Consider the following 72,089-nt stretch of genomic DNA (forward strand, 5'->3'; position numbering starts at 1 on the left):
CAATGCGCTAGTGCACACATGCTCTTTTCCACAAGGACCAAAGGTCTATTTTACAGACCAGAGCAGTGCTATAAAAGGCAGCTTCTACACCCATATGCATTTCGCACAAGCACATAGAGCCAATTTTTTGTTATAGACAATGTAGGTGCTACTTTCAGCATCACCCTAGTAGTGACTTCATAGACTATCATGTTGTTACCATACTATTCTCTTGTACACAAACGTATATTTTTTACCTTGGAATAATGCTCTTTGCGCTACTGTAATTTTGCAACGTTTGGCGTTAACATATAGATCATGAAAATCAATAAGCTGATCTTCGACAGAAGCATATGTCTGATTAAAAAAGTCTGGTTTTAAGTGTGTGCCTGAGGTTTCGGCTTTGCATTCTCATGTAGATCAATGTACGAATGCCGGAAAGTATTGACACACCTTGGACGACACTTCAAAAGAATATATTTTTGTCATTTTGCAGTCTGACCCATTCGCAGGATGTGCAATGGAAAACAGAAGCTGGGCAGACAAATTCCTGCTCCTTGGATTGACAAAAGAAAGGGACATGAGCATCATACTCTTTATATTTTTTCTGATGATCTATCTGGTAACCCTTTCAGGAAACGTAATTTTAATTTCGCTCACTAGAATTGACACCAACCTAAGAACACCCATGTATTTTTTCCTAACCAGCTTCTCTTTCCTTGAGATAGGTTACACGACAGTCACTGTACCTAGAATGCTGTTTGATCTTTTATCTGGAAACATGACAATATCCTTTAAGAGTTGTCTCACTCAGATGTATTTCTTTTTTCTCTTTGGCACTACAGAATTCTTTATTCTGGCCCTAATGGGATTTGACCGTTACCTCGCCATCTGCCATCCGCTTCATTATACCAACATGATGAACAAAAGATTATGCTACCAGCTAGTTTTTGGCTCTTGGGTAAGTGGATGTATGGTCCCAACCATACCCACTATTGTACTTTCTGGAAAGCCATTTTGTGGCTCAAAAGTCGTTAACCACTTCTTCTGTGATGTTGGGCCTCTGGTGAAGCTCTCATCTCCCGACACACTCTTCTTAGATATTTTTGTCTTTATGATCTCTGCTGTTGTGGTCCTTGGTTCTTTACTACTTGTGACAGTCTCCTATGTCTTCATCATATCTGCTATTTTCCGAATATCTTCAACTTCTGGACGACACAAAGCTTTCTCAACGTGTGCTTCACATTTTTCAGTTGTGACTATTTTCTTTGGAACTGTGATATTTATGTACATCCGACCATCGTCTGGAGAAAATTTTGAGATGGACAAGGCTATATCCATCTTTTACTCTGTTGTTACACCTGCGATGAATCCTCTTATTTACAGCTTAAGAAATAATGAGGTAAAAAAGGCTTTATTAAAAGCTTTTAAAAAAAACAGAACCTCAGAAAATTTAGGAGTTGTATATTCCATAAGGTTGAAAAAACATCCTAGACCACAGTAAACACATCTTTAGTCCTAAGGGATGCTTCAGAAGTCGGTGCAAATCGGTCCCAGCATGGACTGGCTGCAGATATCCCGGCCAGAGCGTGATGGCTTCATATATGTCTACGAGACTGTGGCACTCAGGGCAGGAAAGACACGGCCAGTCCGTGCAGTGCGGTCCGTGCTTGAACTGATTTGCATGGAGGCTTCAAGCAGCCATAATTCTTGTGGTATAGACTTGGTGAAATTTTCATAGCAAAAAAATGCCCCTAAAATATAACTTTTAATTAATAATAGGTAAAATGACCTAATAGAGTCAGGAGACAGTATTTGTCTTTTTTGGTTGTCATTAGCTATATGCTCCGATTCTATATTTTTTTGCCTGGTTGAAATTTTCATAGCAAAAATTATGACGAATCCAATATGGTTGAAATCAATAAGGCATTTAATTGAATATATGAAGAACTTCAAAATGTTTTAAGAAGTTTAATAAGAAATAAATTGCATTACAAATAAAATTAGAAGCTGCAATATAAGATGTTTCCAGGGAATCTATCAGTAAGATCAACCCTCCCAAGTAGTATATTGTATATGGACATGTAGGTCATAGGAAGCTGAATGAAATAATGCCTTGCTACCTGTGATCTAATGTCTTATTCCAGAGAAATCCTTGTTATTATACGTAAATGAGCTGTTCAGGACTATGGGCCGGACACTGATCTGCATGAGACTCTGCTGATAGAGATTATTTTAAATGATAGTTGTCTCACACTGGTAACGCCCCTAACTAACTCAGAACAGAACTAAGCTTTACGTCCTTACAAACATATTTTCTGCAGCTGTCGAAGCTCTGCTGTATAACAACAATCTTCCAACGCCCCCCTGAGGAAGGATAACTCCGAAACACGCGTCGGGGTGGGTTTGGAGTGGACACGTTCCCCACATCATACTACTGGTATGGTATTTATCTGGGCTACTATCTTAGGGTATTGCAATATATATAATTTCATTATTGTTACCTGTATACTCCTGGTTTAATATTATGTTCTGGCACTATGATGGAGTATGCAGGGGCAATATTGTGGTTTAAACTCCCCAGTATGCTTTACTCACTTGCTGGTGTGGGTTACGGAGTCTGACTCCATGCGTTTCATGCATCGTGTTTGCAGTTTTTAACCCGTTACTATTTTGATACCTTGTGTTGTTACATGTATATTTAATAAAGTTATTTAATATTATATCTTGGATTTTATTGCACCATTTTTTCTGTGGTTTTTTGCTTCTCAGCAATTGGTGTGTCCCACACAATTCCATTGACAGGCGTTAGCTATCTCTTATTTATACTTTTTTATGACATCATGATTAGAGGGTATGTATATTTTTGCCTGATTTGTTTTCCTTGTTTATACTTAATCTTCCAATCATGCCTGCGAGACTGAAGCTGAGAGGAACCTGCAGATGTCAGGTATGATCACACACAGCTCTGCAGTGAGATCAGGAGAGTAGAGAGCGGCCATCATCACACATCACACTGGTAACTCCACCTTCATGTTAAATAATCTCTGGAGGCAGAGTCTCATGTAGATCAGGGTCCGGCTCATATTCATGAACAGCTCGTTTCCATATATAAAAACATGGATATCTCTGGAATAAGACTTTGGATTACAAATATCAAGGCATCATTTTATTCAGCTTCCTATGACCTGTGTGCACATATAGACGGCTTAGAAGGGTTGATACTACTGACAGATTCCCTTTAAAGTTAAAGAAGCACACCAGTATATATTTATTTTCAACTATACAATGCAACATTGGCTAATATTCAAGAATAATGTAGAGGTTCTTTTGTATGCCTCATGTACACCTGTGTTAGATAATATGCCATGTCTGGGTTACCGTGGGTTATTTTTCCAATATGCCACAGTCTCATCAAATTGCTCATCCTCCAATCTAATGGTTGCCAGTGATCGATCAATAACATAGAACTACTAGAACCCATCAATCAGTTGTTCACAATGCTGACAGGATGTAAACCAGGGGTGCACAATCTGTGTCCCGAAGGGACATGTGGCCTGCAATGCAGCTCTTTGTGGTTCCTCAACCATCTGGTCATAGGCATACTTGCTTGTGTCAGGCCTTTTGTTCTTTTCCAGCGTCGCGCCGGTCCATTTCCAGCGAAAAGTGTCTGCTGGAGTGCGCCGGAGGTCACTTTTCAATTAAAAGTCCAAGAAAGCCTCGTTCTGGCTCTCATAGACTTGTACTGAGTACTTGTGACTAGAGAAGGGCGAACCTGAACAGTAAAGTTCGAGTTCCATACGGAACACCTACTGGAAGTCCATTTTACTGTTCGGGTTCGGCACCCTGAACACCGGGTGTTTCACACGATGTCCTCTGTATGACAGCGCAAGAAACACTGGAGGCTCTGATAGGCAGTAAGAGTAACACCACCAATCAGACAGCAGCAGTTCTCATGCTGTCAGATGACAGCGTGAGCCCACAGCTGTGACCTTAGGTAAAAGGTTCACCTCCGGTCACTGGCATCGGCTGATGGGACTACTACTCCCATGAGCCTACGCCTGCTGCTGCTAATAACAGCGAGAGAAGGCAGCGGCTGATTGGAGTATTCATCAGCTGGTGCCTGCACTTTAAATAAATAATAATTTTAAAAAAACAGTCTGGGTTCCCTTGTATTTTTATAAGCTCACAGCAGCTCATTCCTCAGTGGTTCCCAGCTTGGGCAGTCGCAACTCGGCACCGACCAGGTTGAAAACTGTTTATCTCAGACATGGTTTACGGCGTGGGACAGAATGATAGACCGAGGGATATGGTTGATTTTTCTTTTTTACAAATGCTGATATTGTGACTGTAGCCTTAATGCGCCACTCCAGCGCTGGAAAAAAAACAAATAATGGAGTGGTGCTTCAAATGTAGTTTTATGGGAGTAGTGAAATACATTTTAGCAATTCCCATCAATGGGAATCTGTCACCAGGCTTTTCCCATATGAGAAAAGAGAGCACCTTTCATCCCTGATATACAGCATTCTAATACGCTGTATGTATGCCTTGCCCTCAATCCAGGCTGCAAGGCAAGAAAAAGACCTTTTATAATACTAACCTATGGGGCAGTCCGGTCTGATGGGTGTCACTGCAGTACCTCCTTTCTTCTTGCAATGCCGTCCTCTTTCTGAGCTTCGTGTGGATGATGGGTCCTATGTCATCCACGCAGTGTCCTCCCGGCATTGCGCTCCTGTGAATGCAGAGCAAAGTACTGCAGTCAAAGAGCGCCATTACTAGTTTAATGATAGGTGGACTTCCATATATATGACAGTTTTGTCACTTAATTACAATATTTTATAAATGGCACAGATCGCAGCTCTTGAAATTTGTTCAGTCTGACAATGAAGCTTTTGGGCCAGAAAAAGTTGTGCATCCCTGTAATAAGAAGAGGTCCTTCAACTGTTTAGTGTCTGCAGCAGAGTACTATCGATCAACTTCTACATCGGGATCTATGTCTATGCCAAGTAGTCTATGATACTACTTTCATTCTCACTCTTTGCACCTTTCTCCATTACTTAACCTTGTACTTTTTTGCATGCTGTTGAAGAATCCTTCTCTTATCATTGATATATAACTTTTTATCATATTTTTCTGAGATATTTATTGCTACTTCTAATCACCGTCAGGCAATTTTGTAAGGTGATTTGCATCTTACAGTTGAATATTGTCTCTGGCTTAACCACTGGTCCAATCCCATGTGTCTGTAGTATTTTTTTTATATGTTGCTTTTTTAATTATTTATTATTTTTACATATGTACAAATAAAAGGTGATGTACATTGGTCCTGCCCATGGACCATTTTCTTGATAAGAATCACTGCAATGAATGAAATCCATAGCAAAAATCCACACTTCTGATACTGAGAGCAGGTTGCCAACCTGTATCTTCACAGCCATCTTGAATCCACCGCCGATTTTTATGTTTTGTGTAAATGGGAATTGTTTAACCCCTTCACGACCTCCGCTGTACTATTACTGTGGAGTTCGGATCCCCTGCTTTGATGTGGGCTCCGGCGCTGAGCCCACCTCAAAGCCGGGACATGTCAGCTGTTTTGAACAGCTGACGTGCCCGCAATAGCGGCGGGTGAAATCGCGATTCACCCGCCGCTATTAACTAGTTAAATGCCGCTGTCAAATGCTGACAGCGGCATTTGGCCGGAAAAATGCGCATCGCCGACCCGTCACATGATCGGGGGTCAGCGATGCGTCAGAATAGTAACCAGAGGTCTCCTTGAGACCTCTATGGTTACTGATGCCGGCTAGCTGTGATCGTCACCCTGTGGTCGGCGCTCATAGCAAGCCTGTAATTCAGCTACATAGCAGAGATCATCAGATCACACCTATGTAACAGAGCCGATTTGGCTATGCCAGCTTCTAGCCTCCCATGGAGGCTATTGAAGCATAGCAAAAGTAAAAAAAATTTAAAAAATATAAAAAAGTTTAACCCCTTTCTGACCTCGGACGGGATAGTACGTCCGAGGTCAGATCCCCTGCTTTGATGCAGGGCTCCGCGGTGAGCCCGCATCAAAGCCGGGACATATCAGCTGTTTTGAACAGCTGACATGTGCCCGTAATAGGTGCGGGCAGAATCGCGATCTGCCCGCACCTATTAACTAGTTAAATGCCGCTGTCAAATGCAGACAGCGGCATTTAACTACCGCTTCCGGCCGGGCGGCCGGAAATGACGTCATCGCCGACCCCTGTCACATGATCGGGGGTCGGCGATGCGTCAGGATGGTAACCATAGAGGTCCTAGAGACCTCCCTGTGGTCGGCGCTCACAGCACACCTCCATTTCTGCTACATAGCAGCGTACAGCAGATCGCTGCTATGTAGCAGAGGCGATCGAGTTGTGCCTGCTTCTAGCCTCCCATGGAGGCTATTGAAGCATGGCAAAAGTTAAAAAAAAAAGTTAAAAAAATGTGAAAAAAATAAAATATAAAAGTTTAAATCACCCCCCTTTCGCCCCAATCAAAATAAATCAAATCTACACATATTTGGTATCGCCGCGCTCAGAATCGCCCGATCTATCAATTAAAAAAAAGCATTAACCTAATCGCTAAACGGCGTAGTGAGAAAAAAATTCGAAACGCCAGAATTACGTTTTTTAGGTCGCCGCGACATTGCATTAAAATGCAATAACGGGCGATCAAAAGAACGTATCTGCACCAAAATGCTATCATTAAAAACGTAATCTCGGCACGCAAAAAATAAGCCCTCAACTGACCCCAGATCACGAAAAATGGAGACGCTACGAGTATCGGAAAATGGCGCAATTTTTTTTTTATTTTAGCAAAGTTTGGATTTTTTTTTCACCACTTAGATAAAAAATGACCTAGTCATGTTTGGTGTCTATGAACTCGTACCCATACTGGAGAATCATAATGGCAGGTCAGTTTTAGCATTTAGTGAACCAAGCAAAAAAGCCAAACAAAAAACAAGTGTGGGTTTGCCCTTTTTTTGCAATTTCACCGCACTTGGAATTTTTTTCCCATTTTCTAGTACACGACATGCTAAAACCAATGATATCGTTCAAAAGTACAACTCGTCCCGCAAAAAATAAGCCCTCACATGGCCAAATTGACGGAAAAATAAAAAAGTTATGGCTCTGGGAAGGAGGGGAGTGAAAAACGAACACGGAAAAACGAAAAATCCCAAGGTCATGAAGGGGTTAAATCACCCCCCTTTCGCCCCATTCAAAATAAAACAATAAAAAAAAATCAAACCTACACATATTTGGTATCGCCGCGTTCAGAATCGCCTGATAAAAAAAAAAGGATTAACCTGATCGCTAAACATCGTAGCGAGAAAAAAATTTGAAACGCCGGAATTACATTTTTTTGGTCGCCGCGACATTGCATTAAAATGTAATAACGGGCGATCAAAAGAACATATCTGCATCAAAATGCTATCATTAAAAATGTCAGCTCGCCACGCAAAAAATAAGCCCTCACCCGACCCCAGATCACAAAAAATTGAGACGCTATGGGTATTGGAAAATTGCACAATTTTTTTTTTTTTTTAGCAAAGTTTAGAATTTTTGTTTACCACTTAGATAAAACGCAACCTAGACATGTTTGGTGTCTGTGAACTCGTAATGACCTGGAGAATCATAATATCAGGTCAGTTTTAGCATTTAGTAAACCTAGCAAAAAAGCCAAACAAAAAACAAGTGTGGGATTGCACTTTTTTTTGCAATTTCACCGCACTTGGTATTTTTTCCCCGTTTTCTAGTACATGACATGCTGAAACCAATTATGTCGTTCAAAAGTGCAACTTGTCCCGCAAAAAACACACCCTCACATGGTCATATTGATGGAAAAATAAAAAAGTAAGGGCCCTGGGAAAGGAGGGGAGTGAAAAACGAGAACGCAAAAACGGAAAAGGGCAAGGTCGTGAAGGGGTTAAAAGCCACTTGCCAATGTCATCCTGTAAATTGTAACAGGTTCCACAATGTAGGAGTCTAGCCTAAGGGTAGGTTAACACAGGGCTTATGTCTATGTGACCTCACAGTAAAGTCACCAAAAAATGGATATAGCTTTGCTGTAAATTTGCATTACGAAGGCCAAAAACTGTAATTAAGCCACCACTTTTCAAAAATATATAATAGATGTATTTATTGTTAGCAAATTCGTGATGGCAAAATTGGACATTTGTGAATCTATGCTAAGACTTTAAATGCTAATTATGCAAATTGTCTCTTCAGAGAGGAAGAGAACTGGAACTCTAGTGCCACCTATTGGAAGTAGGAAAGACTTTAAATGGCATCACATTTTATCTGACAAACATGGGTCTATAAAGACAAATTAACATCATAGATGCCCATGCTGCTGTTAAACAGATGAAGAGAAGCTTTATTTGCCTGGAACCTGCAGACATGATATAGCGGCTCCAAGGTGGCTGCAATAGTGTCATATGAATGAGGGGAAGCAAATGCTTAGGAACAGCAGAAAGTACAGCTGAAACCAACGGACTGAAACGTTAGGACAAGGCAAGCACCTGGAAAATGGAGAAATAGGAAATGTGACAGTGTGCCCATGATGTGAAATAGAAATATTTTACATACTTCTCTTAACCACCCAATTTTTTGCCACTCTGCATTCCACAAGCAATAACTTTTTTTCTGCAGGACAAAGGTTTTTTTTTTTTTCTTTTAAACCACGGCTTTGTGGTGTGTATGTATACATATGAAAATTGTAAATTCACACTGAAGGCATCAAAACTATGAATTAACACATGTGGAATTATATTTCTTAACAAAAAAGTGTGACACAACTGAAAATATGTCTTATATTCTAGGTTCTTCAAAGTAGCCACCTTTTGCTTTGATGACTGCTTTGCGCACTCTTGGCATTCTCTTGATGAGCTTCAAGAGGTAGTCACCGGGAATGGTTTTCACTTCACAGGTGTGTCCTGTCAGGTTTAATAAGTGGGATTTCTTGCCTTATAAATGGGGTTGGGACCATCAGTTGTGTTGAGCAGAAGTCTGGTGGATACACAGCTGATAGTCCTACTGAATAGACTGTTAGAATTTGTATTATAGCAAGAAAAAAGCAGCAAAGAAAAACGAGTGGCCATCATTACTTTAAGAAATAAAGGTCAATCAGTCCGAAAAATTGGGAAAACTTTGAAAGTGTCAACAAGTGCAGTGGCAAAAACCATCAAGCGCTACAAAGAAACTGGCTCACATGAGGACCGCCCCAGGAAAGGAAGACCAAGAGTCACCTCTGCTTCTGAGGATAAGTTTATCCGAGTCACCAGCCTCAGAAATCGCAGGTTAACAGCAGCTCAGATTAGAGACCAGCTCACTGCCACATAGAGTTCCACCAGCAGACACATCTCTACAACAACTGTTAGGGCTCGTTTCCATTTGCGAGAAACACATCTGTGACTCGCATGTGAAAACCAAGCTCTGGCGCCAGCACTCCAGAGCGGAGCGTGCAGCCGCACAGCAACACATGGAGGTGCACGCTCCGCTCCAAAGTGCCGGCGCCAGAGCTTGGTTTTCACATGCGAGACATGGACGTGTTTCTCGCAAATGGAAATGAGCCCTTAAGAGGAGACTTTGTGCAGCAGACCTTCATGGTAAAATAGCTGCTAGTAAACCACTGCTAAGGACAGGCAACAAGCAGAACAGACTTGTTTGGGCTAAAGAACACAAGGAATGGACATTAGACCAGTAGAAATCTGTGCTTTGGTCTGATGAGATTTTTGAGATCTTTGGTTCCAACCACGTCTTTGTGCGATGCAGAAAAGGTGAACGGATGGACTCTACATGCCTGGTTCCCACCGTGAAGCATGGAGGAGGAGGTGTGATGGTGTGCGGGTGCTTTGCTGGTGATATTGTTAGGGATTTATTCAAAATTGAAGGCATACTGAACCAGCATGGCTACCACAGCATCTTGCAGCGGCATGTTATTCCATCCGGTTTGCGTTTAGTTGGACCATCATTTTTTTTTTTCAACAGGACAATGACCCCAAACACACCTCCCGGCTGCGTAAGGGCTATTTGACCAAGAAGGAGAGTGATGGGGTGCTACGCCAGATGACCTGGCCTCCACAGTCACCAGAACTGAGCCCAATCAAGATGGTTTGGGGTGAGCTGAACCTGAACCTTTTGAAGGCAAAAGGGCCAACAAGTGCTAAGCATCTCTGGGAACTCCTTCAAGATTGTTGGAATACCATTCCCATTCAAGAGAATGCCAAGAGTGTGCAAAGCAGTCATCAAAGCAAAAGGTGGCTACTTTGAAGAACCTAGAATATAAGACATAATTTCAGTTGTTTCACACTTTTTTGTTAAGTATATAATTCCACATGTGTTAATTCATAGTTTTGATGCCTTCAGTGTGAATGTACAATTTTCATAGTCATGAAAATACAGAAAAATCTTTAAAAGGAGAAGGTGTGTCCAATTACCAATTCCAATAAGTGTCTCTGATGGCTGAAATCTTAAAACTTAATACTGACTCTCAGGCTATGTTCACATGTCCATCCGTTAAGGCCGGGTACAGCAGAAATAAGTTGGCAAAAAAGTGTATTTCCTTTTTGCCAGTTGTCAAAAAACTGATTTCAGCTTGATCCGTTTTTTTTTTTTTGAAGTTCATGGACAACAGATCTGTTAAATAGCGATCCGTTTTATGCTTGCAGGATACGTTTCAAACAGTAGATTGCTAATTGCTAATTAATAGATCCATTGTCCTTAGACTTCAATGTTAAAATACTGATCCAGCCAATTTGTTTCTTCTCTGATATGTTAGATAATATCAGATGAGAAATTAATTTTAAATTGCCCTTTTTTTTTGTGTGTGTGTGTAATTGCCATTATTTGATGAATAACATCGATTACATGAGGGGGACCGTAAAAACCGGCCCTGATCATGTTCTCAAGGGTACCTGGAGATTTTCCGATGCTGGGGAGCGCTATACCCTTATTTCTCAGCGCTGTTAAAAAACAGCGCTGAGGAATAAGTACCCTTAACTGCTGTCATTAAAAGATGTATCGGTGGTCGTTAAGGGGTTATAGAAGTTGTCCACAAGTCTCGTTTGGCTCTCATAAAATAAAGCTTATACTCACCTCCCATTTTGGCACCGTTCATGCGGTGTTGGCACTCGTTCTCTCTGGAGCTCTAGTCCGGTTTTGTGACACAAGAGCCCAGTGCCCAATCAGTCAATGCCTCTTCTCAGATGAAGAGGAAGTCAGGGATCATCTGCAACCCAGACTTTCTTTTCATGCTCAATTTGTCCAAAGGCCGGGAACAGTGACGCCAGCAGTAATTGGGTGCCGGGATCACAACAGCACAGGAGAGCGAGTGCCGACACAGAGGCAGCGGCGGCGGCATGGAAGGTGAGTACAGGCTTTTTTATTTTTATGAGGTCCAAGAATCAAAATTTTCAGGATTACCAAGATTCAGGTGGGACTCTTCTCTCTGAAGATGCAATTTTCATATTTAAAATTAAAAGTGAAGCATTGCATGGCCTAGGAGTCACCACTGGTGGACACAGACAGAAGAGGGTCCCTGTGCATATTGATATTGGTCCTTTGCAGTCCAATAGCTCATCAAAATGCACAATTCCACCTGGTTTGGATGTAGAAATGTCCCCCTCGCTTTACATCTGCACAGGTTGCACCAATGATATGGACTGCCTCTGTACGATGCCCTATGCAACTTGCCACTCTCCATCAGGAGAAACTTTACCTGTTAGTAAGGATGAGTGAACCTGAAACAGAAAGTTCAGGGTTCGGTCTGGTATCGAACACTTGACTTTTCACTGTATGTCTGGTTTCCTGTTCGAGTTGGCCAGTTCAATAAAGTCAAGTATTGGCATGGCATAAAGGCCAGATCAAGACTGCCACCACCATTATGCGCTTGTTAATGTAGGGATAGGATGCATCTGGAGTGAGGAACAGATTCTGACTAGTGATGAGTGAGTATACTCCTTGCTTGGGTTTTCCTGAGCACGCTTGGGTGATCTCCAAGTATTTGTTTGTGCTCAGAGATTTAGTTTTCCTCGCCTCAGCTGCATGATTTACGGCTGCTGGACAGCCTGAATACATGTGAGAATTCCCTAACAAACAGGCATTCCTCACATGTATTCAGCCTGTCTAGCAGCCATAAATCATGCAGCTGCGGCAAGAAAACTAAATCTCTGAGCACTAACAAATACTCGGGAGACCACTAGAGCGTGCTCGGGAAAGCTAGAGCAACAAATATACTCACTCATCACTAATTCTGACTCATTTCTGGCAGCCCATATGCCCTTAAATTATGCTATGATTAAGGACATCTGGGATGCCAGAAATGCGTAATTTTTTTTATCTTTGCGTGTCACGTTTTACAGTTTAATGAAAATAGCGCTTTTATTTCACCTGTGGGAGTGCAGCTTTCTTCACTTTTCCCACTGTTGTTGAGCCACGCTAGGTGGAGCTATGGCACCCACCGGTTTTCCTGCCATGAACTGTCAATTCACAAAGCATGGTAAGCTCTGATATTTTTTTTCTGCATAAAAAGCCATTGTGAGTACTCTGCATCCCCACCTGTGGGAGTACTGTCCTTTAAGCTGCTGTGTGGACTCTGCACCCCAAACCTGCGGGAGTACTGTCCTTTAACCCTGCTGTTCTGTTCGGTCTGGGGAGACCTATTTTGAACTTTGGTATTTTTTGGGGTGTTCAAGATGCGGTTCTGAAACTTGTGGTTGATTGACTTAAATGAGGATGGGTCGGTCGGCCACGGGTTTCAGAGCCGCATCTTGAATATTTTAAAGAATATTGATGTTCAAAGTCGGTCATTTTTGACCAACAGAACAGCAGGGTTAAGCTGCTGTGTGGACTCAGCACTCCCCTTCACTTGTGAGAGTACAATTCTTGAAGCCACTACATGTATTCTGCACCCCCACCTGTGTGAGTACTGTCCTTGAACCTTCGGTGTGCACTCTGCACCTCCACGCCTGTAGGAGTAGCGTCCTTGTGTGTTTTGTATTAGTCTGAGAAATAATAATTGTCATCAATCGTCTTATTCCTATTAGTAGGTTACCAAAAATATTTTTTCAGGCCTCGTGTGTGCATTCTACTAGCTTTGCAAATCAATATATCACATCAGACATCTCGTTGGCCTTTGTAGACCACAAAAATACTTCTACAGCCCTCATCTCTGTTTTCTAGTAGTTTTGCACATCAGTATATTGTATCAGCTATCTCGTCGCCATTTCTAGGCCCCAAAACTATGATTTCAGGGTTATTAATTAAGGAAATGAGGTGCTGGCATAGCTACGGACGGTGCAGCTGATGCAGAGACAGGATATGGTTGTTAGGTACCTGCTATATGCACAATTCCAATACCTTCCTCTGGTGCACGTAGTCCCAAATAATGCTGCACGAAAGGGGAGGACACAACATACATAAAGTGTTAAATTGGATGGCTGAGTGGCTCCAGTTCTTCCACCCATTCCAGGGCAGAGAGTGCACAGTTGGCACCTGAGGACCATGGTCAGCTGGCTTCCACCTGAACCCCTTGCAAATCAGCCAAGCAGTCCGAGCCCCAAGTCATGCAGCAGTATCTTCTGATTTTTTGATGACACTGTTGGGGTTTCGTGGCCCATCCACCTGCCCCTGCTCCAGAAGTGGAAGAGAATGAGTGCACTGATGCCCAAGCACTTGTTAGATTGCACTAGCCCTCCCACGTACTCCTCGTCCACACGGTCAGTGGACCACCGCAGAACATGTCAGATAATGAAACAGTTGCCAACTGCAGCATCTTTATGCAAAGTGCATACTGGTGAAGAGGGCAGGGTTAAGGAGTCAGTGGAAGATGGTGCAGGGGATGATTAGGTCCTAGACCCCCCACATGGAGCGGAGGCCATCTTAGTAACGTGCACAGTTCAGAGGAAGAGGAGGTGGCCACGCTGCCACAACACAGCAAAGGGGGAGCAGGGTGCAAAGGCATAGTGGGCAGTCGCTAATCAGTACGTCGGCTGCTACTAGCTGCTAAAAAAAAGGACACCAAAGACAGCTCAAAATAGTTAACTGGTGTGGCATTTCTTCAGGGAACATACTGCCGACAAGCGACAGGTGGTTTGTATGGTGCGAGGCATAAACGTTCTCAATCTGAGCATCACCTGTATGACAAAGCATCTGAATTCCAAGCACAAGGTGCAGTAGAGTACACACCTTAAAAATCATGACAGATCTAAGCCTCCTCGCACTCCCTCATCAACTGCCGTCTCAGCCTCTTCCTCCAGCTCACAGTCAACAGGGTCGCATGCCTCCCTGCCTTTAGAGGATGTGACAGCACCACCACCATCGTCACCAAGCATCTTCACACCATCCCATAGAAGTGTTCAGCTTTCCATTCCTCGAGAGAAAAAGCGGAGATGCCAACCTAGCCACCCATGAGCTGTGCTCCTGTGACAGCATTCCAAAATGACTGGCCTTTGAAATGCTGCCAATCTGGCTGGTGGAATCGTACTGTTGTTGGTGGCTGGCACACAGTTAGTCATTCCCAGCCACCACTACTTTTCCTGGTGGGCCTGCCCTGCCTTGCACAAACATGTTGTGGACCAAATAAAGTGTGAACTGCGTAACACCATCAGTGGTGTTCATTCATCCCAAACCATAGAACCCATATATGTAATTCAGTTCTCAGATAATACTTATATATGATTAAGTATTAAGAGTATCTGAGCACAACTGAATTATACATATGGGGTCTGTGTTGGGACGAATAAGCTTCCCCCTGCTTTTTCTAATAAATAGCCCTTTTAACCCCTTAGTGACAGAGCCAATTTGGTACTTAATGACCGAGCCAATTTTTACAATTCTGACCACTGTCACTTTATGAGGTTATAACTCTGGAACGCTTCAACGGATCCCGCTGATTCTGAGATTGTTTTTTCGTGACATATTGTACTTCATGTTAGTGGTAACATTTCTTCGATATTACTTGCGATTATTTATGAAAAAAACAGAAATGTGGCGAAAATTTTTAAAATTTTGCAATTTTCAAACTTTGTATTTTTATGCCCTTAAATCAGAGAGATATGTCACGAAAAATAGTTAATAAATAACATTTCCCACATGTTTACTTTACATCAGCACAATTTTGGAAACAATTTTTTTGTTAGGGCGTTAAGGGTTAAAAGTTGACCAATTTCTCATTTTTACAACACATTTTATTTTAGGGACCACATCACATTTGAAGTCATTTTGAGGGGTCTATATGATAGAAAATAATGAAGTGTGACACCATTCTAAAAACTACACCCCTCAAGGTTCTCAAAACCACATTCAAGAAGTTTATTAACCCTTTACGTGCTTAACAGGAACTGAAACAATGTGGAAGGAAAAAAAATGAACATTTAACTTTTTTTTTGCAAACATTTTAATTCAGAACCATTTTTTTTATTTTCACGTGTGTAAAAACAGAAACGTAACCATAAATTTTGTTATGCAATTTCTCCTGAATACGCCAATACCCCATATGTGGGGGTAAACCACTGTTTGGGCGCACCGCAGAACTTGGAAGTGAAGGATTGCAGAATTGGCAGGAATTCCAATTCTGGAATGCAGAATTGGCTGGAATTGAGATCGGACGCCATGTCGCGTTTGGAGAGCCCCTGATGTGCCTAAACAGTGGAAACTCCCCACAAGTGACACCATTTTGGAAACTAGACCCCTTAAGGAACTTATCTAGATGTGTGGTGAGCACTTTGAATGCCCAAGTGCTTCACAGAAGTTTTGAATGCAGAGTCGTGAAAATAAAAAATATTTTTTTTTTCCACAAAAGAGATATTGTAGCCCCCAAGTTTTTATTTTCACAAGGGTAACAGGAGAAATTGGACCCCAGAAGTTGTTGTCTTTCCTAGAAAGCTCTCAGGCTCGAGTTCATATGAGGACAACCAGCAGAGGGCGCCTCTTATGAACTCGAGCCTGGGAGCGTTCTAGGAAAGTTCCCACGATCTAGGAACAGCCAGCAGAGGGCGCCTCACCGCAAATGCAGGTAAATATAGGTCAATGACCTACTTTACCTTCATTCTCCGGGGTTTTGCAGACATGAGCAACATTGCATTAGCAAAGCTCGTGGCTGCAAAATAATTTAACCCCTTCAGATGGATTTACATCGTTGGAAGTGACAGATCCTCGGAAAGTATGTATATTGTTGGTTTATTTATTTATTTTTTTTTATTTACAGATCGAGGGCATGCGCCCGCCATTTTCTTTTCCCCAGAAGATGCCGGCCGCCAGGAGGAGCAGCAGGAGGACCCAGGGACACCGGTAAGTATGATAGGGTCCCCGAATCCCCCTATTTCTCTGTCCTCTGATGTGCGATCACATCAGAGGACAGAGAATTACACTTTGCTTTTTTATTTTCCTTTTTTTTTTGCGGTCGCCGGTAAACCGTTAATTACCGGCGATCGCAAAAAAGGGGTCGGTAAAACCGACCTCAATCATGCTCTTTAGGGTCTCGGCTACCCGCGGTAGCCAAGACCCCAAAGATTCTCCCGGGGCTGGCCGGCGCACTGCGCATGCGCCCGCCATTTTGAAGATGGCGGCGCCCATCGGGAGCCACGAGGCGCACCGGGGGAGACAGGTAAGTATTGGGGGGCTACCTGGCACCCCATTTCTCTGTCCTCTGATGTGCGATCACATTGGAGGACAGAGACATTAAAAAGAAATCGCGTTTTTTTTGCGATTGCCGGTAAACGGTTAATTACCGGCGATCGCAAAAGCGGGGTAGGTAAAAAAAACCCCGAATCATTTTCTCTGGGGTCTCGGCTACCCCCGGCAGCCGAGACCCCGGAGAAAATCCGACTGGGGGGGGGGTGTTATTTACTTTTTCCACAGCGCCGTTGCCGTGGTTTAAGTACCCTTAGCGGCCGCCGTTAAAAGGCGTATCGGCGGTCGCTAAGGGGTTAAAACTCTGCACTACCAGCTCTATGATTATATAAGACATGCTGTCTATTATAAAATTTTTATTATAGTCCATGGGTAAAGATTTCTTGAATTTCTATATGTATGATTTAATCTGAAGACCTAGTATATGACCTCTAAAGACTTACCTTCTATGTAACAATTTTTTACTGTGTGAATTCATGCCACTTCTGTACTATAGTGTACCATGTGCTGTCTTATGTACTACCTTACAACCCTCTTAAAAAAAAAATCATATGTAATAAAAATTTTTGTATTGCCATTTTAATCATAGTTCTCCAATTTTTGATAGGAGATACTTAGAGGATCCAAACATCCACTGGGGATTCTCAAAAAATATCATAAAAATGAAGTAGGTAATAAGAAAAAAAAATAAAATAGTACAGATTAGAGAGGGAACAACAGTGGCTTTTTAAAGTCAATTAGTGATTAGATTACTACAATAGACTTAGGATTGAAACCATCTGTTTCAGACCACTCCTACAATAGTTTATCCTGCAGAAGCCACTAGTGGAAGCCAGAGTGGAATTCCAGACTACAGAACTCCTCATGTCCAAACTGCCCACCTTTGTCAACTTCGAGTCAAAGGATGTGATGACAGTAGCCCTTTAAAGCCTTGTTCTGTATGAAAGTTTAAGGGGTTACAATGAACAGTATCGGCATCTAACCCCTTTTAAAGCACGTCCTGGTACAATGTAAATATGGTTTGTTAGGATTGTATAATTCTTTGTCTAGTGCTGTATAGACATGTATTTTATGTATTATTTTGCTACTGTACATTTACTTCTATGTTGGTTATAGGGAAAGTGTAGTGCTAAGTTTAGCCACTAGATGGGGGCATTTTAGTGTACATAGATAGGATAGGACGCAGTCTATTATATAGTTAACTGTAGGAGGGGTTAGCTGGGGAGTGAGAAACATTTCCTGGGTCCTCAGAGCCAGAAGGGGCTAGGGAGCCCGAAGTGCTCGGGTGGGCTTAATACCAGAGCTACTCAGCACCCTGCAACGTTGACAAGAACAAGGCCCGGCCTTCTAGTATTGGTGGCCAGGACAGCATCAGAAGAAGCAGCAGCAACAACCGTGCCATCAGTGCAGCTTTAGTGAGAACTACAGTTGCTAGGGAAGACTAAGTACGGGCAGGTCACTCATGTGGCAGCTTATTGCGTGGGCTGATAACCCTCAGGACTGGCGCGAAATGGTCGAGGAAGTCCCCAGATGGAGAAAGCCCCGCACAGGGAGGACGCTGAAGAACCGAAAGGTAAGGTCTGTCCCGGAAGCAAACTTAGTGACACGGAGAGGACAGAGGAAGAGTTGCATGATCTGAAAAATGATGCGGATGATGGAACGAATATGGATGTGCTGTGTACGAAGACCAGCTAATGCAAGTGCACTCAGCCACGATTACCACCCTGTACCCTCCATCTCAAAAAGACCAATACTAAATGAAAAGAAAACAGATTGTTATTAATATATCAAGTATTTAATAAAGATTTTTTTTTACTTTAATATATATGGCTTTCAATAGTAATACAAGTCCTCTTCAGTGTGGAAGGTCATAATGCACAACCTTGTAGTGAGAGCCACACTGTGGGCAGCGATTTACCTGCCCCTCATGGGCCCAGAACCAGATTACTTGAGAATTATCTTCTTCACCTGGAACAAAGATAGATAAAAGAGGTTTCAGTTTTACGATAAATTCAAACTGAGTATTTAAAATCCACACGGCTGTCAGGCTCCATCATGCTACTGCAATAGCCACCATGTAAAAAATAATGACATTTACTCTGAGAATGTTCAACAACGATATACACAACTATCTGAACTGAGGTTCTAAAGTAGGCTGGAATGCATAGACTTTGGAGGAAAAGTGATTGCGGGGCCATTGTAATTATATTTTATACTAGTTTTCTAGTTTGTCCCTTTGAACATATTTTGTATGTTTATGGCCTTGTGCTTTATTCTAGATGACATGACCATTTTAAATCTACAAGTGGCAGTACCCCATATGTGGTTGTACACTACTGTTTGAGCACACGGCAGGGATCAGATGGAAAGAAGCGCTACCTGGCTCTTAGAATGTATATTCTGTTTGAATAGATTGTGGGCTCCATTAGCTGAACATCTGAGGTGCCAGAACAGCAGAAAACTATCAGCAGAGTCTTAAAGACTGAGTATTCACCCTCAACCACTTAGACGCCACTGTTGTGAACGACGGCAGTATCTGATGGGTTAATCGGCCCTGATCACTTCCAAAATCAGTCTAGACCGATGCAGTCATAAAGCAGACACTTGTAGGATTTTCCCACACTGGCTGAAAAGACACATTGGTGGTTAATCAATTCAGGACTCCTATGAAAAAACATGTATTCTTTCCTCCTGTAGCTGCAACATTCCAGTGATGTCATGTGCTGACCAGTCAGCAAGCAGCCGCTGGACAGTAGTGCATTAATATTCTGTCAAAGTGGACGTCCACTGACGGACTAGTAATTCCTGCAGATGGCAAGCTGGTTTATATTTCAGTTAGGGTCCTGAATGGATTAAGCTGGTGTTATCCAGTAGTGGGCAACTGCTAAATGTCAAAGAGCTGCATCAGGTTTGATAACTTTAGTGCATCTTGTAACATCTGTAAACATGATAGACAGGAGGGTTACATTACTTTACATCCATCTACATAAAATTGCAACTATGTTACAAAATAAATTGCCCTTTACAAAGTCTGGCTTACAGCTCATTTGCTTAGCTAACCATTCACTTTTGTCAATTGCAAGATGAATTTAAAATAATTACTTTATCAAGTGCCAAGAGACAATTTTAATACCAGAAAATTGATGAACAGATCAAAAGACCGTCATTTAAAGGGAACCTGTCAGCAGGATTGTGCACAGTAACCTACACACAGTGTCAGATCGGCGCGTTATACTGATTAACATGATACCTTGGTTGATGAAATCCATCTTATGGTTGTTCTTTAATCTTTATTTTCAGTTGTGTCAATAAAATTCTGGTGCCCTTAAGCCGGGGTTGGTGTATGTGGTGCTCTGCTTAGATATTCATAATGCAGACTGCTGACAGGTCACTGCTCCCTCAGTCACCTGCCCCCTACTTTGCATAATGAATCTGTATATACTAAAAAAAAAAAAAAAAAAAAAAAAAAAAAAATGCTTCTGCAGGCAGGTGCCAATACACATTTTTTTCCAGGTTATTCAGCTAGTTTGGGGAAAAAAAAAAAAAACAATTTGAAAATGGCACCACCCGAGCCTGCACAGTAACTGCTATCGGTTTCTGCTGCTGTGATCTGATACTGTGCATGCGCCAGCAGCTAAATCTTACTGGAGAAGTGGAAAAAAGTCCTCCTCCAAGATGGCACTGCCGCTCAAGAGATAGCCGAGGGTGAGGGGAGAGAGAAACACCTGCCTCGGCACTAAAAAAAGGATAGCAAGAAGTCAGGAAAGGGTGGAAGATGTGCTATCTAACATCGAACTGCCGGACACATGGCAGAAGCCCATATGTAGACCCTGCACTTCAAAAAGACGACTTCTTTACTGTCGGATATGAGGTCCATAATCAGAGAAGAGGTCCAGGCACATAACTCACAGCCTGAATCCCAGAGTGGTTCCCGTAAAAGACTGAGGGAAATAGAAGTGTCCTCTGAAGATATGGTATTTACTGACCAGCCAGAGGGAGGGAAAATATATTTTTTCCTCCGAGGACACAGACGAACTCCTCCATGCAGTAATGAATACCATGCAGGTGGAGGAAGCCCGAAAACACCTCTCCGTAAAGGAAGAGATGTTTGGAGGGTTATGGTCCCAGAGAAATAGAGTCTTCCCGGTCAGCCACATTCACTCAATCATGGAGGAATGGGAGGATGCTGAAAAGAGACTGGTTATTCCTAGAGACTTCAAAGTTCGCCTACCCTTTGAGCCGGAGTACATCAAAGCCTAGAAGACATCCCCAAGGTTGACATTCCAGTAATCAAGATGGCAAAGAGAACCTCAGTTCCGTTGAAGGACTCCTCCAGTCTAAAAGGAACTCATGGACCGGAAGGCAGGCGGACGGCCTCCTACAGGGAACCTGGGAAACCTCAACAGCCATAATTCAGGCTAACATCGCGGCAACCTCGGTGGCTTGATCTATGCATTTATGGGTCGATGACTTGGAGGAACACTTGAGGTCTAAGACCCCCAGGGACACCATCCTGAAATCCCTTCCCCTCCTGAAGCTAGAGACCAGATTCATGGCTGACGCATCAGCAGAATCTGTACGATTTTCAGCCAGGAATGGGTCCTTATCCAATGCCACCCGAAGACCTATCTGGCTAAAGACACGGTCAGGGGACACAGTCCCAAAACAAAACTATGTTCCATTCCCTTCTCAGGCAATAGTGTTTCGGCTTGTTTTAGAAGATATTCAAGAAAAGGCATCAGACAAAAAGAAAGGGTTCCCCAAGGAGAAACCAAAAGAAATCAACCTTTTCGTAGGTCCCAACCTAGCCAGAGGTCAGGCTATAAAAAGGGCAAACAGGCAGACAGAGCTCCCCCAAGGGTAGGGGTAAGGACTCCGTTTTTGGTTCAAGCTCAGGTAGAAAGTGACGCTGTGAGAGTGGCAGCTAGGGCAGTTACTGGGGGGCTGGCAGTAAATTTCAGGAAATTAGGGGATTTTGGTGATAGTTGCCTGTGGTTACAAAATAGAGTTTACCCAACTCCCCCCCCAGGGAGGATCATCATCAACTTCCACCTTAAGTCAGCAGTTTCCTCCATGTGAACAGATGTCCAGGATTTCCTAAAGATTGGAGCAGCAGTCCCAATGCCAAAGCAGGAAAAGTGCAAGGGCCATTACTCCAGTCTCTTCTCTGTAAAGAAAAAAAAAAAAAAACCCTCAGGAGAGAGCAGGACAGTATAAATTTACAGCCCCTGAACCGCTGGATAAAATACAAAAAATTCAAGATAGTCCATCAGATCTACAATTCCCCTTATAGACAGGAATGCTGTAATGTGTACCCTAGACTTAAAGAACGCGTACTATCACGTTCCTGTGCATGATTCATTTCAGAGATGCCCACGATTTGCTCTGAGGGTCTAGTCCATCACTACCTGTTCTGTGGTCTCTTTTGACCTAGCTTCAGCACCCAGGGTGTTCACCAAGCTTGTGGCAGAGTTAGTCGCCTATCTAAGGAAACGGGATATCATATTCACCTACCTAGACGACTTTCTGGTCATAGCCAGGTCCAAGGAAAAACTCATGGAGTACTGCCAGACCTAGATTACCACACTTCAGAGGCTGGGATGGGTCATGAATTGGGAAAAGACAGATCTCATTCCAGAATCTAGAATAAGATCCCTTTGGATTCTTCTAGACTCCCACCTAAGAACATCTTTCTTACCAGAAGAGAAGCATATCACTGAGGGAAAGAATCTACCAATTTAAAGGAAGCCGCTGCTCCATCAGAGAAGCAATGAAGATCCTGGGACTGATGACCTCTTGAATCCCCTGCGTACAGTGGAGTCCGTTCCACTCACGAGAACTCCAGGGCGCGATTCTATCTGCCTAGGACAAATGTCAACTCTCGCTTGACACCGATGTCCCTATGTCTGAGGGAATCTCTATGATGGTGGACCACTATGGAAAACCTCCAGGTGGGAGTTCCCTGGATTCTCTCCACTTGCACCGTGATCACCATCGACGCAAGTCAGCTGGGTTGGGGTGGCCATTCGGAGGAAGATATTTCCAGGGAGAGTAGAGTCCAGAGATGGGATCCAGATCCTCGAACGTCAGGGAACTGTATGCAGTATGGAAGGTACTAGTCCAGGTCCAGTCAACTGTCAGGGGCAGGCATATAAGGATCCTGTCCTAAAACACGACGATGGTGGCATTCTTACACCATCAAGGGGGGGCCAAAACAACCTGCCCTGCAACACCTAGCAAGGAAGATCTTCAAACGGGCAGGAAGGATGACGATATCCATCCCTGCAGGACACCTGGAAGGATCCAGGAACTGGGTGGCAGACTTCCTGAGAAGGCAGAAGATATCCCTGATGGAGTGGGAACTGAATGGGGATGTGTTCGGCATGCTGTATCAACCCGGGGGTGGGGTTGTATGGTTCCACGAGTGGCTCTCATCCAAAGAAAACACGAAGGTCAGAATTTTTTCCCTAGACAGCTCAGTAGAGTATGTACTGTCCCAACCTTGGGGAGAGAAGCTGTCCTATGCATTTTTCCCTCTTCCTCTAGTTCCGAGAGTGCTGAGGAAAGTACAGGAAAAAAAAGGGCAAAGATCATCATGGTGGTGCCCTTCTGGCCAAAGATTTGGTTCTCTTTGCTGAGAAAGATGGTAGTAGAAGACCCCATCCTCCTCCCAAAGAGAAAATACCTCTACCAGGGCCCAGTTTACTGCAATACAGACAGTCTTCAGCTATCAGCATGGATTCTGAGAGGCAAGTCCTGGAATCAAGAGAATTGTCCGACTAAGTGATATCTACCCTTCAAGCAAGCAGAAAACCTGTGACCTTTGCTATATATAATAAGATTTCGAAGCACTTCTGCATTTACTGCGAGGAGTTATCAGTAGATACATCTCACCTGCACATTCCCAAGATTCTTGAATCCCTGCAGACAGGTTTCAGCCAGGGTCTTGGACCAAGTACTCTGAGGGTACAAATTTCATCCCTTAGCATATATTGACTCTCCGCTACCTACCCACCCCTGGATAGCTAGGTTCTTTAGAGCTATACAGAGGCTGAGGCCTTCTGTAAGGCTTCTTTCACACTTCTGTTCTGGGTGCGTCATAATGTGATATTTTTTCCCCCTGACTTGAAAATCCTTCCGGGTATGCTTAGAATGAAAAAACGGGATTACTCGCTGGATTCCTGTGTTTGACGGTCAGCGACGGATCCTGCGCCCATAGGCTTCCATTATAGCCGACGACGGACAGCGCAGGACCAGTCGCTGAGCTATTTTCCGACGGATCCAGTGTACGACGGATGAAACGGATGGCCATCTGTCACAATCTGTCGCTAATACAAATCTATGGGAAAAAACAGGATCCTGCAGAAAAATTTGCAGGATCCTGTTGAAAAAAAAAAAAAAAAAAAAAGACGTATTTCAACAGGAGGAAAAAGACGGAAGTGTGAAAAAGGCCTAAGGAAATCTGTCCCATCATGGGATCTAAACCTGGTGCTAAACACACTTTGTAAACATCCATATGAACCAGCAAATTATATGGACATTAGTAGGCCCTCATTTAAAACGGCTTTCCTGGTAGCGATTACCAGGGCTGTGGAGTCGGTAAGCCAAACCTCCAACTCCTCAATTTCCATGACACCGTCTCCACCACTCCAACTCAACAGCCCTGGTAATTCGGCCAAAAGAATAGGGGAATTGCAGGCCCCATTTATCAGGGACCCATATTTACAGATATTTGAGGATTGACTGGTCTTGAGACTCGACCCAGCATTCCTCCCTAAAGTAGTATCAACCCCGAACATGAACCAGGAAGTCGTTCTTCCCTCCTTCTGCCAGCACCCTAGAAACCTAAAGGAACAATTTTTTCATTGCCTAGATGTTAGGGAGACAGTTCTCTAATACCTAGAGGCAACTAGGGACCAGAGACCGGACACAAACTTGTTCGTGCAATATGGGGGATCAAATAGGAGAAAGACAGTGGCAAAATCCACAATAGCCAAGTGGATCAGATCCACAATTGGTCTGGCCTATCAGGCTAAGGGAAGCTCTCCCCCAGAAACTCTTAGGGCCCATTCAACGAGGGCCATAGCTACCTCATGGGCAGAGAGGAGGGCATCAGTGGATCAAATATGTAGGGCAGCAACATGGTCGAATCTGAATACTTTCTTGAGACATTACAAGCTAAACGTAGTCTCCTGACAAGTGGCCTTCGATAGGAAGGTTCTTCATGCGGCGACCCCACCCTAGATCATTATACTTTGGTATTGTCCATGGTGCTGTCAGTATTGATGACCTGGAAAACGGTAATTAGACCTACCTGTAATTGCATTTCCAGGAATCCATCCTAACAGCATGGCTAGTTCCCCGCCTTCTGAGAAATTCTACACTAATGTGACGTAACATTTGTATAAATGAATAATTAATAAACTTATGTTGCAGCCATCTAGGTGTGGTACTTAGAAAAGAAAAAAAAGGGGGTTGAGTTCCAGCTCCTTAAAATAATTATTTTATTGATGCCTTTAAAAACATTGTACACGGTGTACATTCTCCCTCCAGTATGTGCCGATGGACAGCAGAGACACGGCGACGTGTTTCGATCAAACGATCTTTGTCAAAGCCATACTGTGATCTAACTGATCACCTTAGTTATAGGAAACATTATCCAATCAGATCCCATCTACTAGTCACATGACCTTTAGACAGGTCCTTCAATTAAAGGCATCAATAAAAGAATTATTTTAAGGAGCTGGAACTCAACCCCCTTTTTTTTCCCTATGGAATACGCTTGTCGGCAGTGGAGTTCCGAGCACCTGTGGTGAAGACTGGTGAGCTGGCTTATGTTTTATTTTTTGTTATTACTTAGAAAAGACATTGAGGGGTGTAGATGAGAGGGTCCTTTTAACCTCTCGTTTCTGTTCCCAGTGAGGATAAGAAAGACGTCCTCCATGGTGCTGTCAGGATTGATGACCTGGAAAATCATGTTTTGAACTTTATAAGTCAGGCTTCTGCAGCTGAATGCACCAGCACAGGTCAGCCTGGTGTACATATCTGGTACAGAGCCCAAAGTGACATGTGCTCAAGTCATGACAGATCTGTACATACAGCTTTAAGGAGTTAATCACCCTTTCTACAAGTTTATTACACTGAAATGAAATATGCAGCAAAGAAACTTACATATGCAGCCCACAATTCTCTGCTTGTTGATGGATGGCACGATGTGTGGACTCTCTTTGGTTCCTGCATAGGATTTTGGCTTCTGGACGTTAAAAGGATCCTTAGAAAGAGAAAACATGTCATAAGTGGTCATTTAACATTTAGCTGTAAAGAATGCAGAAGAGTTCATTTAAAGTTGCTGAAAAAATTAAATTTAGCAATGTCTTGCCATGAACCAGATACACTGAAGTTCCTGCAAAGGTCTCCTTATGGACTGACCTTTATCCACATTGGTATAAGATCAGCCATTTGCTTCACTTCTTCTGGAAGCAAAGGAATAACTGGAACAAGGCCTGAACCTCATGACTGGCACTGCTGTAGGTACATGATCGATCTACTGAAGTCAGCACAGCATATCCCATATATAGCTATACAGTATAGTTAATCTCAGACCTTCAACATTTACTGTGCGTTGAGAAAGCAAGAACACAACCTTATAGTAAAGATCTGCAAAGAGGTTGAACCAGGACAAACTTATTAAAATACACCTGCAAGCAGTGATCATTTTAATGAAGGCCAAGTCTGTCAATAGCAGGAGAACCGCTTCCTCCCCACTGTCTAAAATGATGGGTACATGGTAAGCACCCCATTCTGCTTTATGACATCCATGTGCACTCAGGACCTGTGGAGAGGGTCTTTAATATAGTGGCATTACCCCTCGAGTTGTTTCCACATGACAGTCGTTTACAGTCCTTCATAATGAGAAGCAAGGTAGAACAACTTAGTTATACGATACTACCAAAGTATCATTAAATGGGTTATCCAGGACTTTTATTTTTAACTTTGAGCCTGAAAACAGGCAGGTAGTTGCAAACAAAGGCAACTGCCTGCTTTACCGGCTGCTCCATGACAGCAGCTATTCTGGGCAGCTCTGTTGATGGGGCAAGACTGCAGTTATGCTGGTGTATAACTTGCTCCCCTCAGTAAGGCAGTAGGGAGCCAGCTGTCAGAGCAAAGCTGAAGAGAAGCTGCTGTTCTGTGGACAGGACTTCAGTGGAAGATGCTGACTGTCGGCACAGACCGTTAGTAACTACCTGCTTGCTGGGTCTTAAGTAGTGATGAGCAAATGTGCTCGGACAAGGTGTTATCCAAGCATGTGGGAGTGCTGGAATATTAGGTTCGAATCCCTGTGGTCGCATGATTTACGGCTGTTAGCTTCAACACGTGCCAGGATCCCCCAACAGCCCATGCTTTTGATCCCTTGCTGATTTTGTAAGTTTGCCCACTGACAAAGACATGAACAGTCTACAATTTTAAGGGTAGGTTAATTTTAACAGCGATAGAATATAAAAATTAAAATCCAGAAAATTACATTGTATAATTTATATAAATTTATTTGCATTTTGAAAAGAAAGGTATTTGATCCCTCTGGCAAACAAGACTTAATACTTCGTGGCAAAACCCTTGTTGGCAAGCACAGCAGTCAGACGGTTTTTGTAGTTTATGATGAGGTTTGCGCCCATGTCAGGAGGAATTTTGGTCCACTCCATTTTGCAGATTATCTCTAAATCTTTAAGATTGAGGCTGTCGCTTGGCAACTCGAAGCTTCAACTCCCTCCTTAAATTTTCTATAGGATTAAGGTCTGGAAACTGGCTAGGCCACTCCATGACCTTAATGTGCTTTTTGAGCCACTCCTTTGTAACCTTGACTGTATGTTTTGGGTCATTGTTTTGCTGGAAGACCCAGCCACGACCAATTTTTAATGTCCTGGCAAAGGGAAGGAGGTTGTCACTCAGGATTTTACAGGATATGGCTCCATCCATTCTCCCATTGATGCGGTGAAGTAGTCCTGTGCCCTTAGCAGAGAAACACTCCCAAAACAATGTTTCCACCTCCTTGCTTGAAAACACAGTGAGTTGAGTTAATACCAAAGACCTCAATTTTTGTCTCATCTGACCACAGCACCTTCTCCCAATCACTCACAGAACCATCCAGGTCTTCATTTGCAAACTTCAGACGGGCCTGCACATGTGCCTTCTTGAGCAGGGGGACCTTGCGGGCACTGCAAGATTTTAAGCCTTTACAGCGTAATGTGTTACCAATAGTTTTCTTGGCGACGGTGGTCCCAGATGCCTTGAGATCATTAGCAAGTCCCCCTCGTGTAGTTTTAGGCTGATCTCTCACCTTCCTCATGATCAAGGATACCCCACGAGGTGAGATTTTGCATGGTGCCCCAGATTGATAGTCATCTTGCTTTTCTTCCATTTTCTTATTATTGCACCAACAGTTGTCTCCTTCTCACCCAGCGTCTTAATGGTTTTGTAGCCCATTCCAGCTTTGTGCAGGTCTATGATCTTGTCTCTGACATCCTTATAAAGCTCTTTGGTCTTGCCAATGTTGTAGAGGTTAGAGTATGATAGATTAATGGAGTCTGTGGACAGGAGTCTTTTATAAAGGCGACTATGTAACAGCTGTCTTTAATGGAGGTAGTGAGTTGATTAGAAGAGTCTAACTGGTCTGTAGGAACCAGAACTCTTAAGTATTTGATCCCCTACAAACCATTATTTCTCACTGCAAAATGGAAATAAATTTATAGAATTTATACAATGTGATTTTCTGGATTTTATTTTTGATATTCTACCTCTCAATGTTAAAATTAACCTACCCTTAACCCTCGGAGCTTTTGTCGGTCTCGCGTTTTCGTTCTTCCCAGAGCCATAACTTTTTATTTTTCCATCAATATTGCCATGTGAGGGCTTGTTTTTTGCAGGACGAGTTGTACTTTTGAACGACCATGTCGTGTACTAGAAAACGGGAAAAAAAATTCCAAGTGCAGTGAAATTGCAAAAAAAGTGCAATCTCCCTTTTTTGGTTTGGCTTTTTTACTAGGTTTACTAAATGCTAAAACTGAACTGCCATTATGATTCTCCAGGTCATTATGAGTTCATAGACACCTAACATGTCTAGGTTCTTTTTTATCTAAGTGGTGAAAAAAATTCCAAACTTTGTTAGAGAAAATTGCGCCAAATTCCGATACCTGTAGCGTCTCCATTTTTCATGATCTGGGGTTGGATGAAGGCTTTTTCGTGTGCCGAGCTGACGTTTTCAATTATACCAATTTGGTACCCTTACGATCTTTTGATCGCCCGTTATTACATCTTAATACAATGTCGCGGCGATCAAAAAAATTTAATTTTGGCGTTATAATTTTTTTTTTCTCGTCACGCCGTTTAGCAATCAGGTTAATCTGTTTTTATTGATAGATTGGGTGATTCTGAAAGTGGTGATACCAAATATGTGTAGGTTTGATATTTTTATTTTATTTTGAATGGAGCGAATGTGTGTGTGTTCAAATCACCCCCCTTACTGTATATACTCGAGTATAAGCCGAACCCCCTAATTTTGCCACAAAAAACTGGGAAAACTTATTGACTAGAGTATAAGCCTAGGGTGGAAATGCAGCATTTACCGGTGAATTTCAAAAATAAAAATAGATCATCATTTCCCCATAGCTGTGCCATATAGTGCTCTGCACCGTTCATAGTTCCCTATAGCTGTGCCCCATATAGTGCTCTGCACCGTTCATAGTTCCCTATAGCTGTGCCCCATATAGTGCTCTGCACAGTTCATAGTTCCCTATAGCTGTGCCCCATATAGTGCTCTGCACCGTTCATAGTTCCCTATAGCTGTGCCCCATATAGTGCTCTGCACCGTTCATAGTTCCCCATAGAAAGCTCTGCCATTGCTGCAGTAAAAAAAAAAAAAAAAAAAAAAAAAAAAACATACTCCCCTCTCTTGCTTGCAGCTCCCGGCGTCCAGTCCCGGCGTCTCTGCACTGACTGATCAGGCAGAGGGCGCCGCGCACACTATATGCGTCATCGCGCCCTCTGACCTGCTCAGTCAGAGCGCAGAGACGCCGGGAAGATGGAGCGGCGCCCGGCGGTTGGAACGTGGACAGGTGAATATTACATACTTACCTGGTCCCGACGTCCGGCTCCCTCTGCCTGTCACAGCTGGTCTTCGGTGCCGCAGCTTCTTTCTGCCGGTGACCGCTGATTAGAGAAATGAATAGGCGGCTCCACCCCTATGGGAGGTGGAGCCGCTTATTCATTTCTCTAATGAGCGGTCCCACGTGACCGCTAAACAGGGGAAGAGCTGCAGCACCGAAGACCGTGTGACGGCAGGGACAGCGCCAGGATTGCTGGGACTAGGCAAGTATGCCTCAGCGCCCTCACCCGCCGACCCTGCCACCCACCTTGACTCGAGTATAAGCCGAGAGGGGCACTTTCAGCCCAAAAATCTCGGCTTATACTCGAATATATATATATATATATATATATATATATATATATATATATATATATATATATATATATATATATATATATATATATACACACACACACACACAGACATACACACACACACTTTTATTATTATTTATTTTTATTTTTTTAACTTTTGGCATGCTTCTATAGTCTCCATAGGAGACTAGAAGCTGCCATAGCCAGATTGGCTTTGCTACAGAGGTGATGTTCAGATCGCCTCTATATAACAGATTTACTCACTTGCCATGAGCACCTACCACTGGGTGGCACTCACAGCAAGCTGGCACTTGCGCAGGCGTGTACTATGGAGGACAGAGAATGAACTTCAATCCAATATTGCAGCCAGAGGGTAAGGAAAGGGTGAATCAAACACCGGAAAACCCCGCCTCTATGGCTGAAGATTGTTCCCTCCAAATTCAGGTGACAGAGTCCCTTTAAATGCTGCTGTCAGTTTGACAGCAGCATTTATTTGGTTAATAGCCACGGGTGGATCGAGATTCCACCTGCAGCTATTTCAGGCACATGTCAGCTGTTCAAAATAGCTGACATGTTCCCGGAAAGATGTGGCTCACTGCCGAAGCCCACATCAAAGGGAAGGAGACAGATGTACGCCTGATGTCGGTAAGGGGTTAAAGTTATAGACTGTTCATTTCTTTGTCAGTGGGCAAACTTACAAGATCAGCAAGGGATCAAATAATTATTTACCCCACTGTATGTATTGTGTGGTAAAAAACCCTAATATCAGGGTATAATATAAGGTAGTACACGTCTTAATTATGTAGCAAGGATTGGGGTAGCCCCCTCAAATATAATGCGGCACCCTCATAACCCTCTCCACTACCTCCATCATTGCCCTCTCCCCCACCACACCCATCACTGCTTTCTCCCCACCACTCCCATCATTACCCTCTCTACCAACTACACACACCTCTCTGAACTTTCCCCCACAGAGACACACATGCAAGACTGGCCCACCGGAGAATTCTCCCCTGGGCCCAGGCACTGACACCTGCTGGGGCAGCTGTCTATGTCCCCCCGTTGCTCCAGGGGCCCCCAGCCAGTGGCGTGTTGCTAATAGCAGCACACCATACAGCTGCTATGGGGCCCGCCCGATGCCAGCAGAGCAGCAGTGGGAGACAGGAGGCAAAATCCTGTCCCCACTGCTAAAGAGAAATGAATATTAACTCTTCCCCATGCCCCCATGGGCGTGGAGAGGGGTGAATATTCATTTCACTGTAATTGCTACTACACAGCAGGTGCAGTAATAGGGACACAACAGCAGCGGCTCAGCATTAGGGTATCATCAGGATAGGGAATTTGTGCTGGTTGGGGATAGATTGAGACCGTGCGAGAAGTGAAATGTGTCTTTGTTGTATTCTCTGCAGACAAGTCCTGGCAGGAGAAATAGTCATGTCGGTCTGGGCCAGATGGAAAAGTGAACGATTCCATCAGAAAGAACGTCCTCTGTAAGGCTACTTTCACACATCAGGTTTCTGCCGTCAGGCACAATCCGGCAAATTTAAAAAAAAACAAAAAAAAAAAAAAAACACGGACCCGGCAAAGTTGCCGAAGGATCTGTTTTTTTCTCAGACTTGTATTAGTGACGGATTGCCTCACGTTTCATCCATTTGTTGAATCCATCGCCGGAGAAAACGTACATAGGAACATTTTTTCTGTCAGGCGAAAAAACGCACAGCGACGGTTCCTGCGAGAAACAGATGAAACATGAGGTGAAATGAACAAATCCATTTTTTCTTGCATTGTTCCATTCAAATCATGCATCTCTCTTTCCGGAACAGGAAATTTAAATTTTATCCCCGGATTTACAAAAAAAAAAAAAAAAAAAAAAAAAGAAAAAAAAAAAAGCAAACAGATCCACAAAATCCATTTTTTGCAAAATTGCCCAGATTGTGCCTGATGGCAAAAAACTGATGTGTGAAAGTAGCCGAAGTCACTATCTGTAACTGAACTGTAATAAGTTGTGTGCTTTGTGGGACTGGTATCTACCACAATATGGCGGTAACATCAGTGTTCTTTGTGGAGATGTTCTTTGATGTAGCTGTAATCAGAGGCTAGGGGCCCACTCAGATGTTTTGCTACCCCCTGAGCTGAACCCCTAGCAGCAGATTGGCTGCAGCACACAAATGCCACAAAAACATCATGCAAAACCAGGGAGACCCAGCACCACCATCGCTAGAATGGCACCCATACAGGAGGAGAGTCTCCGCTTCTATTCTACCTCGACTGAATCCAAGAAAGCGGTTTAACCCCTTAGTGACGGAGCCAAGTTTTTGAAATCTGACCAGTGCCTTTTTATGTGGTAATAACTCTGCAACGCTTCAACAAATCCCAGTGATTTTGAGATTGTTTTTTCATGACACATTATACTTTATGATAACGGTAAATTTAGGTCAATATGTTTTGTGTTTATTTATAGAAAATATCAAAAATTTGAGAAAAATGTAAAAAAATTGGCAATTTTAAAAGTTTGAATGATTATCCCTTTAATACAGATAGTCATACCACAGCAAACCATTAATAAATAACATTTCCCTCATGCCTGCTTTACATCAGCACCATTTGTAAAATGTTCTTTTATTTTGTTAGCATTTTAAGAGGTTTAAAAATGTAGCAGCAATTTTTCATTTTTTTTTAGGAAATTTACAACATTTATTTTTTTAGGGAACTATCCATGTTTGAATTGACTTTAGGGGTCTCATGTATTGGGAAACCCCCAAACGTGATACCATTTTAACAACACCCCCAGACATATTGAAAACTGCTGTCAGGTAGTTTATTAACCCTTCAGGTGCTCTACAGGAATTAATGCAAAGTGGTATGACAGAAATGAAAATGTGTATTTTTACCACCTAAATGCCGGTAACTTCTGAACAGTTTACAACAGCCGACAGACTCTAAGGCCGCTATTTGGTCATGAATTGCCATCGCAAACATCAAGACCATACAATCATGATCTGAGGGCACCAATTGGGATAAAGAGGAAGCCCTTACACTGTTAACCATATATAATGATGTAGTCACTATTGACAGCAGCATCTAAGGGGTTAAACAGATATGTACGGTGCCAACACTGATCATGGCTGATACAGCAAGTTGTCAGCTATAGTGGACAGCCGACAGCTGCTGGATTGTCTCCTGTATAGGGAGGCTATTCTCTTATATTTCAGGTCAGTTAAAAGACGTATTGGTGGTCATTAAGGGGTTAAAAAACAAACAAAAAACTGGCAAGTGTACGATGCAAGTGTGTGAACAAGGCTCATCCTGACCCTAGTCTAGTGTCCCCAGCTGTACATTTCTCTATGTTCTGCATTGATCAGGTCACTTACCTCTCCCTTCTTCAGAGCATTGATGATTTTCCTCTCCAGGCCGGTCGCCTGCTCCTCATCAGTGGGGATACCTAGACAGAAAGGCCACAAAAAGAGACAGATCATAGCAAAAATACAAAGGAAAAACAAAGTACAAGTAGGAGAGGTGACCTGGGAGTGGCTGATAACAGCGGGCACTAGCCAGTATACGTCCCTGACAGACACCGGGCACAAGGTCGGTCCTGGCCGTCACCTGCTGTCAGGCGGAGTACGTGCTGATGGGCGGCGCACATTACTACACTGCTGCAAAGTCACGTCCACTGGCCCGTGCTCTGCCCTTCACAGGGGACACTCCAGCCTCACACACCGCAGGCGGCCAGCACTGTCCACATGACGGTCATACCCACCACCAGCGCTCATTGCCCTGACGCACGGTCTGCTGAGGCACACTGTCCTGGGAGCCGCTGCGCCCCGGGGGAGAAGGTGACGGACGAGCTGGAGAAACCTCCACGAAGCCATGACTTGTGCACCTCACAGCCGACAGCCGCCGCAACAGCGTCCAGTGGGCGGGGCCGAGGGCGGGCACTGCCTATTTATACCCGGAGATCGTACCAAGCGCATACCGGAGGGGTGGACCGTAACCCGCCGGCGGCCAGAGCCCGTGTCATCTCCGTACATGGCCGCGATGTGGCGGGAGCGCTGGTTATCGCGGGGCTTATTAGCTGCCACATGGACCGTGACTCAGGGACAGCTGGAAACACCATGTGTTCTATAGTAGTGGCCTCCCAATAAAAGTGACCTCGTGAATGGGAAGAATTGCTGTTTTTTTTAATTTAATAAGCAGCTTTGTAATTTACTTGTTATAAAAAAATCATCTTCATTCTTAAGGACACGAGGAATTTTAGTTGTATTAGTTATTGCTCGTTGCCTAGGTTACCGGCCACTGCCGTGCTAGGTGCTTACAAGCTGTTTTCTATAGAGCTTGTTCACACTGATCTAAGGCTGCCAGGATTTAGTCCAGTGCTGCAGAGGTAAAGCTGCCTCGTGTCAGAACCGTTCGGGTTCAGCAATGCTACATTGTCACGTGTCTGATCTGTCAATCAAACAGAAATCAGGAGGCTGGGGAACAGGAGTCTGGAGAACGAGAGGCTGGGGATCGGAGGCTGGGGATCGGGTGCTGGGGGAGCCTGGGGATCGGAGGCTGGGGATTGGGTGCTGGGGGACCCTGGGGATCGGAGGCTGGGGATCGGGTGCTGGGGGACCCTGGGGATCGGAGGCTGGGGATTGGGTGCTGGGGGAGCTGTTGTGAGTTCTGTTTTTGGGCTCCCTCTGGTGGTTACTGATGGTACTGGGTGACTTGTCTTTCCTGGGTTTCTGGGTTCCACCTGTTCCATCAGCATATGGGAGTTTCCTATTTAACCTGGCTTTGCTGGCATTTCCTCGCCGGTTATCAATGTATCCAGTGTGTCTTGTTACCTCTGCTCCCTGCTCCTAGAACCTATTGGACAAGCTAAGTTTGGATTTTCCTGTTTTGTGTTTTGCTTAATTTGGTTTTTAGTCCAGCCTGCAGATATGTGATTCTCTGCTGCTGGTTGCTCTAGTGGGCTGAAATTGCTTTTCATGTACCATGAGTTGGCACATGAGTTCAAGTAATTTCAGGATGGTTTTTTGAAGGGTTTTTCGCTGACCGCGCAGTTCACTTTTGTATCCTCTGCTATCTAGCTTTAGCGGGCCTCATTTTGCTGAAACTGTTTTCATACTACGTATGTGCTTTCCTCTCATTTCACCGTCATTATATGTGGGGGGCTGCTATTTGCTGTGGGGTATTTCTCTGGAGGCAAGAGAGGTCTGTGTTTCTTCTGATAGGGGAAGTTAGATCTTCGGCTGGAGCGAGACGTCTAGGATCATCGTAGGCACGTTCCCCGGCTACTTTTATTTGTGTGTTAGGTTCAGGGTCGCGGTCAGCTCAGGTTCCATCGCCCTAGAGCTTGTTTGTATCTGTGCTTGTCCTTTTTGTGATCCCCTGCCATTGGGATCATGACAGTATAACCGGCCCACAAAGTGTTAATTGTATTGGCTGAAGTAGGAGGATAAGTAGTCTGAGGAAGTTTTTTTTTTTTTTTTTCCCCTCAGAGTTTGCTGCTTAGCCTTATTGCAGCCTGGCTACTTCCTCCTCCTCTTAATCTTTGAATGGCTCTGATCCCAGCTGTTTATCATGGACGTCCAGAGTTTGGCTTCCAGCCTGAATAATCTTGCCACTAAGGTTCAAAATATACAGGATTTTGTTGTACATGCTCCTATGTCTGAACCTAGAATTCCTGTCCCAGAGTTTTTTTCTGGAGATAGATCTCGTTTTCTGAATTTTAGGAACAATTGCAAGTTGTTTCTTTCTTTGAAATCTCGCTCCTCTGGAGACCCTGCTCAGCAAGTCAAGATAATTACCGTATATACTCGAGTATAAGCCGAGATTTTCAGCCCAAATTTTTGGGCTGAAAGTGCCCCTCTCGGCTTATACTCGAGTCACGGTTGGCGGTGGGGTCGGCGGGTGAGGGCTGAGGCATACTTACCTAGTCCCGGCGCTCCCCCTGCAGTCCCACGGTCTTCGGGTGCCGCAGCTCTTCCCGTGTTCAGCGGTCACGTGGGGCCGCTCATTAGAGAAGTGAATATGGACTCCACTCCCATAGGGGTGGAGCCGCATATTCATTTCTCTAATGAGCGGTAACGGTGACCGCTGATAGAGGAAGAAGCTGCGGCACCCGGAGACCAGCTGTCCGGGAGAAGGAGCGAGACACCGGGAGCAGGTAGGTATCGCATATTCACCTGGCCCCGTTCCACACGCTGGGCGCCGCTCTGTCTTCCCGGCATCTCTCCGCACTGACTGTGCAGGTCAGAGGGCGCGATGACGCATATAATGTGCGCGCCGCCCTCTGCCTGATCAGTCAGTGCGGAGAGGCACCGGGACGGGACACTGAGGAGCTGTAAGCAAGACAGGTGAGTATGGCATTATTTTTTTTTTTTTATTGCAGCAGCCGCAGCATTATACCGGTAGCACAGCTTTCTATGGCACATCTATGGGGCAATAATGAACGGTGCAGAGCACTATATGGCACAGCTTTATATGACACAGCTTTCTATGGGGCAAAAATGAACGGTGCAGAGCACTATATGGCACAGTTTTATATGGCACAGCTTTCTATGGGGCAATAATGAACGGTGCAGAGCACTATATGGCAGAGCTTTCTGTTGTGAATTCTGTGGCTGAATTCACTCCTGTGGTCACAAGTGGTACTGCGGCTTCTGAGCTTCCTCCCTCAGGTGTTCTGGTGAGCTCGTTGGCTTCTTTGTTATTTAACTCCGCCTGATTCTGTCTTCCTGGCTCCTTGTCAGTGTTCCAGTGTTGAATCTGAGCTCCTGGATTTTTCCTGTGGCCTGCAGATCTGCTTAGATAAGTGCTTCTTTGCTTTTGTTGCTACTTTTTCTGTCCAGCTTGTCTATTCGTTTTGCTGGAAGCTCTGAGACGCAAAGGGTGTACCGCCGTGCCGTTAGTTCGGCACGGTGGGTCTTTTTGCCCCCTTTGCGTGGTTTTTTGCTTTAGGGTTTTTTGTAGACTGCAAAGTTCTCTTTGCTATCCTCGCTCTATCTAGAATATCGGGCCTCACTTTGCTGAATCTATTTCATCCCTACGTTTGTCTTTTCATCTTGCTAACAGTCATTATATGTGGGGGGCTGCCTTTTCCTTTGGGGTATTTCTCTGAGGCAAGTCAGGCTTGTGTTTCTATCTTCAGGCTAGTCAGCTCCTCAGGCTGTGCCGAGTTGCATAGGTAGTTTCAGGCGCAATCCACAGCCACCTTTAGTTGTGTTTAGGATAGGTTCAGGTTTGCAGTCTACAGAGATTCCACGTCTCAGAGCTCGTTCTATTGTTTTTTGGTTATTGTCTGATCACTGTATGTGCTCTGATTTCTGGCACACTGTGTCACTGGATTGCTATCATAACAGTACAAGGAGCCTACCTAATGATTCTCAATAGAGGGAAAAAAGAAGTTCTGACATATTTTTTTTTTTTTTTTCTCTCTCAGCTCTGTGTTCAATTTTTTTTTTTTTCCCCCTAGACATTTGGGTGTTTCAGGACACAGGTGTGGACATGGATATTCAGGGTCTGTGCTCTTCAATGGATAATCTCGTTACAAATGTACAAAGGATTCAAGATACTATTGATCAGAAATCTATGTTAGAACCAAGAATTCCTATTCCTGATTTGTTTTTTGGTGATAGAACTAAGTTTCTTAATTTCAAAAATAATTGTAAGCTATTTCTGGCCTTGAAACCTCATTCTTCTGGTAATCCTATTCAACAGGTTTTGATTATTATTTCTTTTTTGCGCGGCGACCCTCAGGACTGGGCATTTTCTCTTGCGCCAGGAGACCCTGCATTGAGTAATGTTAATGCGTTTTTCCTGGCGCTCGGATTACTTTATGATGAGCCTAATTCAGTGGATCAGGCTGAGAAGAATTTGCTGGCTTTGTGCCAGGGTCAGGATGATATAGAAGTATATTGTCAGAAATTTAGGAAGTGGTCAGTACTCACTCTGTGGAATGAATCTGCGCTGGCAGCTTTGTTCAGAAAGGGTCTCTCTGAGGCTCTTAAGGATGTCATGGTGGGTTTTCCTATGCCTGCTGGTTTGAATGAGTCTATGTCTTTGGCCATTCAGATCGGTCGACGCTTGCGCGAGCGTAAATCTGTGCACCATTTGGCGGTATTATCTAAGAATAAACCTGAGCCTATGCAGTGCGATAGGACTATGACCAGAGTTGAACGGCAAGAACACAGACGCCTGAATGGTCTGTGTTTCTACTGTGGTGATTCCACTCATGCTATTTCTGATTGTCCTAAGCGCACTAAGCCGTTCGATAGGTCTGCCGTCATTGGTACTGTACAATCCAAATTCCTTCTTTCCATTACCTTGATATGCTCTTTGTCATCGTATTCTGTCATGGCGTTTGTGGATTCAGGCGCTGCCCTGAATCTGATGGATTTGGATTATGCTAAAAGTTGTGGATTTTTCTTGGAGCCTTTGCGGTGTCCTATTCCGTTGAGAGGAATTGATGCTACACCTTTGGCCAAGAATAAACCTCAGTATTGGACCCAGCTGACCATGTGCATGGCTCCTGCACATCAGGAAGTTATTCGCTTTCTGGTGCTACGTAATCTGCATGATGTGGTCGTGTTGGGGTTGCCATGGCTGCAAACCCATAATCCTGTATTGGATTGGAACTCTATGTCGGTATCCAGCTGGGGTTGTCAGGGGGTACATGGTGATGTTCCATTTTTGTCTATTTCGTCATCCACTCCTTCTGAGGTCCCAGAGTTCTTGTCTGATTATCAGGATGTATTTGAAGAGCCCAAGTCCGATGCCCTACCTCCGCATAGGGATTGTGATTGTGCTATCAATTTGATTCCTGGTAGTAAATTCCCTAAAGGTCGATTATTTAATTTATCCGTGCCTGAACACGCCGCTATGCGCAGTTATGTGAAGGAATCCCTGGAGAAGGGACATATTCGTCCATCGTCATCACCACTGGGAGCAGGGTTCTTTTTTGTAGCCAAGAAGGATGGTTCGCTGAGACCGTGTATTGATTACCGCCTTAATAAGATCACAGTTAAATTTCAGTATCCCTTGCCATTGTTATCTGACTTGTTTGCTCGGATTAAGGGGGCTAGTTGGTTCACTAAGATAGATCTTCGTGGTGCGTATAATCTGGTGAGAATCAGGCAAGGAGATGAATGGAAAACTGCATTTAATACGCCCGAGGGTCATTTTGAGTATCTAGTGATGCCGTTCGGACTTGCCAATGCTCCATCTGTGTTTCAGTCTTTTATGCATGACATCTTCCGTGAGTTTCTGGATAAATTCCTGATTGTTTACTTGGATGACATTTTGATCTTCTCAGATGATTGGGACTCTCATGTGAAGCAGGTCAGAATGGTTTTCCAGGTCCTGCGTGCTAATTCTTTGTTTGTGAAGGGATCAAAGTGTCTCTTCGGTGTGCAGAAAGTTTCATTTTTGGGGTTCATCTTTTCCCCTTCTACTATCGAGATGGATCCGGTTAAGGTCCAAGCCATCCAGGATTGGACTCAGCCGACATCTCTGAAAAGTCTGCAAAAATTCCTGGGCTTTGCTAATTTTTATCGTCGCTTCATCTGTAATTTTTCTAGCATTGCCAAACCATTGACCGATTTGACCAAGAAGGGTGCTGATTTGGTTAATTGGTCTTCTGCTGCTGTGGAAGCTTTTCAGGAGTTGAAGCGTCGTTTTTGTTCTGCCCCTGTGTTGTGTCAACCAGATGTTTCTCTTCCGTTCCAGGTCGAGGTTGATGCTTCTGAGATTGGAGCAGGGGCGGTTTTGTCACAGAGAGGTTCTGGTTGCTCAGTGTTGAAACCATGTGCTTTCTTTTCCAGGAAGTTTTTGGCTGCTGAGCGTAATTATGATGTGGGCAACCGAGAGTTGCTGGCCATGAAGTGGGCATTCGAGGAGTGGCGTCATTGGCTTGAAGGAGCTAAGCATCGCGTGGTGGTATTGACTGATCATAAGAACCTTACTTATCTCGAGTCTGCCAAGCGCTTGAATCCTAGACAGGCCCGTTGGTCGTTATTTTTTGCCCGCTTCAATTTTGTGATTTCGTACCTTCCGGGCTCTAAAAATGTGAAGGCGGATGCTCTGTCTAGGAGTTTTGTGCCCGCCTCTCCGGGTTCATCTGAGCCGGCGAGTATCCTCAAGGAAGGAGTCATTGTGTCTGCCATCTCCCCTGATTTGCGGCGAGTGTTGCAAAAATTTCAGGCGAATAAACCTGATCGTTGTCCGGCGGAGAAACTGTTCGTCCCTGATAGGTGGACTAGTAAAGTTATCTCTGAACTTCATTGTTCGGTGTTGGCTGGTCATCCTGGAATCTTTGGTACCAGAGACTTAGTGGCTAGATCCTTCTGGTGGCCATCTCTGTCACGGGATGTACGTACTTTTGTGCAGTCCTGTGGGATTTGTGCTAGGGCTAAGCCCTGCTGTTCTCGTGCCAGTGGGTTGCTTTTGCCCTTGCCGGTCCCAAAGAGGCCTTGGACACATATTTCGATGGATTTCATTTCTGACCTTCCCGTTTCTCAAAAGATGTCAGTCATTTGGGTGGTCTGTGATCGCTTTTCTAAAATGGTCCATCTGGTGCCCTTGGTTAAATTGCCTTCCTCCTCTGATTTGGTGCCTTTGTTCTTCCAGCATGTGGTTCGTTTGCATGGCATTCCTGAGAATATTGTTTCTGACAGAGGTTCCCAGTTTGTTTCAAGGTTTTGGCGAGCCTTTTGTGGTAGGATGGGCATTGACCTATCTTTTTCCTCGGCTTTCCATCCTCAGACTAATGGCCAGACCGAACGAACCAATCAGACCTTGGAAACATATCTGAGATGTTTTGTTTCTTCAGACCAGGATGATTGGGTGTCCTTTTTGCCGTTGGCTGAGTTCGCCCTTAATAATTGGGCCAGCTCGGCTACCTTGGTCTCTCCATTTTTCTGCAATTCTGGGTTCCATCCTCGTTTCTCTTCAGGACAGGTTGAGTCTTCGGACTGTCCTGGTGTGGATTCTGTGGTGGACAGGTTGCAGCAGATCTGGACTCAGGTAGTGGACAATTTGACCTTGTCCCAGGAGAAGGCTCAACTTTTCGCTAATCGCAGACGCCGTGTGGGTCCCCGACTTCGTGTTGGGGATCTGGTTTGGTTATCTTCTCGTCATATTCCTATGAAGGTTTCCTCTCCTAAATTTAAACCTCGTTTTATTGGTCCGTATAGGATTTCTGAGATTCTCAATCCTGTGTCTTTTCGTTTGACCCTCCCAGACTCCTTTTCCATACATAATGTATTCCATAGGTCGTTGTTGCGGAGATACGTGGCACCTATGGTTCCTTCTGTTGAGCCTCCTGCCCCGGTTTTGGTGGAGGGGGAATTGGAGTATATTGTGGAGAAAATTTTGGATTCTCGTGTTTCTAGACGGAAACTCCAGTATCTGGTTAAATGGAAGGGTTATGCTCAGGAAGATAATTCCTGGGTTTTTGCCTCTGATGTCCATGCGGCCGATCTGATTCGTGCCTTTTATGTGGCTCATCCTGGTCGGCCTGGGGGATCTGGTGAGGGTTCGGTGACCCCTCCTCAAGGGGGGGGTACTGTTGTGAATTCTGTGGCTGAATTCACTCCTGTGGTCACAAGTGGTACTGCGGCTTCTGAGCTTCCTCCCTCAGGTGTTCTGGTGAGCTCGTTGGCTTCTTTGTTATTTAACTCCGCCTGATTCTGTCTTCCTGGCTCCTTGTCAATGTTCCAGTGTTGGATCTGAGCTCCTGGATTTTTCCTGTGGCCTGCAGCTCTGCTTAGATAAGTGCTTCTTTGCTTTTGTTGCTACTTTTTCTGTCCAGCTTGTCTATTCGTTTTGCTGGAAGCTCTGAGACGCAAAGGGTGTACCGCCGTGCCGTTAGTTCGGCACGGTGGGTCTTTTTGCCCCCTTTGCGTGGTTTTTTGCTTTAGGGTTTTTTGTAGACTGCAAAGTTCTCTTTGCTATCCTCGCTCTATCTAGAATATCGGGCCTCACTTTGCTGAATCTATTTCATCCCTACGTTTGTCTTTTCATCTTGCTAACAGTCATTATATGTGGGGGGCTGCCTTTTCCTTTGGGGTATTTCTCTGAGGCAAGTCAGGCTTGTGTTTCTATCTTCAGGCTAGTCAGCTCCTCAGGCTGTGCCGAGTTGCATAGGTAGTTTCAGGCGCAATCCACAGCCACCTTTAGTTGTGTTTAGGATAGGTTCAGGTTTGCAGTCTACAGAGATTCCACGTCTCAGAGCTCGTTCTATTGTTTTTTGGTTATTGTCTGATCACTGTATGTGCTCTGATTTCTGGCACACTGTGTCACTGGATTGCTATCATAACAGCTTTCTATGGCACATCTATGGGGCAATAATGAACAATATGGAGCATTATATGTGGCACAGCTTTATATGGAGCATCTTATGGGGTAATAACGAACGGTATGGAGCATCTATTTTTATTTTTGAAATTCACCGGTAGCTGCTGCATTTCCTACCCTGGGCTTATACTCGAGTCAATACGTTTTCCCAGTTTTTTGTGGCTAAATTAGGGGGGTCGGCTTATACTCGGGTCGGCTTATACTCGAGTATATACGGTATATCTTTCCTGCGGGGTGACCCTCAGGATTGGGCATTTGCATTGGCACCAGGGGACCCTGCGTTGCTTAATGCAGATGCGTTTTTTCTGGCATTGGGTTTGCTCTATGAGGAACCTAACCAAGAGATTCAGGCTGAAAAAGCTTTGTTGGCCCTCTCTCAGGGGCAAGATGAAGCAGAAATTTATTGTCAAAAATTTCGGAAGTGGTCGGTGCTTACTCAGTGGAATGAGTGCGCTCTGGCTGCAAAGTTTAGAGATGGCCTTTCTGAGGCCATTAAAGATGTTATGGTGGGGTTCCCTGCGCCTGCTGGTCTGAATGAGTCTATGACTATGGCTGTTCAGATTGATCGGCGTTTACGGGAGCGCAAACCTGTGCATCATTTGGCGGTGTCGTCTGAACCGTCACCTGAGATAATGCAATGTGATAGAATTCAGTCCAGAAGTGAACGGCAAAAGTATAGGCGGAAAAAAGGGTTGTGCTTTTATTGTGGTGATTCAGCTCATGTTATATCAGCATGCTCTAAACGCACAAAAAAGGTTGATAAGTCTGTTGCCATTAGTACTTTACAGTCTAAGTTCATTCTGTCTGTGACTCTGATTTGTTCATTATCATCCATTTCCGTCGATGCCTATGTGGATTCAGGCGCTGCCCTGAGTCTTATGGATTGGTCATTTGCCAATCGCTGTGGGTTTAGTCTGGAGCCTCTGGAAGTCCCTATTCCTTTGAAGGGAATTGACTCTACACCTTTGGCTATGAATAAACCTCAGTACTGGACACAAGTGACCATGCGTATGACTCCCGTTCATCAGGAGGTGATTCGCTTCCTGGTACTGTATAATTTGCATGATGTTCTAGTACTTGGTCTGCCATGGTTACAAACTCATAATCCAGTCCTTGACTGGAAATCAGTGTCTGTGTTAAGCTGGGGTTGTCAGGGGGTTCATGATGATGCACCTCCGATTTCTATCGCTTCATCTACTCCTTCTGAGATTCCTGTGTTTTTGTCTGACTATCGGGATGTTTTTGAGGAGTCTAAGCTCAGTTCGCTTCCTCCTCACAGGGATTGCGATTGTGCTATAAATTTAATTCCGGGCAGTAAATTTCCTAAAGGTCGTTTGTTCAATCTGTCAGTGCCAGAGCATACTGCTATGCGGGATTATGTTAAGGAGTCCTTGGAAAAGGGACATATCCGTCCATCTTTGTCCCCTTTGGGAGCAGGTTTTTTTTTCGTGGCCAAGAAAGATGGTTCCTTGAGGCCTTGTATAGATTATCGTCTTTTGAATAAGATTACCGTAAAATATCAGTATCCTTTGCCATTGTTGACTGATTTGTTTGCTCGCATTAAGGGGGCTAAATGGTTCACTAAGATTGATCTTCGGGGTGCGTATAATCTTATACGAATAAAGCAAGGTGATGAGTGGAAAACCGCATTTAATACGCCTGAGGGCCATTTTGAGTATTTGGTAATGCCTTTTGGACTTTCTAATGCTCCTTCAGTCTTCCAGTCCTTTATGCACGATATTTTCCGTGAATATCTGGATAAATTTATGATTGTGTATTTGGATGATATTTTGGTTTTTTCTGATGACTGGGAGTCTCATGTTCAGCAGGTCAGGAAGGTGTTTCAGGTCCTGCGGGCCAATTCCTTGTTTGTAAAAGGCTCAAAGTGTCTCTTTGGAGTCCAGAAGATTTATTTCTTGGGGTATATTTTTTCCCCTTCTACTATTGAGATGGATCCCGTCAAGGTTCAGGCTATTTGTGACTGGACGCAGCCTACATCTCTTAAGAGTCTACAGAAGTTCTTGGGCTTTGCTAATTTCTATCGTCGTTTTATAACTAATTTTTCTAGTGTTGTTAAGCCTTTGACGGATTTGACTAAGAAGGGTGCTGATGTTGCTAATTGGTCTCCTGCGGCTGTGGAGGCCTTTCAGGAACTTAAGCGCCGGTTTTCTTCTGCTCCTGTGTTGCGTCAGCCAGATGTTTCGCTCCCTTTTCAGGTTGAGGTTGATGCTTCCGAGATTGGAGCGGGGGCGGTTTTGTCACAGAGAAGCTCCGATGGCTCAGTGATGAAGCCATGCGCGTTTTTTTCTAGAAAGTTTTCGCCGGCTGAGCGGAATTATGATGTTGGTAATCGGGAACTTTTGGCCATGAAGTGGGCATTTGAGGAGTGGCGTCATTGGCTAGAGGGTGCTAGACATCGTGTGGTGGTCTTGACTGATCACAAAAATTTGATTTACCTTGAGTCTGCCAGGCGTCTGAATCCTAGACAGGCTCGTTGGTCACTGTTTTTCTCTCGTTTCAATTTTGTGGTTTCATACCTGCCAGGTTCAAAGAATGTGAAGGCGGATGCTCTTTCTAGGAGTTTTGTGCCTGACTCCCTTGGAAATTCTGAGCCCTCTGGTATCCTTAGGGATGGGGTGATTTTGTCTGCTGTCTCCCCAGACTTGCGACGTGCTTTGCAGGAGTTTCAGGTGGCTAAACCTGATCGTTGTCCGCCTGAGAGACTGTTTGTTCCGGATAATTGGACCAGTAGAGTCATCTCCGAGGTCCATTCTTCTGCGTTGGCAGGTCATCCTGGAATATTTGGTACTAGAGACTTGGTGGCCAGGTCTTTTTGGTGGCCTTCCTTGTCGAGGGATGTGCGTTCTTTTGTGCAGTCTTGTGAGGTTTGTGCTCGGGCTAAGCCTTGCTGTTCTCGGGCCAGTGGATTGTTGTCACCTTTGCCTATCCCGAAGAGGCCTTGGACGCACATTTCCATGGACTTTATTTCGGATCTCCCTGTCTCTCAAAAAATGTCCGTTATCTGGGTTGTGTGTGATCGCTTTTCTAAAATGGTTCATCTGGTACCCTTGCCTAAGTTGCCTTCCTCCTCTGAGTTGGTCCCTCTGTTTTTTCAGAATGTGGTTCGTTTGCATGGGATTCCTGAGAACATCGTTTCTGACAGGGGATCCCAGTTTGTGTCTAGATTTTGGCGGACTTTCTGTGCTAAGATGGGCATTGATTTGTCCTTTTCATCTGCATTCCATCCTCAGACGAATGGCCAGACTGAACGAACTAATCAGACCTTGGAAACTTATTTAAGGTGTTTTGTTTCTGCTGATCAGGATGACTGGGTTACCTTTTTGCCGCTGGCCGAGTTTGCCCTTAATAATCGGGCTAGTTCTGCTACCTTGGTTTCTCCTTTCTTTTGTAATTCGGGGTTTCATCCTCTTTTTTCCTCTGGTCAGGTGGAACCTTCTGATTGTCCTGGAGTGGACATGGTGGTGGATAGGTTGCATCGGATTTGGAGTCATGTGGTGGACAATTTGAAGTTGTCCCAGGAGAAGGCTCAGCAGTTTGCTAATCGCCGTCGCCGCGTGGGTCCTCGACTTCTTGTTGGTGACTTGGTGTGGTTGTCTTCTCGTTTTGTTCCTATGAAGGTCTCTTCTCCTAAGTTCAAGCCTCGGTTCATCGGTCCCTATAGGATCTTGGAAATTCTTAACCCTGTGTCGTTTCGTTTGGATCTCCCGGCATCGTTTGCTATTCATAATGTGTTTCATCGGTCGTTGTTGCGGAAGTATGAGGTACCTGTTGTTCCTTCTCTTGAGCCTCCTGCTCCAGTGCTGGTGGAGGGAGAATTGGAGTATGTTGTGGAGAAGATCTTGGATTCTCGTGTTTCCAGACGGAAACTCCAGTATTTGGTCAAGTGGAAGGGTTATGGTCAGGAGGATAATTCTTGGGTGGTTGCCTCGGATGTTCATGCTGATGATTTGGTTCGCGCTTTTCATAGGGCTCATCCTGGTCGCCCTGGTGGTTCTCGTGAGGGTTCGGTGACCCCTCCTCAAGGGGGGGGTACTGTTGTGAGTTCTGTTTTTGGGCTCCCTCTGGTGGTTACTGATGGTACTGGGTGACTTGTCTTTCCTGGGTTTCTGGGTTCCACCTGTTCCATCAGCATATGGGAGTTTCCTATTTAACCTGGCTTTGCTGGCATTTCCTCGCCGGTTATCAATGTATCCAGTGTGTCTTGTTACCTCTGCTCCCTGCTCCTAGAACCTATTGGACAAGCTAAGTTTGGATTTTCCTGTTTTGTGTTTTGCTTAATTTGGTTTTTAGTCCAGCCTGCAGATATGTGATTCTCTGCTGCTGGTTGCTCTAGTGGGCTGAAATTGCTTTTCATGTACCATGAGTTGGCACATGAGTTCAAGTAATTTCAGGATGGTTTTTTGAAGGGTTTTTCGCTGACCGCGCAGTTCACTTTTGTATCCTCTGCTATCTAGCTTTAGCGGGCCTCATTTTGCTGAAACTGTTTTCATACTACGCATGTGCTTTCCTCTCATTTCACCGTCATTATATGTGGGGGGCTGCTATTTGCTGTGGGGTATTTCTCTGGAGGCAAGAGAGGTCTGTGTTTCTTCTGATAGGGGAAGTTAGATCTTCGGCTGGAGCGAGACGTCTAGGATCATCGTAGGCACGTTCCCCGGCTACTTTTATTTGTGTGTTAGGTTCAGGGTCGCGGTCAGCTCAGGTTCCATCGCCCTAGAGCTTGTTTGTATCTGTGCTTGTCCTTTTTGTGATCCCCTGCCATTGGGATCATGACAGTGAGCCTGGGGATCGGAGGCTGGGGATTGGGTGCTGGGGGAGCCTGGGGATCGGAGGCTGGGGATCGGGTGCTGGGGGAGCCTGGGGATCGGGAGGCTGGGGATCGGGTGCTGGGGGAGCCTGGGGATCGGGTGCTGGGGGAGCCTGGGGATCGGAGGCTGGGGATTGGGTGCTGGGGGAGCCTGGGGATCAGAGGCTGGGGATTGGGTGCTGGGGGAGCCTGGGGATCGGAGGCTGGGGATTGGGTGCTGGGGGAGCCTGGGGATCGGAGGCTGGGGATTGGGTGCTGGGGGAGCCTGGGGATCGGAGGCTGGGGATTGGGTGCTGGGGGAGCCTGGGGATCGGAGGCTGGGGATTGGGTGCTGGGGGAGGCTGGGGATTGGGTGCTGGGGGAGGCTGGGGATTGGGTGCTGGGGGAGCCTGGGGATCAGAGGCTGGGGATTGGGTGCTGGGGGAGGCTGGGGATTGGGTGCTGGGGGAGGCTGGGCATTGGGTTCTGAGGATCAGGAGGCTGGGGATCGGGTGCTGGGGGAGGCTGGGGATCGGAGGCTGGGGGAGCCTGGGGATCGGAGGCTGGGGATTGGGTGCTGGGGGAGCCTGGGGATCGGAGGCTGGGGATTGGGTGCTGGGGGAGCCTGGGGATCGGAGGCTGGGGATTGGGTGCTGGGGGAGCCTGGGGATCGGAGGCTGGGGATTGGGTGCTGGGGGAGCCTGGGGATCGGAGGCTGGGGATTGGGTGCTGGGGGAGCCTGGGGATCGGAGGCTGGGGATTGGGTGCTGGGGGAGCCTGGGGATCGGAGGCTGGGGATTGGGTGCTGGGGGAGCCTGGGGATCGGCGGCTGGGGATTGGGTGCTGGGGGAGCCTGGGGATCGGAGGCTGGGGATTGGGTGCTGGGGGAGCCTGGGGATCGGAGGCTGGGGATTGGGTGCTGGGGGAGCCTGGGGATCGGAGGCTGGGGATCGGAGGCTGGGGATTGGGTGCTGGGGGAGGCTGGGGATTGGGTTCTGAGGATCAGGAGGCTGGGGATCGGGTGCTGGGTGAGGCTGGGGATCGGAGGCTGGGGGAGCCTGGGGATCGGAGGCTGGGGATTGGGTGCTGGGGGAGGCTGGGGATTGGGTTCTGAGGATCAGGAGGCTGGGGATCGGGTGCTGGGGGAGGCTGGGGATCGGAGGCTGGGGGAGGCTGGGGATCGGAGGCTGGGGATTGGGTGCTGGTGGAGGCTGGGGATTGGGTTCTGAGGATCAGCAGGCTGGGGATCGGGGGGCTGGGGATCGGGAGGCTGGGGATTGGGTGCTGAGGATCAGGAGGCTGAGGATCAGGAGGCTGGGGATCGGGAGGCTGGGGTTCAGGAGGCTGGGGATTAGGGTGCTGGGGGAGGCTGGGGATTGGGTGCTGGGGGAGGCTGGGGATTGGGTGCTGGGGGAGGCTGGGGATCAGGAGGCTGGGGATTGGGTGCTGGGGATCAGGAGGCTGGGGATTGGGTGCTGGGGATCAGGAGGCTGGGGATTGGGTGCTGAGGATCAGTAGGCTGGGGATCATGAGGCTGGGGATCGGGTGCTGGGGATCAGGAGGCTGGGGATCGGGTGCTGGGGATCAGGGTGTTGGGGATCGGGAGGCTGGGGATCGGGAAGCTGGAGATCATGAGGCTGGGGATCAGGAGGCGGATTGGGAGGCTGGGGATCAGGAGGCTGGGGATTGTGGTGCTGGGGATCACGAGGCTGGGGATAGGGGTTCTGGGGATCATGAGGCTGGGGATCATGAGGCTGGGGATCAGGAGGCGGATCGGGAGGCTGGAGATCATGAGGCTGGGGAGCGGGGAGCTGGGCATTGGGAGGCTGGGGATGAGGGTGCTGGGGATCGGGGTGCTGGGGATCGGGAGGCTGGGGATTGGGGTGCTGGGGATCGGGGTGCTGGGGATCGGGGTGCTGGGGATCGGGGTGCTGGGGATCGGGAGGCTGGGGATCATGAGGCTGGGAATCGGGGAGCTGGGCATTGGGAGGCTGGGGATGAGGGTGCTGGGGATCGGGGTGCTGGGGATCGGGAGGCTGGGGATCGGGGTGCTGGGGATCGGGAGGCTGGGGATCGGGGTGCTGGGGATCGGGTGCTGAGGATCAGGAGGCTGGGGATCAGGAGGCTGGGGATCGGGGTGTTGGGGATCGGGAGGCTGGGGATCGGGGTGCTGGGGATCAGGAGGCTGGGCATCATGAGGCTGGGGATCAGGGTGCTGGGGATCGGGGTGCTAAACATCAACGTGGAGATGACCTCTTCATTATCTACCTTGGGCTAAGTTCACACACAGTTTTCTACATGGATTTTGTGCCAGATCTGCTCCAAAATCCACATTAATAAAACTGCTTCAGATATTCTGAATACTCTTCATATTCATTTCTATTGCATATACTCATTGCTGTTCATATTGTGAGTTAGTTTGAGTTTTTATGACTGAATATTAAAAACCTCTCTACAGAAAAAAATATAATAATTATCATCACTTGGAGAAAATACTTCAATAACGCTCCAAGAAAGCAACCCCAAAATGCAACGTTTCCTGAAGTAAATTCCTCTTTGAAACCTTTAAAAAGTCATAGCTTTGTCATTTATATTTTTAACCAAAGCCTGTCGGATCCGACGCAGGACAGAGCCCAGTGGTGCCTGGCGGACTGTAATGGTGGACAATAGGTTTTCCGGAGGTGCTGCCAGAACTTTTGGTGAAAAGGATTTTCTGAGATTTGTTTAACCCATGAGACTTCCAGAGGTTAATTGGGTATTCTACATTTGGAAAACCTCTGTCCCCCGGCTGCAGTTTATTTTAAAAAAAAATGAGCAAATTGTGCTTTACTTACCCTCCACAGGTGATATCTTTCTCTGACAGCATTGGCTGCAGGTAGCTCCGATCGTTGTCGTCAACCATTTCGATGCCTCTTTTCCCCATTCAAAAGTTAAAAAAATCCAAAATTAAAATGCAAAAAGAACATTTGGTTGCCTTGTCCAAAAAAATCCAAATATTAAAAATATCAAAATATTAAATTATTTAAACCATATGTAAAAGGACTAAAACAAAACCGCCAGAATTTCATTGCTGCTTTTTTGGGGGGTCACTCCAATAGAAAGGGATCAAAATGTCAAATGTACCCCAAAACAGTATCAATAAAAACTAGCTCAGTGCACAAAAAACAAGCCGACCCCCAGCTCCATGGACAGAAAAGATACAAATGCTACGTTTCAGAAGATTGGGACACAATTTTTTTTACAAGGTTCTGAATTTATGTTAATCACTAAAATACAAGACCTTCTAGGATTAGTATCGATAGCAATACTGACATGTACAAATCATATCGCAATGTCATTTATACCACACAATGAAGACAAAACCGGCCGGTGAGTGTACTGCCATGCAAGTCCCACCAAGGACAACATGTGCTAGGAGATTGTATGTTCTCCCCGTGTCTGCGTGGGTTTCCTCCAATTTCCTTCCACACTCAACAGAAACACGGACAGCGATGATAATGCATGTAAAGCGCTGCAGCATATGATGGCGCTATATCAGCAAAGTATAATCCTATATTATTATTTCAAAACACTCTTTTTCGGTGATTCCTTTGTATCTCCGTTCATACTGCCCCCCCCACACACAAATGATGCACCATTTGAAGGGTAAACTTGCCCCCTTCAGCAAGAAAATAGCCAAACAAACCACACATTCATGATGTGATCGCAAAATACATTTTAAACATAAATTTTCATAAAACTGCAGTAAGGAAAAATGACCTGCAGGTGGCACCACACTACCCCAAAGCACAATACCACAAAGCTGAAACAAATCCTAACATTTGCCTTGGCGGCTTTCCAGCTTGCCGAACTCCAAAGTCAAAGTAGCACTGCTGTACAGGGAGCTGCTCCGTTCACATACATAGGGCTGTGCTGCACTTCCCTACACGGCAGATAGATGGCAGTGCTGCTGTGGAGGGGAAAAAAAATGCTGCTGCCCCTGTTCTTCTGCAAGGTCCTCACAATCAGACCCCTTCTGATCAGTAAGTAAAATACCATTATGTTTAATGATGGGGGATCTCCTTTAGGCTGGAGTCACACACAACGTATAAAAAAAAATCGGTCCGTTTTACACGGACGAGAATCGAAGAAATGTTCCCTGAACAGTGATCTGTATGTCATCCGTGTGCAGTGCGAGGAAGCAATTTTCTCGCATGTAAGCATCCGTGTGATATCCATATGGCACGATTTTCTCACTGGCTTGCAAAATGGACATATAATGCATCCATGGGCTGAAATATTAGTGAAAATATATATAGTCTATATATACAGTACAGACCAAAAGTTTGGACACACCTTCTCATTTAAAGATTTTTCTGTATTTTCATGACTATGAAAATTGTACATTCACACTGAAGGCATCAAAATTATGAATTAACACATGTGGAATTATATACTTAACAAAAAAGTGTGAAACAACTGAAAATATGTCTTATATTCTAGGTTCTTCAAAGTAGCCACCTTTTGTGTTGATCACTGCTTTGCACACTCTTGGCACCTTGTTGTCAGCATTCCTTTTTCCTTTCAGGCTCCTCTGTGTCTCCGCCATACCTGCCCTGTGCCTGTGCTCCATGTCTCCGCCATACCTGCCCTATGCCTGTGCTCCGTGTCTCCGCCATACCTGCCCTATGCCTGCGCTCCGTGTCTCCGCCATACCTGCCCTGTGCCTGTGCTCCGCGTCTCCGCCATACCTGCCCTGTGCCTGTGCTCCATGTCTCTGCCATACCGGTCCTGTGCCTGTGCTCCGTGGCTCCGTCATACCTGCCCTGTGCCTGTGCTCCATGTCTCCGCCATACCTGCCCTATGCCTGTGCTCCGAGTCTCCGCCATACCTGCCCTGTGCCTGTGCTCCATGTCTCCGCCATACCTGCCCTATGCCTGTGCTCCGTGTCTCCGCCATACCTGCCCGGTGCCTGTGCTCCGTGTCTCCGCCATACCTGCCCTGTGCCTGTGCTCCGTGTCTCCGCCACACCTCTCCTGTGCCGGTGCTCCATGTCTCCGCCATACCTGTCCTATGCCTGTACTCCGTGTGTTATGGCTGGCAATCAGGCAACACAGCGTGCAGTAATCAGCGCACATACAGAGATCTGGCAATAACCCAAAACAATAGGACGAGCTCTGAGACGTGGAATCTCTGTAGACTGCAGTACCTGATCTATCCTCACACAACTGGAAGCAGCAGTGGATTGCGCCTATCAACTACCTATGCAACTCGGCACTGCCTGAGGAGCTGACTAGCCTGAAGATAGAAATACAAGCCTGACTTACCTCAGAGAAATACCCCAAAGGAATAGGCAGCCCCCACATATAATGACTGTTAGCAAGATGAAAAGACAAACGTAGGAATGAAATAGATTCAGCAAAGTGAGGCCCGATATTCTAGACAGAGCGAGGATAGCAAAGAGAACTATGCAGTCTACAAAAAACCCTAAAACGAAAACCACACAAAGGGGCAAAAAGACCCACCGTGCCGAACTAACAGCACGGCGGTGCACCCCTTTGCTTCTCAGAGCCTCCAGCAAAAGATAATAACAAGCTGGACAGAAAAAACAGAAAACAAACTAGAAGCACTTATCTAACAGAGCAGCAGGCCCAAGGAAAGATGCAGTAGCTCAGATCCAACACTGGAACATTGACAAGGAGCAAGGAAGACAGACTCAGGTGGAGCTAAATAGCAAGGCAGCCAACGAGCTCACCAAAACACCTGAGGGAGGAAGCCCAGAGACTGCAATACCACTTGTGACCACAGAAGTGAACTCAGCCACAGAATTCACAACAGTACCCCCCCCTTGAGGAGGGGTCACCGAACCCTCACCAGAACCCCCAGGCCGACCAGGATGAGCCACATGAAAGGCACGAACAAGATCTGGGGCATGGACATCAGAGGCAAAAACCCAGGAATTATCTTCCTGAGCATAACCCTTCCATTTGACCAGATACTGGAGTTTCCGTCTAGAGACACGAGAATCCAAAATCTTCTCCACAATATACTCCAATTCCCCCTCCACCAAAACAGGGGCAGGAGGCTCCACAGATGGAACCATAGGTGCCACGTATCTCCTCAACAACGACCTATGGAATACATTATGTATGGAAAAGGAGTCTGGGAGGGTCAGACGAAAAGACACCGGATTGAGAATCTCAGAAATCCTATACGGACCAATAAAACGAGGTTTAAATTTAGGAGAGGAAACCTTCATAGGTATATGACGAGAAGATAACCAAACCAGATCCCCAACACGAAGTCGGGGTCCCACACGGCGTCTGCGATTAGCGAAAAGCTGAGCCTTCTCCTGGGACAAGGTCAAATTGTCCACTACCTGAGTCCAGATCTGCTGCAACCTGTCCACCACATAATCCACACCAGGACAGTCCGAAGACTCAACCTGTCCTGAAGAGAAACGAGGATGGAACCCAGAATTGCAGAAAAATGGAGAGACCAAGGTAGCCGAGCTGGCCCGATTATTAAGGGCGAACTCAGCCAACGGCAGAAATGACACCCAATCATCCTGGTCAGCGGAAACAAAACATCTCAGATATGTTTCCAAGGTCTGATTGGTTCGTTCGGTCTGGCCATTAGTCTGAGGATGGAAGGCCGAGGAAAAAGATAGGTCAATGCCCATCCTACCACAAAAGGCTCGCCAGAACCTCGAGACAAACTGGGAACCTCTGTCAGAAACAATATTCTCAGGAATGCCATGTAAACGAACCACATGCTGGAAGAACAAAGGCACCAAATCAGAGGAGGAAGGCAATTTAACCAAGGGCACCAGATGGACCATTTTAGAAAAGCGATCACAGACCACCCAAATGACAGACATCTTTTGAGAAACGGGAAGGTCAGAAATGAAATCCATCGAAATATGTGTCCAAGGCCTCTTCGGGACCGGCAAGGGCAAAAGCAACCCACTGGCACGTGAACAGCAGGGCTTAGCCCTAGCACAAATTCCACAGGACTGCACAAAAGCACGCACATCCCGTGACAGAGATGGCCACCAGAAGGATCTAGCAACCAACTCCCTGGTACCAAAGATTCCTGGATGACCGGCCAGCACCGAACAATGAAGTTCAGAGATAACTTTACTAGTCCACCTATCAGGGACGAACAGTTTCTCGGCCGGACAACGATCAGGTTTATTAGCCTGAAATTTCTGCAACACTCTCCGCAAATCAGGGGAGATGGCAGACACAATGACTCCTTCCTTGAGGATACTCGCCGGCTCAGATAACCCCGGAGAGTCGGGCACAAAACTCCTAGACAGAGCATCCGCCTTCACATTTTTAGAGCCCGGAAGGTATGAAATCACAAAATCAAAACGAGCAAAAAATAACGACCAACGGGCCTGTCTAGGATTCAAGCGCTTGGCAGACTCAAGATAAGTAAGGTTCTTATGATCAGTCAAAACCACCACGCGATGCTTAGCACCCTCAAGCCAATGACGCCACTCCTCGAATGCCCACTTCATGGCCAGCAACTCTCGGTTGCCCACATCATAATTACGCTCAGCAGCAGAAAATTTCCTGGAAAAGAAAGCACATGGTTTGAACACTGAGCAACCAGAACCTCTCTGTGACAAAACCGCCCCTGCACCAATCTCAGAAGCATCAACCTCGACCTGGAACGGAAGAGAAACATCAGGTTGACACAACACAGGGGCACAGCAAAAACGACGCTTCAACTCCTGAAAAGCTTCCACGGCAGCAGAAGACCAATTAACCAAATCAGCACCCTTCTTGGTCAAATCGGTCAATGGTCTGGCAATGCTAGAAAAATTACAGATGAAGCGACGATAAAAATTAGCAAAGCCCAGGAATTTCTGCAAACTTTTTAGAGATGTCGGCTGAGTCCAATCCTGGATGGCCTGAACCTTAACCGGATCCATCTCGATAGTAGAAGGGGAAAAGATGAACCCCAAAAATGAAACTTTCTGCACACCGAAGAGACACTTTGATCCCTTCACGAACAAGGAATTAGCACGCAGTACCTGGAAAACCATTCTGACTTGCTTCACATGAGACTCCCAATCATCTGAGAAGATCAAAATGTCATCCAAGTAAACAATCAAGAATTTATCCAGATACTCACGGAAAATGTCATGCATAAAAGACTGAAAAACAGATGGAGCATTGGCAAGTCCGAACGGCATCACCAGATACTCAAAATGACCCTCGGGCGTATTAAATGCCGTTTTCCATTCATCTCCCTGCCTGATTCTCACCAGATTATACGCACCACGAAGATCAATCTTAGTAAACCAACTAGCCCCCTTAATCCGAGCAAACAAGTCAGAAATCAATGGCAAGGGATACTGAAACTTAACAGTGATCTTATTAAGAAGGCGGTAATCAATACACGGTCTTAGCGAACCATCCTTCTTGGCTACAAAAAAGAACCCTGCTCCCAATGGTGACGACGATGGGCGAATATGTCCCTTCTCCAGGGACTCCTTCACATAACTGCGCATAGCGGTGTGTTCAGGTACGGACAAATTAAATAAACGACCCTTAGGGAATTTACTACCAGGAATCAAATCGATAGCACAATCACAATTCCTATGCGGAGGAAGGGCATCAGACTTGGACTCTTCAAATACATCCTGAAAGTCCGACAAGAACTCTGGGATGTCAGAAGGAATGGATGACGAAATAGACAAAAATGGAACATCACCATGTACTCCCTGATAACCCCAGCTGGTTACCGACATAGAGTTCCAATCCAATACTGGATTATGGGTTTGTAGCCATGGCAACCCCAACACGACCACATCATGCAAATTATGCAGTACCAAAAAGCGAATAACTTCCTGATGTGCAGGAGCCATGCACATGGTCAGCTGGGCCCAGTACTGAGGCTTATTCTTGGCCAGAGGTGTAACATCAATTCCTCTCAACGGAATAGGACACCGCAAAGGCTCCAAGAAAAATCCACAACGTTTAGCATAATCCAAATCCATCAGATTCAGGGCAGCGCCTGAATCCACAAACGCCATGACAGAATATGATGACAAAGAGCACATTAAGGTAATGGACAAAAGGAATTTGGACTGTACAGTACCAATAACGGCAGAGCTATCGAACCGCCTAGTGCGTTTAGGACAATTAGAAATAGCATGAGTAGAATCACCACAATAGAAACACAGTCTGTTCAGACGTCTGTGTTCGTGCCGTTCTACTTTAGTCATAGTCCTGTCGCACTGCATAGGCTCAGGCTTACTCTCAGACAATACCGCCAGATGGTGCACAGATTTACGCTCGCGCAAGCGACGACCGATCTGAATGGCCAAGGACATAGACTCATTCAAACCAGCAGGCATAGGAAATCCCACCATTACATCCTTAAGAGCTTCAGAGAGACCCTTTCTGAACAAAGCCGCTAGTGCAGATTCATTCCACAGAGTGAGTACTGACCATTTTCTAAATTTCTGACAATATACTTCTACATCATCCTGACCCTGGCATAAAGCCAGCAGATTTTTCTCAGCTTGATCCACTGAATTGGGCTCATCGTAAAGCAATCCCAGCGCCTGGAAAAATGCATCAACATTACTCAATGCAGAATCTCCTGGTGCAAGAGAAAACGCCCAGTCCTGTGGGTCGCCGCGCAAAAAAGAAATAATAATCAAAACCTGTTGAATAGGATTACCAGAAGAATGAGGTTTCAAGGCCAAAAATAGCTTACAATTGTTTCTGAAGCTCAGGAACTTAGTTCTGTCACCAAAAAACAAATCAGGAATCGGAATTCTTGGTTCTAGCATCGATTTCTGATCAATAGTATCTTGAATCTTTTGTACATTTACAACGAGATTATCCATTGAGGAGCACAGAGCCTGAATATCCATGTCCACAGCTGTGTCCTGAAGCACTCTAATGTCTAGGGGAAAAAAAAGACTGAAGACAGAGCTAAGAAAAAAAAATGATGTCAGGATTTCTTTTTTCCCTCTATTGGAAATCATTGAATGGCTCCTTGTACTGTTATGGCTGGCAATCAGGCAACACAGCGTGCAGTAATCAGCGCACATACAGAGATCTGGCAATAACCCAAAACAATAGGACGAGCTCTGAGACGTGGAATCTCTGTAGACTGCAGTACCTGATCTATCCTCACACAACTGGAAGCAGCAGTGGATTGCGCCTATCAACTACCTATGCAACTCGGCACTGCCTGAGGAGCTGACTAGCCTGAAGATAGAAATACAAGCCTGACTTACCTCAGAGAAATACCCCAAAGGAATAGGCAGCCCCCACATATAATGACTGTTAGCAAGATGAAAAGACAAACGTAGGAATGAAATAGATTCAGCAAAGTGAGGCCCGATATTCTAGACAGAGCGAGGATAGCAAAGAGAACTATGCAGTCTACAAAAAACCCTAAAACGAAAACCACACAAAGGGGCAAAAAGACCCACCGTGCCGAACTAACAGCACGGCGGTGCACCCCTTTGCTTCTCAGAGCCTCCAGCAAAAGATAATAACAAGCTGGACAGAAAAAACAGAAAACAAACTAGAAGCACTTATCTAACAGAGCAGCAGGCCCAAGGAAAGATGCAGTAGCTCAGATCCAACACTGGAACATTGACAAGGAGCAAGGAAGACAGACTCAGGTGGAGCTAAATAGCAAGGCAGCCAACGAGCTCACCAAAACACCTGAGGGAGGAAGCCCAGAGACTGCAATACCACTTGTGACCACAGAAGTGAACTCAGCCACAGAATTCACAACATCCGTGGCTCCGCCATACCTGTCCTGTGCCTGTGCTCCGTGTCTCCGCCATACCTGCCCTGTGCCTTGCTCCGTGTCTCCGCCATACCTGCCCTGTGCCTGTGCTCCATGTCTCCGCCATATCTGCTCTGTGCCTGTGCTCCGTGTCTCTGCCATACCTGCCCTGTGCCTGTGCTCCGTGTCTCTGCCATACCTGCCCTGTGCCTGTGCTCTGTGTCTCCGCCATACCTGCCCTGTGCCTGTGCTCTGTGTCTCCGCCATACCTGCCCTGTGCCTTGCGCCGTGTCTCCGCCATACCTGCCCTGTGCCTGTGCTCCGTGTCTCCGCCATACTTGCCCTGTACCTGTGCTTCGTGTCTCCGCCATACCTGCCCTGTGCCTGTGCTCCGTGTCGCCGCCATACCTGCCCTGTGCCTGTGCTCCGTGTCTCCGCCATACCTGCCCTGTGCCTGTGTTCCGTGTCTCCGCCATACCTGCTCTGTCCGTGTGCTCCGTGTCTCCGCCATACCTGCCCTGTGCCTGTGCTCTGTGTCTCCGCCATACCTGCACTATGCCTGTGCTCTGTGTCTCCACCGTATCGGCCCTGTGTCTCCGCCATACCTGCCCTGTTTCTTTGTCCCGTGTCTCCGCTGTATCAGTCCTGTGTCTCTGCCATACCTGCTCCATATCTCCGTCATACCTGTCCTGTGCCCGTGCCCCATGTCTCCGCCGTACGTCCCAATCATACCTGCCTCGTGTCTCCGCCATATTTGTCCCTGAGTCTCTGTCTTTTTTGCCCTTTGTCATTACATATACTTGTCCAGCATCTTGTCTTGTCTTCCTGGCTTTATTACTTTTTAGCAGCATTGTTTTTGTCCATGTCCGGCTCCTGAAGTTCCATCACACCCAGCTTTCCCAGTTCCAGTCTTTTCCGTTCTGTCTTCAGTCTCCTTTTCTCTAAATTATTCGCCCCTTTGGCTCTAGCAGTTGTGTCTCCATCCCCCTTGGGCCTGCTCCTAACGCTTCCTGTATAGGGGGTGGTTCCATCTGGTCCGCTCGTCCTTGGGGGCTCTAAAGCCACGACCCAGAGGGTCCACTATCGGGTTCTATTCAGAATCCTCACAATAGTTTTTATGCCTTCAGTGTGAATGTACAATTTTCATAGTCATGAAAATACAGAAAACTCTTTAAATGAGGTGTGTCCAAACTTTTGATCTGTACTGTACATACAGTATATACCTGGAGGAAGACACATGTGGTGTCGAAACATGTCGTCCATAAGGGATTGAATGTATGCAATATTGTTACTGAAGATATCTGGAACTTTTTAATGGATAAATAAAAGGTACCGTATATTTTACTCTACTGTGAAGGAACAAATTATGAAAGATTCTCCATTTTGTGATTTGACTCCATTTTGTTGTTGGTTAAAGATAAATTCTGTTATTTACTTAGGTAGAAGGTTACAGCTGCTATGAAATAACTCTGTCCTGTTTCTCACGAAGATAACATTTTGTTATTCAGCTAGTCTATGGTTCATAATTGGTATAAAGACCTTGAGTATTCTAACTCGAGTGAGCCAGATAAGAGACTCGTGGGAGTATCGCTATACAAGACTGAGGCATCTGTTAATATGTTTTTCTATGCCAAAAAGACATGACTATATCTGTAGTTTCCATTTTTCCTGTATCCTCATGGGTTAAGTTTTTCCTGTATTCTTATAGGTTAAGAACTGTGAGCGTATTCTTATGCTGATTGGTTGAAGTATAATTTGTATGACTATGAAAACTCATACACAATAAACGGGGGCCCAGAGATCTGCTCGATCCCCCACACAGAGGCACGAGTCTCCGTCTGGTCATGTTCAGTTGCCGGCAACGCCCTTTAGATTAATTTGGAAATCACTGAGTCACCCGTGAAGGATCACTTTAGATCCTCCCTCAACAGCTTGGCGCCCGAAAACGTGGGGCCCCCAAACAGGAACGCCTCTGCCCCCCGGAGGACAACAAGACAAAGGACCCTCGGAGCGGACACAGGCACTGGAAAATTGGGACTGATCATCCCCCACAACAACCACGGTAAGTTGGCAGTTATACTGTCCAGACTGACCGTTTGGTGTGGTTTTCCTGTGTTTGTTGCTGCAAAGAGGATCTGAGGTTTGTCCCCGATGGTGGGTGATTTTTGGGTGGAATCATATAGAGGTGTAGTTCCGTTGGGAGCCCAGTGCTCGAACCGTACCTCATAAGGGACGGACACCCCGGATTGACCAGTGATGTAATTCTCTTTATAGTCAAAATATCCTGAATTCCTGATCATTGTTAGAATCAGGCGCGGTGAGGTGATCGAAGATTGGGTAGGATACGTAACTCAGGAATATATAGAAGTATACAGTATATATATCCAGAGGTATTCGGAGGGAATAGTCTAAGACGCCCTCCTCCTTTCACTGAGTACCGCGTTTTTGGGTTGTCCCAGCGGGGGACAGGTAAACCTAGTGGAATAGACTATATACGGCCGCTCTGGTACTATGCACGACAAAGTAAGGATATTTAGCTCTAAAGGAGAATCATGTTTCCATGGAAGTAAGAGAAGACTTTGAATTTGTGTGTTGAATCTGATACTGTTAGCCCAAAGATGAGGAAAATATTCTCAATCATTGGTGTTTAAAGCAATAGTACAATATTATATTAAAGTAGAAAGAAATATTGTAAGTTTAAAGTAAAAAATGGCGCCTAGTTTTAGAAGGTACATATATGCTAGCCACCTTAGGGAGAGACCCAAGTTGGGCTAAATGTAGCGGGACGAAAGAGACCGAAAAGCCCTCTACTTAAAGGAAATACATAGTGGATCACCTAGTTTTAGAAGGAAACTTGAAAGAGATGGTTATCAGTGTGATTGAAAGATTGGTAAAAGTTTCACCTGCTTCAAGTTGAGTGGTTGATATATAGCAAATTAAGGATTAACAGAGAAAGTGAATTCGGATTTGTTTTTGTTACGTTGAAAAAAGGAAAGTTGTCTATTACTATGACAAAAAGTGGATGTTTGTGGTGCCAGAAGGAACTGAGAAAGTGATTGAGGGTAATGTGTTAGAAAGACAAATAATTAAAAATAATAATCTGAAACAGGGGGGCTCCCTGCTAGATGATAAGGTCCCTCCCCAGGAAATCAAGCCTCTTCTCCCGACTGTAAGCTCTGTGCCCCTTAACCCCAAAGCTCCAATATATCCTGGGTTGCCAAAACTCAGTGCGCCCCCACCCTATGATCCTGCCGGGTGGATTTGTGATGTATGCAGAGTTACTAATTCTCAGTGGAGACAGGTCTGTTACAATTGTGAAGCAAGAAGACTTGGAGTTGTAGCCCCCACCTTTCCCTTGCTAAACGCTGACGGCACTTATTATCAGCCACCGCCAGCACCAGTCCCTGGCATATGCCCTGAAGAAGAGAGTAAGAAAGCTCTTGAAACGCGTAGGCTTCAATAAAAAACCTAAAATCTACCTCGTGAGCGCGGTCTTCAGTTCGCCCAAGACTACTACCCTCAATATCCTTTTGGATTTTTGTGGAGACCTGCTGCTACGGTTATGCCTTCATGGGAGTTGTGACCTTTGGTTCACAACTGAAATAGGTGAGCACATTTCCCGCAAAGGATTGTATTCTTTCAAATATAGCGAGACACATTGGGGGCGCCTTGTGTTTTTTTTCTTTAATGAGACCCGATACTGAGACTTCCATTCTGGACGATGCATTGAAAAAAAAAAAGTAGTACAAAGTTTTCAGAAGAATTTAACCCACTCTAAATCAGCAGCTGCAGCGATCTCTGCTCGCTCTCTAGCCCCCACCACCGCAGCTTCAAGGACGCAGCTCGGTTCCTTAGCAGTGGCCCAAGCAACAGACTTTAGCTCCAGCCCCCCTCCCTTACTCAAATCCAGTCTCATACTCCAATATCCATTTTAACCCTGTGTCTGGAAATCTCCCTTGCTATGTTAATTCTCAGATCAAGAGCCTGTTTTAATTAGAGTAGATGGCATACCCAATAAATATACTCTCACAAAACCCATCCCTGTGGGACCTTTCCCTGAAGTTACTGCTCAGTTTGTAATCTCTTCCTCATGTCCGGTAAATTTACTGTGGGCAGATTTATTATCACAGTTCCTGTTATGATTAGGTAATTCAGTACCACAATGGACATAGAAGTCAGAGCACATACAGTGACCTGACAATAACCCAAAAACATAGAACGAGCTCTGAGACGTGGGAACTCTGCTGACCGCAATCCCTATTCCTCTCCAACCACACTAGAGGCAGCCGTGGATTGCGCCTAACGCTCCCTATGCAACTCGGCACAGCCTGAGAAAATAGCTAGCCTGAAGATAGAAAATAAGCCTACCTTGCCTCAGAGAAATACCCCAAAGGAAAAGGCAGCCCCCCACACATAATGACTGTGAGTTAAGATGAAAAGACAAACGTAGAGATGAAATAGATTTAGCAAAGTGAGGCCCGACTTTCTGAACAGAGCGAGGATAGGAAAGGTAACTTTGCGGTCAACACAAAACCCTACAAACAACCATGCAAAGGGGGCAAAAAGACCCTCCGTACCGACTAACGGCACGGAGGTACACCCTCTGCGTCCCAGAGCTACCAGCAAGCAAGAAAAACCAAATAAACAAGCTGGACAGAAAAAACAGCAAACAAAAAATAACACAAGAGCAACTTAGCTATGCAGAGCAGCAGGCCACAGGAACGATCCAGGAGGAAGCAAGTCCAATACTAGAACATTGACTGGAGGCCAGGATCAAAGCACTAGGTGGAGTTAAATAGAGCAGCACCTAACGACTTTACCACATCACCTGAGGAAGGAAACTCAGAAGCCGCAGTACCACTTTCCTCCACCAACGGAAGCTCATAGAGAGAATCAGCCGAAGTACCACTTGTGACCACAGGAGGGAGCTCTGCCACAGAATTCACAACAGTACCCCCCCCTTGGGGAGGGGTCACTGAACCCTCACCAGAGCCCCCAGGACGACCAGGATGAGCCATATGAAAGGCACGAACAAGATCGGGAGCATGGACATCCGAGGCAAAGACCCAGGAATTATCTTCCTGAGCATAACCCTTCCACTTAACCAAATACTGGAGTTTCCATCTAGAAACACGAGAATCCAAAATCTTCTCCACAATATACTCCAACTCCCCCTCCACCAAAACCGGGGCAGGAGGATCAACAGATGGAACCATAGGTGCCACGTATCTCCGCAACAATGACCTATGGAATACGTTATGGATGGAAAAAGAATCTGGAAGGGTCAAACGAAAAGACACAGGATTAAGAACCTCAGAAATCCTATACGGACCAATGAAACGAGGTTTAAACTTAGGAGAGGAAACCTTCATAGGAATATGACGAGAAGACAACCAAACCAAATCCCCAACACGAAGTCGGGGACCCACACAGCGTCTGCGATTAGCAAAACGTTGAGCCTTCTCCTGGGACAAGATCAAATTGTCCACTACATGAGTCCAAATCTGCTGCAACCTGTCCACCACAGTATCCACACCAGGGCAGTCCGAAGACTCAACCTGCCCTGAAGAGAAACGAGGATGGAACCCAGAGTTGCAGAAAAACGGCGAAACCAAGGTAGCCGAGCTGGCCCGATTATTAAGGGCGAACTCAGCCAAAGGCAAAAAGGACACCCAGTCATCCTGATCAGCAGAAACAAAGCATCTCAGATATGTTTCCAAGGTCTGATTGGTTCGTTCGGTCTGGCCATTAGTCTGAGGATGGAAAGCCGAGGAAAAAGACAAGTCAATGCCCATCCTTGCACAAAAGGCTCGCCAAAACCTCGAAACAAACTGGGAACCTCTGTCAGAAACGATATTCTCTGGAATGCCATGTAAACGAACCACATGCTGGAAGAACAATGGCACCAAATCAGAGGAGGAAGGTAATTTAGACAAGGGTACAAATGGACCATCTTAGAGAAGCGATCACAAACTACCCAAATGACTGACATTTTTTGAGAGACGGGAAGATCTGAAATAAAATCCATAGAGATATGTGTCCAAGGCCTCTTCGGGACCGGCAAGGGCAAAAGTAACCCACTGGCACGAGAACAGCAGGGCTTAGCCCGAGCACAAATCCCACAGGACTGCACAAAAGAACGCACATCCCGCGACAGAGATGGCCACCAAAAGGATCTAGCCACTAACTCTCTGGTACCAAAGATTCCACGATGACCAGCCAACACCGAACAATGAACCTCAGAGATAACTCTATTCGTCCACCTATCAGGGACAAACAGTTTCTCCGCTGGGCAACGATCAGGTTTATTATCCTGAAATTTTTGCAGCACCCGCCGCAAATCAGGGGAGATGGCAGACACAATTACTCCCTCTTTGAGAATACCCGCCGGCTCAGACAAACCAGGAGAGTCGGGCACAAAACTCCTAGACAGGGCATCCGCCTTCACATTTTTAGAGCCCGGAAGGTACGAAATCACAAAGTCAAAACGGGCGAAAAACAGCGACCAACGAGCCTGTCTAGGATTCAACCGCTTGGCAGACTCGAGATAAGTCAAGTTCTTATGATCAGTCAAGACCACCATGCGATGCTTAGCTCCCTCAAGCCAATGACGCCACTCCTCGAATGCCCACTTCATGGTCAGCAACTCTCGATTGCCAACATCATAATTTCGCTCAGCAGGCGAAAACTTCCTGGAAAAGAAGGCGCATGGTTTCATCACCGAGCAATCAGAACTTCTCTGCGACAAAACAGCCCCCGCTCCAATCTCAGAAGCATCAACCTCAACCTGGAACGGAAGCGAAACATCTGGCTGACACAACACAGAGGCAGAAGAAAAACGACGCTTCAACTCTTGAAAAGCTTCCACAGCAGCAGAAGACCAATTGACCACATCAGCACCCTTCTTGGTCAAATCGGTCAATGGTTTAGCAATACTAGAAAAATTGCAGATGAAGCGACGATAAAAATTAGCAAAGCCCAGGAACTTTTGCAGACTTTTCAGAGATGTCGGCTGAGTCCAATCATGGATGGCCTGGACCTTAACAGGGTCCATCTCGATAGTAGAAGGGGAAAAAATGAACCCCAAAAATGAAACCTTCTGAACACCAAAGAGACCCTTTGATCCCTTCACAAACAAAGAATTAGCACACAGGACCTGAAACACCGTTCTGACCTGCTTCACATGAGACTCCCAATCATTCGAGAAGACCAAAATATCATCCAAGTACCGTATATACTCGAGTATAAGCCGAGATTTTCAGCCCAAATTTTTGGGCTGAAAGTGCCCCTCTCGGCTTATACTCGAGTCAATGTGGGTGGCAGGGTCGGCGGGTGAGGGGGTGAGGGCGCTGAGGTATACTTACCTAGTCCCAGCGATCCTCGCGCTGTCCCTGCCGTCCCACGGGCTTCTGTGCTGCAGCTTCTTCCCCTCTTCAGCGGTCACGTGGGACCGCTCATTAGAGATATGAATAAGCGGCTCCACCTCCCATAGGGGCGGAGCCGCCTATTCATTCCTCTAATCAGCGGTGCCGGTGACCGCTGACAGGAAGAGCTGCGGCACCGAAGACCAGGCAGAGGGACAGCGCGAGGATCGCCAGGACTAGGTAAGTATAGCATATTCACCTGTCCTCGTTCCAGCCGCCGGGCGCCGCTCCATCTTCCCGGCCGGCGCCTCCATCTTCCCGGCGTCTGCGCTCTGACTGTTCAGTCAGAGCAGAGACGCCGGGAAGATGGAGGCGCCGGAACGAGACGCCGGGAGCTGCAATCAAGGGAGGTGAGTATGTGTTTTTTTTTTTTTATTGCAGCAGCGGCGGCAGAGATTTCTATGGGGCACAATGAACGGTGCAGAGCACCGTATATGGCACAGCAATGGGGCACAATGAACGGTGCAAAGCACCGTATATGGCACAGCAATGGGGCACAATGAACGGTGCAGAGCACCGTATATGGCACAGCAATGGGGCACAATGAACGGTGCAGAGCACCGTATATGGGCACAGATATGGGGCACAATGAACGGTGCAGAGCACCGTATATGGCACAGCAATGGGGCACAATGAACGGTGCAGAGCACCGTATATGGCACAGCAATGGGGCACAATGAACGGTGCAGAGCACCGTATATGGCACAGCAATGGGGCACAATGAACGGTGCAGAGCACCGTATATGGCACAGCAATGGGGCACAATGAACGGTGCAGAGCACCGTATATGGGCACAGATATGGGGCACAATGAACGGTGCAGAGCACCGTATATGGGCACAGATATGGGGCACAATGAACGGTGCAGAGCACCGTATATGGCACAGCAATGGGGCACAATGAACGGAGCAGAGCACCGTATATGGGCACAGATATGGGGCACAATGAACGGTGCAGAGCACTGTATATGGCACAGCAATGGGGCACAATGAACGGTGCAGAGCACCGTATATGGCACAGCTATGGGGCACAATGAACGGTGCAGAGCACTATATGGGGCACAGCTATGGGGAAATAATGAACGGTGTAGAGCACTATATGGCACAGCTATGGGGAAATAATGATCTATTTTTATTTTTGAAATTCACCGGTAAATGCTGCATTTCCACCCTAGGCTTATACTCGAGTCAATAAGTTTTCCCAGTTTTTTTCTGGCAAAATTAGGGGGGTCGGCTTATACTCGGGTCGGCTTATACTCGAGTATATACGGTATACAATCAGGAATTTATCCAGGTACTCTCGGAAGATGTCATGCATAAAGGACTGAAACACTGATGGAGCATTGGCAAGTCCGAATGGCATTACTAGGTACTCAAAATGCCCCTCAGGCGTATTAAATGCAGTTTTCCATTCATCGCCTCGCTTAATACGCACAAGATTATATGCACCCCGAAGATCTATCTTGATGAACCAACTAGCCCCCTTAATCCGAGCAAACAAATCAGATAACAGCGGCAAGGGGTACTGAAATTTAACCGTGATCTTATTTAGAAGGCGGTAATCTATACAAGGTCTCAGCGAACCATCCTTCTTTGCCACAAAAAAGAACCCCGCTCCCAATGGCGATGATGACGGGCGAATATGCCCCTTCTCCAAGGACTCCTTCACGTAACTCCGCATAGCGGCGTGCTCAGGCACAGATAAATTAAACAGTCGACCTTTTAGGAATTTACTACCAGGAATCAAATCGATAGCACAATCACAATCCCTATGCGGAGGTAGGGTATCGGACTTGGGCTCATCAAATACATCCCGGTAATCAGACAAGAATTCTGGGACCTCAGAAGGGGTGGATGACGAAATAGACAGAAATGGGACATCACCATGTACCCCCTGACAACCCCAGCTGGACACAGACATGGATTTCCAATCTAATACTGGATTATGGACTTGTAGCCATGGCAACCCCAACACGACCACATAATGCAGATTATGCAACACCAGAAAGCGAATAACCTCCTGATGTGCAGGAGCCATGCACATGGTTAGCTGGGTCCAATACTGAGGCTTATTCTTGGTCAGAGGCGTAGCATCAATTCCTCTCAATGGAATAGGACACTGCAAGGGCTCCAAGAAAAACCCACAACGCCTAGCATACTCCAAGTCCATCAAATTCAGGGCAGCGCCTGAATCCACAAATGCCATGACAGAATAAGATGACAAAGAGCAGATCAAGGTAACGGACAAAAGAAATTTTGACTGTACCATACCAATGGTGGCAGACCTAGCGAACCGCTTAGTGCGCTTAGGACAATCAGAGATAGCATGAGTGGAATCACCACAGTAGAAACACAGCCCATTCTGACGTCTGTGTTCTTTCCGTTCAACTCTGGTCAAAGTCCTATCACACTGCATAGGCTCAGGTTTATGCTCAGATAATACCGCCAAATGGTGCACAGATTTACGCTCACGCAAGCGTCGGCCGATCTGAATGTCCAAAGACATAGACTCATTCAGACCAGCAGGCATAGGAAATCCCACCATGACATCCTTAAGGGCTTCAGAGAGACCCTTTCTGAAAATAGCTGCGAGCGCACCTTCATCCCATTGAGTGAGCACGGACCACTTTCTAAATTTCTGACAATATACCTCTATCTCATCCTGACCCTGACACAGTCAGTAAATTTTTTTCTGCCTGATCCACTGAATTAGGTTCATCGTACAGCAATCCGAGCGCCAGGAAAAGCGCATCAATATTACATAATGCAGGATCTCCTGGCGCAAGAGAAAATGCCCAGTCCTGAGGGTCGCCACGTAAAAAATAAATAATGATCCTGACTTGTTGAACTGGGTCACCAGAGAAGCGAGGTTTCAAAGCCAGAAATAGTTTACAATTATTTTTGAAACTCAGAAATGTAGTTCTATCTCCAAAAAACAAATCAGGAATAGGAATTCTTGGTTCTAACATAGAATTCTGAACCACAAAGTCTTGAATATTTTGTACTCTTGCCGTGAGCTGATCCACACATGAAGACAGACCTTTAATGTCCATCGCTACACCTGTGTCCTGAACCACCCAAATGTCTAGGGGAAAAAAAGGCAAAACACAGTGCAGAGAAAAAAAAATGGTCTAAGAACTTCTTTTTTCCCTCTATTGAGAATCATTAGTACTTTTGGCCTCCAGTACTGTTATGATTAGGTAATTCAGTACCACAATGGACATAGAAGTCAGAGCACATACAGTGACCTGACAATAACCCAAAAACATAGAACGAGCTCTGAGACGTGGGAACTCTGCTGACCGCAATCTCTAATCCTCTCCACACTAGAGGCAGCCGTGGATTGCGCCTAACGCTCCCTATGCAACTCGGCACAGCCTGAGAAACTAGCTAGCCTGAAGATAGAAAATAAGCCTACCTTGCCTCAGAGAAATACCCCAAAGGAAAAGGCAGCCCCCCACATATAATGACTGTGAGTTAAGATGAAAAGACAAACGTAGAGATGAAATAGATAATACCGCCAAATGGTGCACATTTTTACGCTCACGTAAGCTTCGATCGATCTGAATGGCCAAAGACATAGACTCATTCAGACCAGCAGGCATAGGAAATCCCACCATGACATCCTTAAGGGCTTCAGAGAGACCCTTTCTGAAAATTGCTGCCAGCGCACACTCATTCCACTGAGTGAGCACAGACCACTTCCTAAACTTCTGACAATATATCTCTACCTCATCCTGACCCTGACACAGAGCCAGCAAATTTTTCTCTGCCTGATCCACTGAATTAGGTTCATCATACAGCAATCCGAGCGCCAGAAAAAACGCATCAATATCGCATAATGCAGGATCTCCTGGCGCAAGGGAAAATGCCCAGTCTTGAGGGTCGCCACATAATAAAGAAATAATGATCTTAACTTGTTGAACTGGGTCACCAGAGGAGCGGGGTTTCAAAGCCAGAAACAGTTGACAATTATTTTTGAAATTCAGAAACTTAGCTCTATCTCCAGAAAATAAGTCAGGAATAGGAATTCTAGGTTCTAACATAGATTTCTGAACCACAATGTCTTGAATATTTTGTACTCTTGCAGTGAGATGATCCACACAAGAAGACAGACCTTTAATGTCCATCACTACACCTGTGTCCTGAACCACCCAAATGTCTAGGGGAAAAGAAAGCCAAAACACAGTGCAGAGAAAAAAAAATGGTCTCAGAACTTCTCTTTTCCCTCTATTGAGAAGCATTAGTACTTTGGGCCTCCAGTACTGTTATGAACTGGTGATTCAGAAACACAATGGACCTGGTGGTTAAGAGCACACAAAGTGACCTGATAGTTACTAATAACATAGGACGAGCTCTGGGACGTGGGAACTCTGCTGACCGCAATCCCTAATCCTATCACACCACACTAGAGGTAGCCGTGGAGCGCTCCTGACCAGACCTAGGCGCCTCGGGCACAGCCTGAGAAACTAGCTAGCCCTGAAGATAGAAAAATAAGCCTACCTTGCCTCAGAGAAATTCCCCAAAGGAAAAGGCAGCCCCCCCCCCATATAATGACTGTGAGTAAAGATGAAAATACAAACATAGAGATGAAATAGGTTTTAGCAAAGTGAGGCCCGACTTACTGAATAGACCGAGGATAGTAAAGATAGCTTTGCGGTCAGCACAAAAACCTACAAACAACCATGCAGAGGGCGCAAAAAGACCCTCCGTACCGACTAACGGCACGGAGGTGCTTCCTCTGCGTCCCAGGCTTCCAGCAAGCAAGGAAAACCAATATAGCAAGCTGGACAGAAAAAATAGCAAACAAAAGTAACACAAGCAAAACTTAGCTAATGCTGGGCAGACAGGCCACAAGACGATCCAGGAGAGAGCAAGACCAATACTGGAACATTGACTGGAGGCAAGGAACAAAGAACTAGGTGGAGTTAAATAGAGCAGCACCTAACGACTTAACCTCGTCACCTGAGGAAGGAAACTCAGAAGCCGCAGCCCCACTCACATCCACCAGAGGAAGCTCATAGACAGAACCAGCCGAAGTACCACTCATGACCACAGGAGGGAGCCCGACCACAGAATTCACAACATTCGGTTCTGCCTTGGTCAAGTGATATTTTTGGGTCACTGTCTCCTTCAGGGTGCCAGACACCTCACAGAAGAAAAATAAAAAAATAGCCGTCAGCTCCCTTCCTTTCCTAAAAGATAAGACTGAACTCCAGCGTTTTCTTGGACTATGTACTTATTGTTGTCAGTGAATACCGGACGCATCCCGCATAATGCAGCCTCTCTACAATGCCCTGAAAGATGGTTCAAGATATGATGATTTTAGCAGATTCCACACCGGATACACTGTTACTACAGAAGACACTGTAGTGCACACAGCTGCACTCCCTCCCTCACTGTCAGCACAAGAAGTAGAACTTCAGGCTCTGTCTACTGTATGTGTTCTGGCCAGAGACAGGCGGGCTAATATATACACGGACTACAGTATGCATTTGGTATTGCTCATGATTTCGGAGCCCTATTGGCCAATCGAGGGTTTGTTACAACTGCCGGGACTCCAGTGAAGAATGCTGAAGCTGTTAAAACCCTTATGGACTCAATCAAATTACCTACCCAGGTGGCCATTATCAAAGTTAAGGAGCATGGTACCATGGAACAGTCCACAGACTGTTGGTAACACCTTTGCGGATATGCAAGCAAAAGCTGCTGCTCTTCTACCCGTTGAACCGCCCATACCAGCTATGGTGACCACACGCTCTCAGCGTAAACAGTTACAAGAAACACTGACTCTACAGGAACCTGATGATCTATGCCAGACTGAGGTTTTCTGCCGGACCCCGCGAGACTGCTTAATGACGATGCAGAGAATGTCTCCAAAGGAAGAAGTGAAGCAGTGGAAGCTGATGGAGCATGTATGGACAATGGTCACTGGAAAAAGGACCAACTTGTGTGTCTCCCTAAGCGGATGTACCCTGCTATTGCCACGTGGGCACATGGGCCCACACACCGAGGAAAGACCAGGCCCTTGACCTGGTACAAAAATTCTACTGGGCTCCAGGTATTTCTACAGTCCTGACAGCACTCAACCGTGCATGTAATACCTGTCAGACCTGCAATCCCGGTCAACTTCAACGTGTAACCCTGAAGCACCTTGCTAAGCCTGACTACCCTTTCCAAAAGTTCCAAGTGGACCACATCACGTTGCCTAAGTCTGGAAGGTATGAATATTGTCTGGTGGTTGTCAACATGTTCTCCAGTTGGCCATAAGCATTCCCCGTTACCAACATGACTGCAAAGACCACAGCAAAGAAACTGGTGATGGAAGTTATATGCAGATATGGTGTTCCAGAAGTTGTTGAAAGTGACCAAGGCCCGGCCTTTTCTTCTCATGTGTATCAAGAGGTTCTGACAATGCTTGGATCCACTGTAGCCCTCCATACTCTGTACTATCCACAATCCAGTGGGAAAATTAAGAGGCTGAACGGCACACTGAAGGGACAATTGACCAAAATGATGCAGGAGACTACGGCTCCATGGCCAGGGCTCTTACACATTCGTACTACCCCTATTGCAAAACATGGCCTGTCCCTATATGAGATATTGTTTGGTGCTAGGCCCTCAGTTACAAATTTCCAGTCTCAGTAGTTATCAGAAGAAACTGACCGTACTGTTCAATATGTTATTCA

The 72,089-nt window shown here is 45.8% G+C and overlaps 3 protein-coding genes across 3 annotated transcripts; 2 read left to right on the plus strand and 1 right to left on the minus strand.

Annotated features, from left to right (window-relative positions):
- The first annotated feature begins 559 nt into the window (after positions 1-559).
- LOC138667763 (olfactory receptor 6F1-like) lies at positions 560-1,720 on the plus strand. Its single transcript, XM_069755858.1, has one exon. It carries the CDS (start codon positions 560-562, stop codon positions 1,481-1,483), a length of 924 nt encoding a protein of 307 aa, XP_069611959.1. The 3' UTR covers positions 1,484-1,720.
- A 16,681-nt stretch (positions 1,721-18,401) lies between these two features.
- On the minus strand, positions 18,402-34,013 carry LOC138665708 (cytochrome c oxidase subunit 5B, mitochondrial-like). The gene is made up of 4 exons (XM_069753446.1): positions 33,841-34,013; positions 33,455-33,525; positions 25,800-25,899; positions 18,402-18,596 (listed from the first exon to the last, which is right to left on the minus strand). The coding sequence occupies exons 1-4, from the start codon at positions 33,950-33,952 to the stop codon at positions 18,484-18,486; spliced, it is 396 nt and encodes a 131-aa protein (XP_069609547.1). The 5' UTR covers positions 33,953-34,013; the 3' UTR covers positions 18,402-18,483.
- Positions 34,014-47,212: 13,199 nt separating this feature from the next.
- LOC138666812 (spidroin-1) lies at positions 47,213-48,458 on the plus strand. Its single transcript, XM_069754987.1, has 2 exons — positions 47,213-47,626; positions 47,727-48,458. The coding sequence occupies exons 1-2, from the start codon at positions 47,213-47,215 to the stop codon at positions 48,456-48,458; spliced, it is 1,146 nt and encodes a 381-aa protein (XP_069611088.1).
- The last annotated feature ends 23,631 nt before the right edge of the window (positions 48,459-72,089 follow it).

The sequence above is a fragment of the Ranitomeya imitator genome, chromosome 2, assembly GCF_032444005.1.
Source record: "Ranitomeya imitator isolate aRanImi1 chromosome 2, aRanImi1.pri, whole genome shotgun sequence".
NCBI classification, from domain to species: Eukaryota; Metazoa; Chordata; class Amphibia; order Anura; family Dendrobatidae; genus Ranitomeya; species Ranitomeya imitator.

Coding starts and splice junctions, on each gene's coding strand:
- LOC138666812 (XM_069754987.1), top strand. CDS start 47,213: ATGACAGTGAGCCTGGGGATCGGAGGCTGGGGATTGGGTGCTGGGGGA. Junction 47,627..47,726: donor TGGGGGAGGCTGGGGATTGG/GTGCTGGGGGAG, acceptor TCTGAGGATCAG/GAGGCTGGGGATCGGGTGCT.
- LOC138667763 (XM_069755858.1), top strand. CDS start 560: ATGAGCATCATACTCTTTATATTTTTTCTGATGATCTATCTGGTAACC.
- LOC138665708 (XM_069753446.1), bottom strand. CDS start 33,952: ATGGCTTCGTGGAGGTTTCTCCAGCTCGTCCGTCACCTTCTCCCCCGG. Junction 33,526..33,840: donor CAGGGCAATGAGCGCTGGTG/GTGGGTATGACC, acceptor CTTTCTGTCTAG/GTATCCCCACTGATGAGGAG. Junction 18,597..25,799: donor GAGAATTGTGGGCTGCATAT/GTAAGTTTCTTT, acceptor TCTTTGTTCCAG/GTGAAGAAGATAATTCTCAA.